The 72089-nt window shown below is 37.7% G+C and overlaps 2 protein-coding genes and 1 long non-coding RNA gene across 9 annotated transcripts; 1 reads left to right on the top strand and 2 right to left on the bottom strand.

Moving 5' to 3' along the window:
* Window positions 1-13000: 13000 nt before the first annotated feature.
* CEP44 (centrosomal protein 44) lies at window positions 13001-29792 on the bottom strand. Of its 3 annotated transcripts, none has more exons than XM_075751895.1 (11): window positions 29664-29792; window positions 26369-26518; window positions 25618-25765; window positions 24499-24645; window positions 23467-23574; window positions 21850-21981; window positions 21261-21470; window positions 18152-18221; window positions 14297-14424; window positions 13998-14035; window positions 13001-13203 (listed from the first exon to the last, which is right to left on the bottom strand). In XM_075751895.1, exons 2-11 carry the CDS (start codon window positions 26455-26457, stop codon window positions 13146-13148), a joined length of 1128 nt encoding a protein of 375 aa, XP_075608010.1. In that variant the 5' UTR covers window positions 26458-26518; window positions 29664-29792; the 3' UTR covers window positions 13001-13145. The 3 variants fall into 3 exon arrangements, with proteins under 3 accessions (XP_075608010.1, XP_075608009.1, XP_075608011.1); XM_075751894.1 differs by lacking the exon at window positions 29664-29792 and adding an exon at window positions 29435-29638; XM_075751896.1 differs by lacking the exon at window positions 29664-29792 and adding an exon at window positions 29435-29638 and having other exon boundaries at window positions 21850-21978.
* FBXO8 (F-box protein 8) lies at window positions 29708-49398 on the top strand. Of its 4 annotated transcripts, none has more exons than XM_075751900.1 (6): window positions 29708-29839; window positions 34328-34664; window positions 36976-37102; window positions 44538-44656; window positions 46283-46479; window positions 47265-49398. In XM_075751900.1, the coding sequence occupies exons 2-6, from the start codon at window positions 34336-34338 to the stop codon at window positions 47450-47452; spliced, it is 960 nt and encodes a 319-aa protein (XP_075608015.1). In that variant the 5' UTR covers window positions 29708-29839; window positions 34328-34335; the 3' UTR covers window positions 47453-49398. The 4 variants fall into 4 exon arrangements, with proteins under 4 accessions (XP_075608015.1, XP_075608014.1, XP_075608017.1 ...); XM_075751899.1 differs by having other exon boundaries at window positions 34325-34664; XM_075751902.1 differs by lacking the exon at window positions 29708-29839 and adding an exon at window positions 29916-30060.
* Window positions 49255-60945, bottom strand: LOC142601741 (uncharacterized). 2 transcript variants are annotated; one of them, XR_012835327.1, is made up of 5 exons: window positions 60849-60945; window positions 60544-60643; window positions 56366-56456; window positions 52133-52190; window positions 49255-49393 (listed from the first exon to the last, which is right to left on the bottom strand). It is a non-coding gene; the product is annotated as an uncharacterized LOC142601741 (long non-coding RNA). The 2 variants fall into 2 exon arrangements; XR_012835326.1 differs by lacking the exon at window positions 60849-60945 and having other exon boundaries at window positions 60544-60701.
* Between the last annotated feature and the right edge of the window lie 11144 nt (window positions 60946-72089).

The raw sequence follows: 72089 nt of genomic DNA, 5'->3' as shown, positions 1-72089 counted from the left end.
AAAGCAGAATAGAAAGCATCTGCTTACCTCAGATATGATGAGATACTTAATTGCTTTACAAGTAAAAACTAGCACAGCAAGTTTGAGCAGTTTTATAGAAACATACGATACATTCGGATACAGAGCATTTTAAGAACCTGAAGATAAATAACTTAGTAGCCTAATGAAGAAAAGACAGCATAAATTATGTCGGACAGATTATTTCTAGAAAATTATATTGTCACAAATGTGACCTACCTATACATCAAAGAAGTGCTGAAGCTGCGTGCAAGCAGAAGCAGTTTGGACCAGCTGTCCTTCATTACAGGTTTCTAGCTTAGCTGAGGGTTAGACCCTCAAGTCTCTGCTGACAGATGTTTGAGTAATACTTTATTTGGTTGCCTTTACAAGAAAGGGCTGAAATGATTGCCTTTGCTGACAGGAATCTTAACAGTAACTTGAATTTGCAGTGGTACCTGTTTCTCACAGGTCATCTGATGCAATTTTAGCTATGTAAGTAAGTAGCTTTGAATCTTCCTCAATTCTGTCAGAGAGACTTCTGAGTAGCTTTACGGTGTCGGGCACACAAGTTGTTAAAGCTTATTATCAGAGAGGTCCTCAGAAACCCAAAAGGAAGAGGAAAAAAAAAATGCATAAAGACTTTCATACTAAGCAGACACCATGGTTAAGTGAACTGAGTGGTCAGTTTTAAGGTGTTTATCTTTTTAATGGGAGTTTAAATGTAAAATCATTACCCCTAAGCTAAAGTTGTTAAGTACCAAGCAATGAGTTATGTTACACCACTGACAGTATGAAATTAAGTTCCCTTTGAAGGCTGCTGCACTCAGTTTAAAGTTGCAGTTTCTGCAATTTTGTGAGAGGTAAGCACATTCCTAAGAATCCATCAAGTTTATCTATGTTGTCTTTTTGCACTTTTCTGTGAAAAATGTCTAATTTTCTTCACATCATATAAACATTAGATATGCAACACCCTCAAAGTACTCAAAAGGAGAAGCAGAAGCCTTCTTCAGCATCTTCATTTTAAAGGGATATTTAGGTGAGAATTTCTGGTTAATACTATGCTTCCAATATACTCCATTAAGGCTCACGGTTCATATAGAGCTAATGTGCCAAAAAGAACCCCATGTTAGACCTAAGCAAGGTAAAAAAGAAGTGACAAGATAAAATTGTTTTGCCTGGATAAATCAGGGGGAACAAGTAAAGAAATAGAAATATATGGATATACAAGGCTGTAATTTGGAAAAGGTTCTGAAGATAACAGACGTTCCTGAACTTTTGGAATTTTTCTTTCAGACAATTCTCTGAAATTTCTAGGGTGACATTTTGTCAAGGGTCATACTAATAGGCTCACTGTTTTCCAGTAAAAACTTAGAAAAGCTTGCAGGAAACAAAGTGCAACAGACAACAAAAAGCTGAAGTACACTTACAAGAAGGCTATTAGGACAAAGATTTAATGTGCACTATCCTTTTCACAGATTTAGCTGAGCAGCTACTGCTAGAAAGTAGAAATATCAAATCCAAATCTATTCATAAATATTCTGGAACAGGTGATTATCTGGAAGAGGTGATATGATATTTTTTGCTGATAATATTCAGGTTACTAAGATGAGAAATACTGAAAATAAATTTACTGAAAATACTACCTGAGTGAAAAAAATTGCTGACAAAGTTCAATACTGACAGACATAGAACAAGACATATGACAACTCTGTCTTTGCAGTGATGGGTTCTCCATATCCAAAAGTGAGATACTGGATGTACAGATGGGGCTAAGAGGCAAAATAGTCCATTTTGAAAATCCAAGACATTATATTTTGCTATGAAGAGTCCAGGTCTCAAACGGAAAATAGAAAACAGAAGATGAGAATATGACATATACAGAATCCCAGACTAACATGTCTTTCAAATAACACTGCAAATACTCATGCTAGTTTCCAGCTGACCTGTTTATGTTCTGCAAGCACTGTTTTCATACTCGAAGTTTATTGACTATGTATTTTGTCCCTACTGTTTGTCTCCAGTCATGCAATTTATAAAAATTCAATCACAATTTTACCAGTATGCTCAACTACAGCTTCCCTGGGATATTTCCCAGCATTACCTTTTCTAGACCGCCACCTCTCTCATGGTTCACGTTCTGCAAGAGCCTGCAGAAAGTCCACAATGGTCTCCCTTTTCTGAAAAATATCTTAAGTGATGTCAAATCTCTACCAATACAATAGGATGGGATAACAAAAGCGGCACCTTTGCAATGATACTTGACTGATCCTGTTTTTATTTATTCCCTCTCTTTCTTGTAGATACACTGGAATGCAAAACCCGTCACAGTAGTAGCTGTCTCTTTCTGAAATGCAAGGCATAAAAGAAAGTATTTGCAAGCAAAATACTCACATATTCACCTGATACAGTAATAAACATCATTAATAATTTCTTCCTTATTGAAGGACAGAAAAATGGATCAGCTTAAGCGCAATGTTATACAAAGAAGATAACGCAAGTGCTTAAAGTAATAGGTATGCTCAAAGCCATATTAGAATAATATGGCTGGAAACAGTATTTCTGGCACTTCTTACAGCTCTTGCTTTTGGATTCTTTTTCTTTCAAATAATCAGAGAATAAATTATGTTTATCCTAAAATACGGGTAGTGTTGATCTTTTTCTTTTTTTCATTTTCAACAGGAAATATGAAGAGAAAACTAGAAAGGAGAATCAGCTTTCGTACTGGTAGCAGAAGCAATGAGCTCTTTCTTTCCTCTCTTTTCTCCCAGATATGTATTCCAGACATTAAATGCAAGGAGCAGTTTCTGAAACAGAAAACATAGCTTCAATTTGTAAAGAAGGAAAACATTAGCAGGCCACATATGAGGAATGTAGAGGAAAGGAGGAGAAAGGGGAGTAAAACTCCCTTTCAGCTACAAAAGTAGTTTTAACTGAACTTACGATAAGGACTATGTGAAATACCTGCTAATAATAAGAGGGCTGGAACTAACTGGGCCTATCCACCATTATGTGCAATAATGTATTCATCATTGACATCAGGAAAATCTTTCTTATTGAGGGAGAAGATACACATTTAGACATGCAAGAAATGCAAAGCAGCAATTTCTATAGAGATTTTAAGAAAATATTCTTGTGTTATCTTCTCTTAAATGTTAGAAAAAATTCAACAAATTATAGGGATTATATCTACAATATGGGCCAGTGTTACAGATAAGGGTGCACATGAAGAATAAAAAGTGAACATAAAATTGAATTTCCCTTAAAAAAAAAATCCCACAATTTTGAAATATTCTCTATATTGTAGACAGCTTTATAATTTTAAAATTTAAGAACTTAAGCTTTTTATAATAAGCTGTATAATTTAACATATCTATCTGAAGTTCATATTTCTAACTGATTGATATTTTTTTATGTGGAAAAAAGGGCTAATTTTGTCAGCTTACTGGGAAGTTCTTTACTCTTTAACCTTTTCCCAAACACAAAGTCCTTGCCGCAAACTCATGCCACTGCTCCATTATTCAAAGCTCTTCTTATCTTCTCTGTGACTTACAGAACTGCAGCTAACCTTTTTCCTGATAAGACAATGTTGGCTACTGTTATCTGGAAAAAGCAGCAAATGTCAATCTTTTGGGGAAAAAACGTAGCTTAAAGACTAAACTGTTTATATTATAGTAGACACATCTGTCTACGTTTGCCAATAAACTACAGTGAAATAGAAAACATGTATCATAATTTATATGCTTTATTTAGATGAACATGCTATATGTTCTATTTGTAGTAAGACTCAACTTTTTATTTTGCATAATGACTAACACTGGAGCAACAAAAATAGTGACCCTCTAGTAAATTATCTGACTTAGCGTTAAGACTTAAAAGTACTGTTTCTGCATGAATAACAGGCTTACTTTACATGGAACAGGATAGCATTCCTTAAATCACTCCAAATACAATTTCAGTTTTTAACAGGAAAGCACTGAGCCTATTTTAAAATAGAAATCTTGAGTTCAGGTAAGTTCAAAGCTTAGCAAAAACTCATTAGTTTTAAGGCGTTATGAAAAAACTCAAAGGTAGGCAAAGATTATTCCTTACTTGATTTTATCATTTCTGTTAAAAACTAATATTAAACTGAGTTATGTTTTGAACCTTTCTCTTCATATTTTTAAACATATTTTTCCCTCTAGTTCCCATAGGCAACCGCATAAAAATACACATAACAACAATCATTGTGGGATACATGGGATACTACAACTGCGTAACACGAACTACTGAGAACGCCATTTAACTTTAGATCCGACATTCAGTTAATGATGTATATGTTGCTGTCCAAGTTGTTAAGACCAGAGTTATCAAACTAGTCTGGTTATCAGCAAGACCACAGTTACAGCAACACAGAGATCAGTGTGTTCTGGCCAACAAACTTCCTGGGTCTCATAGCCTGTGCTGACCTCAACATTATAGCCCTGGTAACAAGTCAGGACCTGAGCTACTCAATTGCCTGATAACTGATATAACAGAACTAAATATTGTTAGCTTACCTGATGGGACTCATACTGTGAGAAAAAATGCAGAAGACACTGCAAATGAAGAAAGAGCTAAATGAGTAATCAAGACAACTTAACTAAGGTTGATTTCTTTAAAGTTCACTGAAGTGTGCTGCTGAGGGTCAGCACAGGTCTGAAAGGTCTATTACCTAAAGCCCAAAAACAGTCTCCGACATCTATGCAATTTTAAATAACCTGTCAAATTAAGTTGTCTCCTCTCATTTACAGGTTTGTGACTTGTACAAGATTCAAGATATCGACTGTGGCTTTCCATCCTCACATTGACGAAGGTCTATGAAATCATTTGCTGAAGCAATGTTACTGTCCTAGTACTGGGGCAGTACACATTAAATAAACTGTAGCACTTTAAAAGCCTGCAAGAAAAATACAGAAACAGACTTACACAGTAGATAAGGTTGGAGTGGAATAAAGTATACAAACAATGATATCTGATAACAAGAAGACACACAACAGGTTCACTGAGAGTCTGCATTGATGTAGCTTGACTATCTTGTAAGCCGATTTGGTCCTGGTTCTGCTGCTCTTCTCAGGGAACTCCTGCCATTCCTGCATCAGTGCTCAGCTGTAAGGGTTCTCTGCAGGGTCAAAACACTCGTTTTAAAGACAAAACGTGGAACTCTGTAACAGTTCTTGAGGTGGGAAAAGGCTTAGAAGAGTGATTGAAAGCTTGCAGTGAACAGCGGGGAAAGGACTAGGATCTTCAAGCAGTATGCATCTGTTACATCAGTTCAACCATACGGCCGCAAGCACCTAAATAAGGAATGGCTGGAATTCCTTTTGCTGTATTTCAGAGGCTTGAAACAATTCATTTTGCGTACTAATCACTATTTTAGCAGTGAGCTTTTTACTGTGCCAGCATTTGGTTTTCCTTAACAATCTGTTTATTTCTTCTTTTTCATCCCATTACAAAATGAAATAGTTTAGAAGGCATTGGAAGGTATTTAAAGATTAATGAAAGAGACAGAATGTTACTAATTCACTGATCAAAGGCGAGTGTTTTGTGTGCTTTATAGAGCTAGGAACAATGACAGTATTTATTGTTACACTTACTACTACAATGTTTTATTATTACACAACTGTGTATGTAGTCATGGCTGTCTTCTTAAGACAGGAAAAGAAAAGTACAGACATATACCAGAACACACAAGTCTGGCTAGCCAGCAACTCCTAGGAAAAAAAAAAAAAAAAAAAAGGAACAATGCTTTAGTTTTCATTGTATTCAAGGTGACTGTGATACCTGTGATACTAGGCCTCATATATATCCTAAAATGTTACAGCACTCAAAAACCGCCACAGCAGACCTAAAGAAGGTTGGGAAGAGCCTCTCTGAGGAGGTACTATAACAGGAGACAAAGTACCAAAGTATTCACTCACCTCATAAATCATAAAAGAGGCAAACTAATCTGTGCTGGTGTTGCCCGGACTTTGTGCCTAGCCAATTCAGTTCGACTGAAACCTGCTTCTCGCTTGCATCTGGTCTCCCCCCAGCTGAACGGACCCAGCTCACACTGTCCCATGTGCACAGCTTCCTGATAGATAAACCAATTCATTAAGAGGCACAGGCTCAGGGCAGAACCTCATTAGAAAGCAGAGGGCTGCTGGGTTTGGCTTATCAAAAGTTATGTGCCTCCACCAAGCTTCTGCACTGGTGGTTGTCTGATTAGCTGAGGTATGCCCAAACAAGGTCAGAAAGCAGAAACCGACTTCATGCAGCAGAGAAAGTAAAACACCTGAGATCTCTGACACCCTATCTGTGAGTCAGAGGGGAGTCACCCTGTGACATCTGTGAGTCACCCTGACCCTGAACAGCTGTCCATATGGATGTCAGCAAAGGAGGAAAAACATACTAATAAAGAATTTCTGTCAAAATTTGCATTAAAGTTGTACTGAAATATTAGCATAAGTTAATATTAGCAATGGACATTGGACCTTTTTTTTTTTTTAAGACAAATAAAAACCCCATTCCATCCCCCACAAGCCCTCGATACACCTCACCGATCACGCATGCACTGGACAAAAATTCCTCCTTGACCTTAATGACTATGTTCTGAAGCATGAGATTTTGATATTTTTGTTTCAACAGAATTAAAAGTGCTCTGATGAATACATGGAGAATGCAGAGGGGATTACCTAAATCCTGGAAGTGGAGTAACAAAAAAAGGCTTTGAACAGAAACACCAATTCAGATTCCAAGCCCAATCGCCTCCCTCCAAAGGGATACAGCCTCACTTTTTTCAAGCACAAAACATAACTGTCAGACATTTTATTTTTATACCATTGCTCACCACTCAGTTTCACAGGGGTTCCTGGGTGGAAAGTTTGCTGAAGAGTCCGAACCACCTCCTCTCTTTACGCACATCAGCTTTGAAGATTAAGTTGTAATCATCATGTTGCCTACAGATCATCACAGCTTCTTGTAGTTCTAGATCAGTATTAGTTAGTACGTATTTATGTGAATCTTTGAAGTGGGGGCAAGACCATCAGAAAGCTGACTAAACCAAAAACCAGAAGTATATCAAAGCCATGCCTGTAACAAAAATACTTTCCCTCAAGGCCAAAGTTGTGAAATCAACTATGAAACAACTAAAGACATTAATCTCTTCCAGTGCCTCCCAATCACTAGAACAGTTGTTTTGTGGGGTGGGGTTTTTTTCAATGATAAAATAAGGTAACGATTGTATACAGAAATGTTCCAACAGTGATGTATGAAAAAACCTACAGAAAACTTGAGTCACTGGTCTTAAATTGTTAAAGCTTAAAAAGGAATTTGATAAAGTATTCAGGCTAGTAATCTCCCACCATATCAGCACCTATTTTTCTGTAGTTCACACAAAAGCACAACTACTTTATCTGAAATTATCACAGCTGTCAACTACTTTTATAACTACAAGAAGCTGCAGCTTAAGTTACTACTAATACATAAGCTCAAGTAAGTTCATGAACTTACCCTTTAGTTCCTTCGATAGGTTCCAATGGAATGGTTTCAATTAAGAGAACTCTTAAAACCAGACATTTTTTTCCATTAGCTTTTTTCCTAAGTAATTCTTACAATAGGCATAAACAATGAACCAAACCCCATAATACTCTCAGGAGGAAAACAAGGGAAATCACTTCATTTTACAGTTGGAGAAAGCAGATGTAAAGAAGTTACTATAAATGACTTATGCAACGATACAGGGATAAAGAGTCTCTGTAATCCTAGATCATAAGTCAGTATGATAGGAAAGGCATAGCACATTCAACCTGATCACCTATGAAACAAACAAACATGCACTGCCAAAAATAACTGGAGAGTCTTCTTGTATATTAAAAATTCACTGATACTGATAGTAATGAAATGCTTCAAACTACATTAATTATATTGTCTAGCTTATCACTTTACAGTTAAACTAAGGTTGAGAGGAGGATTTGTTTCATATTTTTATAATACGTTGTGATCACCTACATGAAATATTATTTTAAATATCTTACATGTGCATACATGTTTATAATACAATACAAAAGGTTTCCAAACATATTCCCTGAGGACTGTTTTTGCATTTGCCTGTACATTTTTTTTTTTTTTTATTTTTTAAACACATTAAAAATATGCCTCTAAATCCACAAAAATTGGCCATGGGAAACAAAAAAATCAGAAGCACATGTAATAAATAGAGCTATTTTAACATTTGAACACTGACCCAACTCTAAAATCTAGATCCCCTTTAATCCTATTTTCCATGTTCTTCAGACACACGTTTGCCCTTTCATTCAGTCAATTCAAACATAAATTAAGCAAACATGCAATAAACAAGTTTTCATGAATACGTACACTGGGACTTTGCATAGAAAGTTCTTCAGTTCTAGCTTGCTATGGACTCGGAGGAAAAAACCCTTCAGCAGAAACACACTAACTTGACCCATTCTCTCTCCTGCTGCCCAGTTACTTGTTGACACCACAGCATGCGGCTCCAACTGAACGTTCAGACACAAATGTTTGCATGCAATGTCATAACCTGGATCACATTGCTGATGCGGATGGGGAAAAAAACAAACCCAAACCAACCAACCGATCCCCCTCACAATGTATTTTCAGAAGAGTATATTTAAGTCACATCAGTTACAAAATGCAGTTCATAGCATAGTCAGATGGGAATGAGCAGCAGTGGGAGGAAATCCCTTAAGCTGCCAAAAACTTCAGCTTTGTGAAACTATCCTCAGCATTCATGGAAAGTATTCAAGGCGCTGTAACTGCAGTTCTCTTAATCCCAGTTCATATTTCAACATGCACTCAATGAAGTGCAGCAACACCAGGTAAGATGAGAATAGACATATAAGTATGAAAGTTTACAAAGACCTTGCAGTTTGTTTTAGAAATGTAATTGTGTCTTTGAATAAAATACACTGAGGGATAATTTTATTTGATATTGCTTACGTTAAAAATTAATCATAATAAACCTAACATTGGCAAAATTATACTTCTGCTGATTCCAAAGCCTATCATCAAAAGTTATTTTGTTTTATGGCATATGAAGCTTCCTTTACAGTAACTGGAAAGGTAAAGGGGATGGGAACACCAAGACGCACTGCTGTATTAGAACATCAGTGCTCCACACTACTGCTTCCTGTTGTTAACCTATAATTAGAGCAGTTTTCTCCCAGATAGCATCTGCTCTGGATAGCGTCTAAAGAAGACGAGTTTTGTAACCACAGATACAGCATCTTTCTCTCTTAGATAAGGTCACATTGCACAGAGCTACTAAGTTTACTACACAGCATGAAATAAGCTGTAGCATGCTCAAGTGAAGGAATATCATGATTTCAGTATGAATTATTTTCCCCATTTGGAACACTCAAGTCACAAGGGGTTTAACTAGTACCCTTGTATTGATTGCTCATCTGACAGCTGACAGACTGCATCATCCTAAGTATCCTACAGAGAGCACAACACATACCTCTATCGCATAGAAATCTGCCTAGATACCACAGAAGCAACACACTACCATTAAACAATTTTTGCAGATTTAATACCTAAAGAAGCATATTTTGCTGTCTGAGGATTATAAGCAAGCTACTTAGATTTTCACCACATAGAGTTAAAAAAAAGATCCTAGAAAGAAACTGAAAAGGAACTATCGGTGGCAAAAAGTGTTTGGAAAGATAACTGTAATGCCAAATAAACAATTTTAAGGTGGAACATATTACAACTCCAACTGTTTGAAATGATGGATAACTTCCAACGTCAAAACAAGCAGTGCATAGAAAAAACCCCATAGTTTTAACCCCTCTTCACTGCTTAGTAAATAATTTTAAACATCTCTAATAAAAAGTAACTAAGTAAATTCTGCAAATATTAGTAGCTTCTCATACATTTTGATCATCTTACTTTTCTTTCTCCAGCAAAACTAACCTTCACAAGAATGCACTTCTCAAACTTCAGTGTGTCCATATCCTTGATTTTACCTTTTCATTACTATAAAAAAATATAAATAGGTAAAATAGATCAAACAAAAAAGCCAATGAGCAAGGGAAAATGCGGAAAAAAGGAACAAAATAGCCATTAGAAAAAAGTTGGTTTAGTACAAACAACAGGCTTATAGGCTGGTTCTATCACAGGCTGTAATGGCAACTTTAGCAACACATAAAATTTGCAGTGAAGCCATACGGGCACCAGACAGCTATCCCCACAACTCAACACATACTCTTGTTTAAAAAATTGAAAAAAAACCAAAAAACAAACAAACCAACAAATCAAATCTCATTTGAAAGAACTATCACCTATTTGATCCTCCACAGAAGAAAATTGCCACTGTCATCAGGTATAGCTAAATTGAAGTCACAACACTACATGCCACCAGCAGCTTAAGCTAAAATAATATTGAAAATAAATAATAATAATTTATATGCAGTATTTTTCACATTGAAGTATTTCTTCAAAACTCTATAATAAACACACCACATTACCAGAAAAAAAGAGCCACAAAAATATTTAATTTAAAAGAAAGTAAAACTTAAAAACACCTTTTCAGTCCAGGTTTCTTCTGCACCATGTTTGCTGGACTAGAAACCGAACTGAGCCTGACATGGCATATGAGACTAAACCAGGACAGAAACACATAAAAGAACTCTAAGAATAAGCATAACAAAATTGAATATACTTATAAAGAAATAGGACACACTTAGTAATTAAGCTTTTGAGCTTTGAATACACTTCTGATGATGCAAAACAATCCCAAATTCAGCATAAACACCAGAATATAACTGAACTGAGCCTACCTCATACTTAGGCACAACCTGAGTGATTTACAATACAAGTTAAGTATCAGGTCTTAAACATCAAAAGTAACATCATAAAAAATACATTCTAGTGTCATAACTGCAGCAATTTTCTTGGTATTTATGACTCTGAGTACTAGAATTCCACAACACGTAGCAGTATATACATAAACTGAAAATATAACTAAAAGAAGTTATCAGACTGCTTTTCAGTAGTACATATTCAGGGTGAGAGGATTCTTATGTTTTCTACAGCATGTTTTAGTTTCAGCAAATGAATTAAAGTGCATACTGATGTTAGATAAGGCAGAGGAGGAAAAAAAACCAAAAACAACCAACCAAAAGCAAAAAAACCCAAAACTTAATGGGAATCCCGTAAGTTTTAATAGATTTAGAATCTTGCTAAAAAACTTAAATCAAAAAGTATATTTTTGTGGAAGCTTCCATTTTAGCATTCTACTTTAATGCAGTTACGCTTCATTATCCCATGTAATTCATAAATACTTCCAGTTATATAAGGTGGAATTATTCTATTGATGTTTAAGGAAATAGTTGTCAAAATAATTCTGAACAATAAAATTAATACTATCTTTTTAAATAATTAAATTTAGTACCTTTAAGAAAGAGCAATAGTTCAATTAATGATTTATAATCATAGAACATATATCTTGAACAACAGGAATTTTTTCCAAGTCATTAGAGAGAGCTAGGCATGAAGACTATTCTCTGGATTTACTTTATTTGTGTTTCGGAAGGCACCTAACATTTCCTGTCACTCAGCAAGATCCACCCATGCAACTGTTTGCACATGTAGAATGTCAACTCTGACTATCATGACACTGCCCGAAGTACAACTGCACCAGTAATTATTCAAAAACTGTTGCTATTTTCAGTCATGACGTGCATTTCCCAGCATTGCACTGCTTTGGTGAAGTTTTACTGTCATATATACCATTACTAGATTTCCACAAGATGGTGCTGTAGTCCTATTTTAGAAAGTATCACCTATTTTCTGTTGAATTGGTCTAACATTTCGAAGAAAATCTCATTCCATTTCATTGTTAAGATAATGAACAGTGTTTTGCAAGGTCTATTTTCAATTAAGGAGGAAAACATGTTAACATCATTTAACTTTCCAATTTAATTTTTTTTGAAACTTTTTTCTTAAACTGGAGAAGTTCTATTGCAAAAGTCCCAAACCCCTCAACTGAAGTTTAAATAACATAATGGATCACTGTATGTTCTTCTGTTTGTATGTAAAATAAAGTCAATTTATATTCCATACAGTTATAGAAAAAAAAAATCATAATTACTGTTAAAACATATAAATCACTTTTTACAGCATAATGTCAAACAGCTGCTTTTGCCTTCATTTCCAAACTCTGCCAAAAAAATCCACTGGTTTTGTGATATCAAACTGCAAAAGTGTTTTTAAGTGAAGTGAGTAGTATAGCACAAAAAAACCTTAACATGATAGGCTACCCATTCACAAAGAGTAATAAATAAATAAATCTTATCAAACCTCACACATCTCTGGTTTGATTATATAATGCTTATGGAAGTCTTACATCTATACTTATGTCTCTGAAGAGAAGTTTTAATATGGCTTCAAATCATAAAAATGTTGTGTATCTTTGTATACTGGATGGTCTCCATCTGTGCTGCTGGTTTTAAAATGTGTTGGGTAAGAGCACTAAAACACTCAACACATCTCTTGCAGTCAAAGTCTGTGGACTTGCTTGCACGTTTTAGTGTTTAGGATCAAACTGGCCCTTGCTTTGTCAGTGTTAATGGAAGACATAATGTGTCGGTACTCTCCAGCTCAGCATGAAAATTTATATTTAAAATAAAAAAACAGCAAAAAAGGTACATATTTGAAATTGTGTATTTAAGTTTTCATTAAGACTTATTCAACAGTACAGATGGTAAGATGGTATGTAAGAAAGCCTCTTGGGTGTAATATCCAAGTCCCAGCTGGAATGTTTCCAACAGGATGTAAACCACAGTCCTCAAGCCTACACTTTAAAAAACATATTACTTAGCACACTGCTAACAAATGTCAACACAAAAATACACTGCTGTAATGACTTCACTTTACAAAAGTGGGGCAGGAGGGTGGAAGCTATTTGAACAGTTTTTAAAACCAAAAATTGTGGCCAGGGGGAGGGAAATCAATACACAGATGCATTAAAAAATATTTATTCAAAGGAATAAAAGCACTGGTAATCATTACAAAATTGATATATTAAAAATTTAATGCTGTACAAACATACATATGAGTTCTGATAACCATAAGTCTACAGAGACCAGCTCTGAAGACCTGTGCTTTCAGGTCTTCTCAGAGGTGTTGCTTGATGTTTTCAACAATTCTGAGGTTTCTTCAATTCTGAAAATAAATTTGTTTATGCACACACATTTATTAAAATATGGTAAGAAATAACTGATTTGCCTTTAACTTTCTAATGAATCCAAAATACTAAGCAGCATGAAACCTTAAGTTTCCTCTTCATCCCCTCTTTTCCTCTGCAATTGGTTTGTATTTTAAATTCCTACCACATATCAATAAACCTTAAGTATACATAAAGAAAGTAGTAACCCACACAATAAAATTAAATCACAAAAGCTTTTTTCAGGCCAGGCATTTTCAGAAATCACTTGCTAAAGAAACATTATACAGCAATGCATCTCCTCAGGTGTAATAAAAATCTTTCTTTCAAAAAAAGATTTCATTACAGATCTCAGGACTAGTATCAAATACACCTTAATGCAGTTATCATAATGCTTTGGCTGAAAATGGTTTTACTTTCCCTTAAATAATAAAAAACAGATAAAAATATTGTAGTTACTTTTCAGGAATGAAAGTTGCCAGTACCAGGGAATTCCTATCCAGAAGATAAATAATATTCCTATTCCTTGTCAACCAGATTCTAAACACTCTTTAAGCTCTAGTTAATACTATTAAGAATGCTTTCTATTGCTTTTTAGAAACCAAAACAGTGACTCATCCCACAAATACAGAACTGTAAGTGGATTTATTATCCAGTGGAGTCATAAGGAAATGCCACACCTGATGTAGAGACCTTTGAGGTTTGGAACACATATGTACGTTCTCTATATGCCTTAGTCCAGTACAACTCCCTCCTGGGAAATGAATTCCTGCTGCCCTTTCCTATTACTTACATTTTACTTATCCTTTCCATTCTTTGTCTTGTTGTCTCCTGCAATTTAAAAGCAACAAAGTTAGTGAACTCTTCAAAGCTAACATTCTTCAGATGGACTTTCAACCTGAAAAATTCATAGAGAAAATGTGACTTTAAGCACTGTTTACATATCAAAAAGATTTTTATGAGACAGACCTAGATGTAGTTTTGCATAGTTTCCTTGTTTTTCACAAGTAGTATATACAACTAAAACTAATGCTTACTTGTTCTCTTGACCTCGGAAAGGAAATCAACTAAGCATTTGCCAGTTTTACTTACCTTTGAAATGTCTGTCAGATTATGAGAATTAATGGTCATGGCTTCGGGAGATGGGTCTGTGGATAATAGTGAACTGTATCCAGACAACTGATGGAGACACTCTGGCATCTCCTCTTTCCTCTCTGTATCTATGGAGAAATACTTGGGTTTGTCACCTTTGCCTTTTTGCTCTTATTGCAAGGTCAGCTATCAAACAGCTTGATTTACAGTATGTAATAACAGAAGAGAATGTGTTGTTTAGAAAGGGAAAAAGAAAAGCTACTGGTGAGGGTCCAGAATAACTAACTTTCTCATTTTCTTAAAACAAGGTAAGTGCAGTATACTATATATAATACACACAAGACAAAAAATCCAAAAGGATTACTAGGAATGCTACCTTTATCCTGATTACAGTAAAATCAATACTTAAGAAAGTCTAATTATTGGGTCAAACATTTAATAGTAATTTCAAATAGTTTATTTTAATTGTAAACTGCCTGTTGAAATATGTCTTTAATTTACGCTAAGTAACCTGTCTTAAAAGCAGCAGAAACATAAACAAAATCATCACCTTCTTGCTTAAAATTTGTATCAAGCTCTTGCTGGTTTCCTAGCTCTCCTCCTGTTGGGATCAGTTTAGCACCCATTCAGCAGAAACAGAGTTTTCTTTTACACTGGGAAGGCTTTGATACTCTTTGCAATTTTAGATTACTATCGTCAGGGAAGAGGATTTAGTATTTAGAAAAAAAGTGTTTCCATATCCTTATTTTTAGAAAGGCCACCATCTATGGATCATACCTTTGCAAGTTGTTTAGCTACACTATGCTGTATTTAAAATCATATTAAATTATTTTTGATCAATTAAAATTAAAAATTGTTTCCTCTGTACAGCTGTGATTCCTGAAGAGCACTTATCCGAGCAGCCAGGGATCAGGTTGGGAAAGATAAAGCCCTGATCTGGCCAGGGACGTCAAGGGCAACAAGAAAAGCTTCTATAGGTACATCAGAGATAAAAGGAAGACTAGGGAAAGTACGGACCCTCTTCGGAAGGAAACAGGAGACCTGGTTACGCAGGATATGGAGAAGGCTGAGGTACTCAATGACTTTTTTGCCTCAGTCTTCACCAGCAAGTGCTCAAGCCACGCCACCCAAGTCGCAGAAGGCAAATGCAGGGACTGGGAGAAGGAAGAACCGCCCACTGTAGGAGACGATCATGTTTGAGACCATCTACGGAACCTGAAGGAGCACAAGTCCATGGGACATGATGAGATGCATCTGCAGTTACTGAGGGAACTGGGAGATGAAGTTGCTAAGCCACTATCCACCATATTTGAGAGGTTGTGGCAGTCTGGTGAAGTTCCCACTGACTGGAAAAGGGGAAACATAACTCTCATTTTTAAAAAGGGAAAAAGGAAGACCCAGGAAACTACGGGCCAGTCAGTCTCACCTCTATGCCGGCAAGATCATGGAGTAGATCCTCCTGGAAACTATGCTCAGGCACATGGAAAATAAGGAGGTGATTGGTGACAGCCAACACGGCTTCACTAAGGGCAAATCATATCTGACAAATTTGGTGGCCTTCTACAACAGGGTTGCAGTGATGGTGGATAATGGAAAAAGCAACTGATGTCATCTGGACTTGTGCAAAGCACTTGACACTGTCCCACATGACATCCTTGTCTCTAAATTGAACAGACATGGATTTCACAAATGGACCACTCGGTGGATAAGGAATTGGCTGGATGGTTGCACTCAAAGAGTTGTGTCCAATGGCTCAGTGTCCAAGTAGAGACCTGTGACAACTGGCACTCCTCAGGGGTTGGTACTGGGACTGGCACTGTTTAACATCTTTGTCAGCAACATGGACAGTGAGATTGAGTGCACCCTCAGCAAGTTTGCTGATGACACCAAGCTGTGCGGTGCGGTCGACGCACTGGAGGGAAAGGATGTAATCCAGAGGGACCTTGACAGGCTGGAGAGGTGGGCCCATGTGAACTGTATCAAGTTCAACAAGGCCAAGTGCAAGGTCCTGCACGTGGGTCAGGGCAATCCCAAGCACAACTAGAGGCTGGACAGAGAATGGATTGAGAGCAGCCCTGAGGAGAAGGACTTGGGGGTACTGATTGATGAGAAGCTCAACATGAGCCAGCAGTGTGCGCTTGCAGCCCAGAAAGCCAACCATATGCTGCGCTGCATCAAAAGAAGTGTGACCAGGAGGTCGAGGGAGGTGATTCTGCCCTTTTATTCCACTCTCATGAGACCCCACCTGGAGTACTGCATCCAGCTCTGGGGTCCCCAACGTAAGAAGGACATGGAGCTGTTGGAGTGAGTCCAGAGGAGGGCCACAAAGATGATCAGAGGGCTGGAGCACCTCTCCTATGAAGACAGGCTATGAAGAGAGTTGGGGTTGTTCAGCCTGGAGAAGAGAAGGCTCCGGGGAGACCTTATAGCAGCCTTCAAGTACCTAAAGGGGGCCTACAAGAAAGCTGGAGAGGGACTTTTTACAAGGGCATGTAGTGATAGGACATGGGGTAATGGCTGTAAACTGAAGGAAGGTAGATTTAGATTAGATATTAGGAAGAAATTCTTCACTGTAAATTGTGGATGTCCCCTCCCTGGAAGTGTTCAAGGCCAGGCTGGATGGGGCTTTGGGCAACGTGGTCTAGTGGAGAGTGTCCCTGCCCATGGTGGGGGTGGTCGAACTACATGATCTTTAAGGTCCCTTTCAACCCAAACCATTCTATGATTCTAAGTCCTCAAATGTCAGTAACACACCACTAAACTTATGAAAGGAAGTAAAAATGTTGCAAGCTTTCTAAGGTCTGTAAAAAGAAGGTCCTGTTTCCGAGAGTTCAAAATTAAAAAAAAAACCAACAACAAAAAAATCACAACACACACCCCACCCCCCCCCCCCCGACTTTTGTCATAACCAAGAAACTGCCTTCCTGGTTTCCACGGAAACCAGATTACTGAGATTCCCTTTTAATTTCAATGCAACAGCCCAACATTGGACAAAAGCACCTAATAAGTGAGAATGAGAAATAGAATATGCTCCTTACTGCTGGTGGTAAGAATAACAGCTGCCATACGGGACACAGGCCAAATTAATAAAGAGAATGATGCAAGGTAAGGGCTAAAGAACTACCTTCGAGGAAGACAGAAGAATTACTTATGTCCTGGGGAGCATTTTAATTTCTTTCGCACTTAACGCTGCTTCATTTACTTATTGCACGTTACCAAAATTAAGTTGGAAAGAGAAGAAAAAGATTTTGTCTTGCTCTTCAAAATAAGAAAGTTTAGCAAAAACGCTAGTTAGATAGCTGCTTCAAGAGAGATGAAACTATAGTGTTCAGCAGTGATTTGAAAAACACCACAGATTATGAATGAAAAAGCCCTGATTTGTCCTCAGCACTGTTATAAAAGTAAAAAACAACATCATAAATATGACACTATTTTGATGATAACAAAGCTGTGGCAGCAAATATAATTCCTTTTGTGCTTATGAATAGCTTCTTTTAAAAACATTATGACAACTGCTTTAAAGTGCCGATAACATTATTGTTTTCTGCAGCTTTAGCTATAGCACCTTAATTACATTTACATGTTTGAGATTTTTAGTAGAGTTATTTGCAACTATTAATTACTACATTATATACTTTTTAAAACATTAATGAAAATATTTCAGTAAATAAAGCTTCTAAAGAATAAATTACGAACATGAAATAACTAGCAGGTTAATTTCTAATTTAAAGCATGCGTTTAAATTCAGAGGTCACTAAACTGTAACTGTGTACTTAAAAACCACTATTTTAGTCAAGGTCAGCAAGAAGTGTTTAGCATATGATGTTAATTAAAAAGAAAATCATTAATACTCACCAGGAGAAACTGGAACCCTATTAGAAGTATATTCTTGACTTATATTGCTGAAGTCTGTAGACAAGTCTCTCTGAAATACAAGTTTATTGCATTTTAGCCATACATCCTGTTTAAATCATCTTTTGACCAAAGAAAAATATATTTAAGTACTAATTATGTATGCATTTGCTACACCATCCAGATATATTGGCACTGCACAAATGTCTTTACAAGACCAAAAAATCCAAAATTTCCACACATACATTGCATTAAAAAACTAGTCTATTTCATGGGGGCTTTTTTAATATTAAGATTGCTGTTGGTAAACAGGGCAAAAACAGGTACAAATATAGTACATATAACTAAGGTATGAGTAGAATGAACAATCAGACTGTTCTTGGCCTGTGCTAACAATTACATCTTGACATTGGCTGCCATTACCTTAACAAAATAAGCGTGTCTTCTACTACTAGTTGATATTCAGAAATGCAGCTCCTTGGTTCTAAAAAATTAGCCTAGAGATGAACTGAAATTCATTCCACTTAAATGCTTCAAACTCAAAAGTCTAATTTAAACTAGTTTCCCAGGCTCATAAATGAGAGAGGGCTCTTAAGAATGGGTCTTGGTTTAACTCAATCTAGCTTAGAAAAGGTTGTTCATAAACAAGGAAACAAAATTAATGTGTACTAACAATGAATGTTTTTGAGTGCAATATTCTAATTTCAAAATAAAAAAAATCTAACACTGAAACAACATCTAGACTTTTTTCCACCAATGAGTTATTGTTATGATTTGAAATTTCAGCCTTCGGTAAAGTAAATCACTTTATATACTGGAGTAACTACATCAGTTAACAGGGGAATATTATACCCAAATAAGTGAATGAGAGAGAAATAGTAGGTATTGTGTGGGAAGATGCTGGAAAAACCTGTAATAGTGGATACATTAAAAAAAAAAAAAAAGTATCTGCACTGACTACTTCTGCTCAATTCCGTTCATTGAAATGGATTTGGTAGCTTTCAGACTTTCCCAGAGCTAAATGCACAGCTGCTGCTACTTTGGCAGCAGTGCAAAACAGACCTTAGTGTTCCTGCTATGTTGGCTAGATGCCAAGAGTTCCCTGAAAAATGCAAGAATAAGAAGAAAGGACTAATTCTGAATTGCTTCTATATCTGTGATGCTCAGCTTGGATGGAATTTCATGAAACAAAGCAGCAGCGATTCTCTGGCCCAAAGGATTATTTCTTGGCAGTTTTCAACTGTCTGTTGCAAAAAAGTTAGGGTTTTGAAGACTTTTTTTTTTTTAATATAAAAACCAGCTTATTTTGCTTTGAAAAAAAAAAAAAAAAGACAAGCAACAATGCCACACACAAGCTACATTCAAACTTGTTTCTGCAGATGTCTTCTTTCAGTAACATGCAATACAGAAATATAATTACCTTACTGGAAATTTTTTAGTGTTATTAATGTTAAGTGTTTTCCAAATAGTTTCCAAATAGTATTCCAAACTTTTGAACAACTGCAATCAACATGTTACTAAAGCAACAATAAACCAAATTTGCAGAAATAAAAGAACAAGCCTACTCTGAAGCACAAGTTTTCCTGTGCTGCTACCATCATAAATGCAACAACTATCTCTTGAAGAGAATACACACGTGATACAGGAGCAAAACTGTCTTTGGCTGTACAGCTGAAGGTCTCTTGAGATTGCCACAAGAAAACATTATCATTGGTGGTGTTATGTCCACTGATAATTAAATTACAATATCCATAAGAAATTGATTTCAAATGGTAAATCACTTGAGCCAATACTGACCTGAAGCTGTGTTTAAAAAAGTGACCGAGAATGTCAATCCTTATCATATAAGCTGCAGCCTTTAGAAATAACTTAGTGATCAGTCTGAACAGTTCGCCATTTCAAGACTGCATAACTAGCACACTTTCAAGTCACACAGAAAAACAACATGTCTTGTACACAACTGTTAGTGACATTTTCAAATTTGCAGGGTCAGTAACACACAGAGAGCTCCTGGTTACAAGTAAATTCAACATTTTTACAACTACAGAGAAAAATGCAACACTGATCAACTATTTTCCACAAGTGTTTTCAGCTTCTGGAAAGCATCTGACAGTATCTGAAGGATACACGAGAGACATATCCACATACACTTTGAAATTAAGCATGTGATCACAAAATTGATGCTATGGTTCACTGCATCTCAAAATACTTACATGTGTACATATATGAAATTATAGGCTATGCATACAAGGACCTTTCAACAGCATGAAAAATAACACAGTGTCTTACTGCAACAAAATCTTTGATTTGCTTTAACAAATATATCAAATGTAGCCACATCACAACTGTAGCACTTCCACGTATTTAAAATGCAATGAATGTCACAGACAAGAAATAGGAAGGGAGAAAGGGGGGGTGCAAAAAGAAGAAAGACTGTTGATTAGGCTAGAAATTTCAAAGAGCCACAAACTAAGAGTAGGACTAAAATAAGAATTAACTTTTGCATTAACCTTGTATTTTCCATTGAGCATGCCATCTATTTTTGTCAACATTAGTTATACAGAATGAAGACAATCTTCCAAAGGGAATATCTGTATCTGATTAGAGTTTGGAGAATTAAAAAAATAGATATTCAACTGTATCAACAGCAACAACATTTGCAGGTCACTGTAAGAAATTCCGAATAATACAGACCAAAATAAGGAAACCCTTAAATGTGTCACTAGCATGATGAAACTCTCAACTACATAAATATTAAGCTTTCAAAGACAACATAATTGAGAGTCTTTAAAAGCTTCGTTCTACAAGGTTGATAGGAAATAAAAACAGACACAGTCATTACTAATGAAAATAGGTTTAGCTATACCTGCTGCTCCTGCAAGGAAACAATTTCCAATGGAGAGCTTTAGTTAATAAGAGCATGAGAAAACAACAGAACTTAACAGTTAAGAAAAAAATAACACCAACTCCACAAACAGCACTTCCATTCAGATCATGCCTTTAGAAATAGCAAAGAAAAAGTATGTATCAGGAGACAGGAAGAGCAGAAACAGGCCGGCAACATTGTGTCCGGGCAATTTTTGTTACAGAAGAAAAACAGAAGTTAATATACCTTTTTGGATTGCAACAACAGTTCTGTTTCAAGAAGCAAAACTCGACTCAACAAATTATTCCAGTCCTTCTCATCTATGATCACCTTTCCTTTCAGTTTCTCTTCTAAAACGTGTAGTTTACCTTCCATCCAATCTAGCTTATGAAGCTTTTCCTGACAATCAGCAAGCTGACTCTTCAAGAACTCAATCTGAGAATTATCTTCTATGACCTGAAAATATGGATAAGAACAGATGTCCTCTAATTTCAAAACAAATATAATTCATCATTTGATCAATGAAATTAAGTGGAGTCTTCCTTAAGTTCAGTAACCACTTTCTGCTACATTAGAAAATTATTTTTCTTTCAGAATTGCCATAATATGCCTGTTTATGGAGCTCAGATTTTAAAAGAAACTGTTGACAGAACTGGCTCTTGAAAGGACAATTTAACTGACTTTTTTTTCAACTTTTCCAATAAATTTATTATATATCTATTAGCTATACTTCAGGAGCATCCAGCTATCTTGTTAAAACTTTATTCCTTTATAAAAGCCCCGTAAGAAAAGTTAAGAATACATGCAGACAGCATCTTAAAATAAAAGTTCTTACTTGTTCACATTTAACTTCCACAACATCATGATTTAGATACAATTCTCCTTCATTACTTCCCTGTGCTGGAAGGGGTAGTGGATGAAGGTCACCACTAACTTCATTTCCTGAGTGCCGTTCTACTTGAGGCTTCTTTTGAGTATGTTTTAAAAAAAAAAAAAAAAAAAATCACTCGTGTTATTCATTACAAGAACATTTCAATTCATCAACCAAGTAACTGATACAAAAGTCCTATCTTTTTAGTATTTGTTTATTTAAATCTGACAATGTCATCCCAACTTGTGCAAAACACAGAAAGCAACAGCAGACAGTTTAACGTAAAAAAACCAAACCCCAAAACATATATACATGAACGAACTGTAAAACAAATATGCACACACTTTACAATACATACTATGTACCTTGGCCCCCTTCCACAAATAGTCATGAAAGCATTAATGTCCTCTCTTACTGTCAGGGCTCTTAGAAATCTAAGTGTGGATTGGAAGGTATGAATCTCACTGTATGTATTAACATATGTATAGACAGTTCTAACATCAAAACTACCACTCAAACCTTCAGAAAAAAAAAAAAGTTTCACTAGGAAGATTAGAACTCTCTCTTTTTCCCTGACAACCGTCAGCAAAATAGCCCTACTAGCTACACTAGTAGCATTCCCTTTGAATGCTTCCCTTGGAGAGAATAAAATAACAAGACAAATTTTGCCTTTCCTTCCAGGTGGATCAAGTCCTATGATCAGTACCTGTCACAAAACAAAACAAGTTACCTCATAATTAAGGACCCACAATTACTAGTTTTGTGTAGCATCTTAACACTTAGAGATTCCTATATGTTTTAGTGAAGTTGAAACTCTTCTCTTCTAGGAAATTCTTAATACACTCACATATATTCCCATTCAGTTCAACCATTCAACAACCACAAGTGCCAGATAAGTAATTCCAAATACTTTCTTTCTGAAGTTTTCCTCGCTACTAAAAGTGGTATTTTCCTTCTAAACTGAAATCACTAACATTTAATGGGCAGTCACAGTCCTAAGAGTTTTGTACAATTTTACTGTGGACCCTTTTAGCAGAAAATATTAGGAAAGCTGTCTCTTCCACAGGCCAAGAGTAGCATAACACTTAAGATCAAGTGTTATTCTTGTAAAACTGAAGCCAAGAGGAATGTTACATTAAGAAATCTTTGCTGAACAGATTCAGACAAAAATGCAAGAAGTGTTCTGAAAGCTATATTGAAAACCCTGCAATGTTAGGCCAAACACATTTCAATCTCCAAAGAGAATATATATTCTTTTTCCAAATGCATCTTCACTTTCATTGCTGTCCCTCCATTCGATATAATTCAAATGGCAAACAACAGTACTAGATCATTTCTATCAAGACTCTGAGATCAACTACTCAGCATAAGAGAGAAGCAATATCCTCTGAATTTCAGGTACTATTTCAGTCATCCACACTTTGGGGGGAAAAAACCCAAACCAACCAAACAAAAAAAACTCCACAAAACTGGTCTGATCAAACATTAAAACCTAAATGAAAGCACATATTCCAGAAAGACCCTGACTTGCTACAAATGAGATTAACCTTTAGACATGCAACATAAAAACTATTTTCATACCTGTTTGGAATTCAGAGCACTGCCACTAGGATCAGCAAGGACTTTATCACAATTTGACCATATTTCATATTTAAAAGATCTGACATTTCTCCTTGTTTGGGATTTAACCTTCAAAAGTGAAAGGGAGAAAATATTAGGCTTCTATCACAGGAATACTGGAGGAAGGGCACACAGATGGGGACAGGATGACACACTCCATTTTTTGCTATCATTAACAGGCAGGAATATTGTACGGCACACACAAACACATTTAAACCTCTGCAGTACAATAATGTCTAAAACCAATTAAGCATGACCCAAATTTACAGAGAAGATCTGGAAGTGAATGCCATTTTCATACACTCATTAACGCCTATGCAAGGCTGCTTCAAAGCTGATCATAAAAAGACAACTTGCACAAATATGAAAAAATGTAGTTATGTCCCCAAAAGTGACAAATGAAGTATACAGAAGTCCTGAAGATTGTTATAAAGGCAAATGAAACAAAATCCTGTAAAATATGACAACTTAAAATTCCTTTTATTAAAACATACACTGATACATAGCATACACTGATAAAAAATAATGCCTTAATATAAACCAAATATGTTTACTGAAAATAATCAGATTTGAGATGTATACCACTGAAACACACAGTGTCATGTTTAAATTAAATGTTACAAGAACTTCAACATATCAGATGGTTTTGCTTTGTTTTTAAATCTACCCGAAAAGTCTACTGAGTTACACAAACATACACTATGTTGAGAAGTGTAAAAGAAAATATATCACTTACTGTAAAGGTACCAAGAACTAGATTTACCTTTATCTTTAGTATTTTTTTGTTTATACTATGAAGCATTGGCAGCTTCGTGTCTTTTGTATATCTGATAGCACTCAACAATCTTACAATGGAACTTCCTATTAATTTTCACCCTGTTTGAAGTATCAGTGATGCTGCACCTTCAAATAAACCGTCTTCAGCTTCTACCTGCAGCATCAAGCATGTCAAAAGAAACTTATCTCATAATAAAGTTACCATTTAATCAGTACCTTATTCGAGTTACTTAATTCCTTATGTTTTTTGATCACACAGTTGATAATGTCACAAACAATCTGCATTTTTCTTTCCGCAAAGCCAAACTGAAGAAACTGCTGTTTTGTTAAAATCGGTTTATACTGAAATTGATCTCTAAGAAGCTGCAACAAAATAAGAGTTTACTTCACTTTCAAAATCACCACACAATTTGTTGTAGAAATGGCATGCTCAGGTTCTTATTTTTCTACAATTTGTTCTTTCATTCTGCACTTCAGCAGTTAAATATTATCTCATTTGGTTTATATATTCTCAGCTGTTTCTTCTAACTAGACTTTCAACATACCTATTCCAGAAACATTTCATTCACATCACTCTTGTAAAGTTTAACTCACAGTCTTAAGATTCATGAAATAAATGATTGTAGACATTAATATTAAAAAAGTTAAACAAAAACTTTCCAAAGTGAATGTACAATAAGAAGTTGTATTAATCTCAGCAAATGCGTCAGAGGGCTAAGTAAGGCTCCCACAGAGCCTCTTTGTAAAGGAGTGTCTGTCCTCCTCAGATGGAAAACTAGTTTGAATATGCCAGTATTCATTAATACATCAGGCCACTTTTTATAAAAATGTGCTTATAGATATTTTTAAGGATAGTTCAAAATTATTTTCATTCAGTTAAGACTTTGATTCCAATTTATAAACTGTTAAGTATTGAACTTTATATATTAACAAGGCATGGTGTTTTAAACTAGCTGTATGTCTTAATTGTACTTTCATTACAACTATTGAAGTTTGCTGTGATGTGTTGCTGGTTATGATTTCTTCTGAGGTCACTTCTCTAAAAGTGTAATAAATATTTCAGTATTATTCAAGACTAACATAAAACAATAATATTACTGTTTCTGCAATTGTTTCAAAATTGAGATTTGGCTAACAACATCCATCCTTATTTTCATGAAAATCTAAATAAAGACTTGTCACACGGTAACTTACTACTCAAATCCTAACAGAATTACAATTCACATTCATTGCCAAAAATTTTCACTTTCTAGTAAAACTCATATTAGATGTTTCATTTTTATGAGTCCATACTCAAAATTGTGCCTTTTTTGCAGAGAACATGAAGACAGATACCTTATAAATAGCTTCAATAAAACGCAAGTCACTTTTTGCCGTGAGTTCCACATCGCACTTTACCAAAAGTTCTGCTATGTAAGTTGAAAAAGATGTAAAAGAATAGCTGATGATAGGTAAAAATGCAGCTGGATCACCCTTTACTAACCTATTGAGAAACAAAAGTATTTTAAACAGCAGAAGATAACAAAAGCTTTTCATTACATGAACTTAAACATTTAACCTGAAAGGTGTTTTAATATAGCCAGTATGTTATATCCAAGTATATCCTTCACTTTAAGGTTCTTTCTCATTCCACAATCTTTAGTGTTATCAGTAAAATGCTCAAAACAACGTTTCTGTGACCCTCATATAATTTTAACGTTGTCAGGTCTAAAGCCCACCAGCACTTCCATCTCAACATTCAACACTGGTTGTTTGGGTTTTTTTAACCTTTACAGGATGAAATTTCCTGAAGAAGGTTTTGCTAGCACTTAAAGAAATTATAAAGGTGAGAGATTAATCAAAGAAAAGAAAAATAGCAGAAGAGAAAAAGAGCAAGATAGTGATATACTTCAGGATTATTCTAAGGATACTCAGAACAGCAAAACTACATCCTTTTATCTTCCAGTTCACATGCATCAAACCTCAACTTCCCACAGACATATGCTCTGCCTACTCATCACTGGGTACAATGCTAATATTTATACATATCTTGTTTACACATCTTGCTATCATGTATTAGCATAAATTTCTTCACACTGCCACTTACGCTGTATAATCCACATCTCTTGGATAATTTAACAAGCGAAGTCCTTGTTCTATTTTTCTCAAACTTCCTTTGAGGTCTCCTGTTGCCATTATTCCAAATGCTATTCTTCTTTCAGATCATGAAATAAATGTAATATAGTACATTTTCCTCCTTAAAAAAATAAATAATTATGTACACAAAAATTACAAAATGCAATAGAATTATCACCAAAATTCAAAGGTTTTTGCTCCTCTTTTCTAGACACTACTGTTTCCAAAGCGTTACAGTAACACACAGAGCTAGGGCTTGATACCAATTAATATCAGTCGTCATCATCATTCATTGTAAACAGGGTCAAGTACTAATCCACAATCCGATCAACTATCAAGATCTTTAAAGATAAAGATATCTGAAAGCATATTAAGTATTTAGGGCTGGCTAAATCCACTAAAACTGAGTGAAAACAAGTTTCTTCGTTGTTTCAAAGGAGCAGAAGAAGCACAAGCAGCAAAAACCTTTTGCATTCTTCAGTTCAGAATACTACTTATTCTTTTCTTCACCTGGCCCCCAAGCTCACTGGCCAAGAGAGCAATGTTTGCATGTACAAACATCAGAAGACAGGACTAGCAACTCATCACAGACAATACTTCTCTACTTAGATTATTAATTAATTAAACTTCAGATTTTTCAGGGGCAGGGTGAAGGTTAACAGACTACGTAGATATTTCAAAATAGGTGTAAGTTCATTGAGATGATAACCAAGAGGTCCTTGTTTAACTTCTACACTGTAACACACAAGTTGAGAACCCACTTTTAATTTATTAAAATTTTGCTTTGCTTCACAAAAGAAAGAGACTCATTTAAGGAATCAGTGGAACTACGAAAAGGTGCCTTTCTCCCTGCAGAACTGTCCTGCAAGGAAACTGAAGACTGTAAGAAAGAAAGAAAGAAAAAAAAAAAAAAAAGAATCAGCAAAGCACAAAAGCACCATCATCCAAATCAGTTTTCAGATCTATCAGAGGGATAAATAAGAACTGGTTAGTAAATTCTCAAATGGAGGGAGACTGGGGAAGGGGAAAAAAAAAAAGAAAAAAGAAAAAAGAAATTGCTATTAGATCTAAAAATACTAACAACGCCCCCTGGCTGGCAGATAGTAAAAAGAAACACCTGAAGCAGTACCTTCAAACAGCAGTATTAATCTTAAAGAACCTTGCCCTCACTCCATTGCTTCAAAATACATTTATATTTAGAGATAGCCTAACAGTACTATTTACTGTATCTTGCAACCATTTGTTTGTAAGCAACCAATATTGGTTCTTCTCCAACACAAGACTTTAAAAGCACAGACTGGATGACAGCCCAGCTCTTAAGTCACAACTGAAAACAAATGGCCTGCATCTTAGCACTCTGGACAGACTGACAGAACTTGAGAAAATCTATTAGCAAACTGCCAAACTCAGTGGTTTTTTTGAATGGTTTAAAGAAAAAAAAAAAAAAAAAGCTAGTTTCAAGAAAAAGTACAGAAGTACAGAAAGTTGACACTTCTCACAAAAAGTTCTTCCTCACACTCTTGAGATCTGCTTGTGAGTGGCTTAATCCCCTACAGTACTTCCCCTCAAATACACAGTAAAAGTAATGATTTCAGCTACATAGCCTTAAAATAGTAATTTACTGTTCAATTTTCTGCTGGAACCTGGGAGATAATTGCCTGCACTGTCTTCACTGGATTTCTCTTCTTGCCAAATACTTTGAAACCTACCAATCCAAGCAGTGAAAAGGCATTGCCTGACAGCCTGTACATGAAGAGATATTCTCCAGACACAGGATTTTACTCACAATGGTCTGGGTTGTTTTTGTTTTCTTCTTCTGCCTCAATGGTGTTTAAATCAGCGGTCTTCAAGAAGATGAAGATCTTCACATGTCTTCTGCCCTTGTTAAAGTATTTTCTTCCTATTTAATTATTAGGTTCTTCCCCTTTAATCATTAAATTATGGTTATTAGTCATGCTAAATATAAGTACACAATACTCATTGTTAAACGCTAGGGACAATTTAAGCTCAAATATTTGGAAACTGAGGCAGCTATTCGTCCTGCATTACCTTACAAAGTGATCCACCCTATGGTTTTGCCAATTTAACCAGATCTCAAGTCTCAGAGTCTGACATAAAACTGAAGCTCTAATCTGCAATGCAAATACTCACAGAAGACACTCTCACAGGATTTCATTTAATCATATAGGCTGTTTTGCAAAAGTATCAACAATCCTTTCTACACTGGACCTCTGGATGCAAAAACTGGCAGCTATCATCACTACAAACTGAATAGCTGAAGAGATCATAAAAATAACAGACTTATTAGTAGAAAATACTTTCATCTTGGGAAGGTGAACACTGTGAAAAACAGCAAATAGTTTTTGCCTGTAGGAATTCATGACAGAACATTGGCTATCCAGAATAAAATCAGGTATAACAAAGTTTTAAGAGATGATAACCTAGAAATGCAAGTGATTTAAAGAACAACTCTTAAAGTTGCATAGGGTATTCAAAGAACTAATGAATGTAAAAAAAAAACCCAAAACACACACACAAAAAAACACCCATGCAAGTTACCAAGTACCTTAACACTGTAAACACTGTCTTTGAAGTGTCCAGCAAAAAAGATTTCTGATTTCTTCAAATTCTATTTACACTTTTCTGTCACATGGGGCAGGAACCACAACATTAAGCAGAGCTTAATGTTAAGCGTCAAGGACCAATACTGCACTTCTCTATCGTCCCAGCTGTAACAGACAGGCTTCAGGCACATAGGATACTTGCAGACGAGGGAACCGCTCAAGGAGCTGCGCGTCGCGGGCCGGTTGCCCTGGGAGCTATCGAAACATCGGCAGAAAAAAACCCGTGGCGTTGCTGAGGCGAACGCGCAAGAGCAGGACCGGGTCTCTCTCTCCCTAGACCAGCCGGAGACCGGGCCTGCCCCGCTCCGCCCCGGGTGCCGCTGTCCCTGAGGAGGGGGAGGGCCCTGGGCTCGGAGCCGTCCCGCGCCGCCAGCCCCTAAGGGGGGGCTGACGAGAGAGACGCCGACGCTCACCAGCGCCAACCGCCACCCCCGCTGCGGCAACTCGCTCCCCGCTGGGCCGCCCGCCCCGGAACGGCGAGTGCCCCGCTGTCTCTCCTCAGGCGTCCGCCGGCCCGCAGCGACTCCCAAGCGGCGGCGGGCACAGACCGAATCTGCCGCCGCGAGACCCAACGGCTGCTTCCGCTTCCTGCGCGTCCCTCCACGGTGACGTCACTTCCACCAACAACAGCAAACGTCAAACCTGCCAGGCAGGAGACGGGGCGGCGGCGGTCTTCTTGTGTGCTGGAGGGGCTTCTCTGGCTCCCACCGCCTCTTTCCGCCGCTGGGGGCTGCTCAGCCCCTTCCTGCCCGGCGAGGCTCACGCACCGACTCGGGCCGGGCTCGTCGCGGCGGCGGTTGGGACCCGAGCTCGCACAGGTACGAGCCCCCGCGAGCTTCCTTCAGCGAGGCGGGCGGACGGACGGACGGACGTGCGGCGCATCCAATCGAGAGCCGGGGCCGTTGGGGCGGCCCAATGGCGCGCGGGAGCGGCACCCGCGGGGCCAGGCCCGCCGGTGTCCGCCGAGTGCGGGGCGGCCGTGCCTCGGCCTGCCCCGGCTGAGGTGCCGGCGCCTCTTGGCGGGGAGAAGCGTCGCTCGGTGAGGCGCCGGAGAGGTGGCGAGCGGGGCGGCTGCGGAGCTCGTCGGGACGCGGGGCGGCGGGAGGGCGGCCGCGGCCCTCAGCTGAGGGGGCTCCCCGGGGCGCTCCTGTCAGCTGTGGCGGCCTGGGCCTGAGGGACTGGCCGGGTCTCTGGAACCGCCAGTATAATCGCCTGGAGTCAGGTTGGAGAGGCCCTCGCGTTAAGGGGATCAGCAGGCCGCGGTTACGAACGCAGCTGCGATGAACGAAGCTTCATCTTCGGTAACATCGAAGGCAGGACCCTTTTCCTGTGAGGATAATTGTGGTCGCAAAGCAGCAGCTGTGGGGTTCGGTTACCATAGCATAGAGGGCGTTTATATCAAGAGCGTATGTTGTGTTTTATTTAATAAAGCAGAAGCCAGTACCAATACAGCATTAACGTAGCTTACATTTAACTTTTAGTATCCTAGCATGCTCTTCAACACTGCAAAATAATTTATTATGCAGTAACAAAGTAACATGAAGAAGACACGATTAAAATAGAAATCTGACTCTGATAGGTATCATAGAGAGACAGAGAAGATCAACAATTTATAAACAAGCTTGATGTTATTTTTACTGTGATAGTTATTACAGCCAAGCTGTCAAGTGGTTTCAGTTATTAGATAAAGTTACATAAGGGTTTGGAAACATATATTTGAGTGGCCTATTGAATCTGGAGATCGAAAACGTATGTTCAAAATAATTTAAAAATATAATTATGGACACCATTATTTAAAGGGCTTTATAATAACAATGAGATTACATCTGGTTTTACAAATGAGTCTCAAAGCATTCATCCTGGATTACTTCAAAGCTGAAAATAATTGTGTGATTAGGAAAATAATATTTGATCTAACAAATGACATATAAGCTGCCGAATAGCTACACACACATTAAAGCTTGTGGATTTCCAGCAGCTGCTTCTAGAAAGGTTTAAATTGTGTCTCACTTTGTTTCTTCTCTGAAATTTCTTCAGTTGGTACTTAAAACAGCAAATACATTAGTTTTTATTATTTTTTACGTCAAAAAAGACTTGTTAAATGATTTCTGCGGTGCTATTTGCTGTATAAATATATGAGTATGTTATAAGAAGGCTAGTTTCTTGAATGACGGTATTTTTTTTCTTTCTTGGAGCCACCACTTCTAGTATTAAATAATTTAGAAGTCATCATGTTGTTGGTGATGTATAGCAATTAGCTTTTTTGTGGGGAGAGAAACCCTGTGAGCGCCAACAAGAACTGTTGATATTATTGTTAGCTCAGTATTCCTCAGTAGAACATATTTTGTGAATAGGAACTTCTAGCTGAATATTGCAATAAAGATATTAAACTAGCAACTAAAATTTGTATATTTGATTTAGGGCTAAGTAGGAAAACTTGATCCTCTGTGACCACTACTGAATTCTGTGCAAGTAGTGCATATAGAACAGAAAGACAATCTGACTTTGAAGAGGTTTGAAAGCTATTCTAAAATCCCATATGCTTACCTGATAGCGTAAAGTTCACTTGATAATTGACTGGACACAGCCTTTCTATGAACTGTTTCTGATAATGTTGCTCATCTTTCTGGTGTATTGTGATTATGAAATATGATTCCTAATCATATGATTCCTAATGATCTTCAGAGCCTTGGATGTCCTGTTACTCCTTTTTTTTTTCTTTTTATTTTAACTATGCCCAAATAATTAGTATTTTCAGAAGACTTTTAACAGTTGGGAGTTAACCAATGTGTATAGAAATGTGGCTTTGTTATATTGATATAAACTAATGTCAGAAAAGATGGCAAAAATGCTAGCAAAATAAATTATTAATTTGTCTTTAAAAAAGTTACCTCAACAAACAGATTTCAGCATTTGACAGAGCTTTTGTTTCTCTGTACTTGACATACACAGTTTACACAGAATAGGTTCTCCCATTTCATCTTTTGTGAAATAAAAGGTTTAATAGTGCAATGTCGTCATATTTTTTCTTGCTGATTTCTCTTGCTTTAGTGGTTAAGGACTTGAAATAATGAACCTCACTCCTGGTTCTCTCTGTGTCTGAAACTACTTTTCTGCAGTTTGGCTCTTTTATCATTTTATTTAGAGTCAATGCTATGTTTTCAGACAGATTTTATTTTTGCTTTTCCATGAAGAGCTACACTGAGAAAGCATGCAGATTATATTTGAGTTACATCTACATGTGTATGTATACATTTACCTCTTTCAAAACCGTAAATTTTTTACATTGCTGAATTGAAAGATCATTATTATTCAGTCATTCAGATCATCTGATATCTTCCGAGAGTGAACACAGCCTGTAAATTTGGCATCTGGATATTTGAAAGTGTAATGCCATGTTGGCAGTGTTCAATTTACTCACAGGGCTAAGGTCAAGACTTGGTTGAAGCCTCTCAAGATATTTAGAGATATCTATTTACTAAGTACTGTACTTAAGGAATTAACAAGCTCATATACAGTACCTAGCAAAATGGGAACTTTATCTTAATTGAATCCTCTAGCATGAAGTAGATAGGTGATAGTATCCCTTTTTGAAATGTTGTATTTGCTCAGAAATATTCCTTATCTGCTCTTTTCATCCCTTAGGAAAGTCTCCCCTCCTCCTTCCAGCCCTTGGCTGTTACTGTCTACCCACACAAACTGGTTTTTAGCTTGACTCTGCACTGCACCTCACTGTAAGCTCTGCCTGCTCAGCAGGGGCAGCAGCAGCTGGAGTTGGAGTGGCAATCGACTTGATGGGTTTATACTTGTAGTCCCAAATGCCAATTCTGGCACACCTACCACTGATTCATGTAATAGCTTTTGATTTTATTGTAACAGAGCTTGGTGATCCTCCTTTGGGATGAAGATTTACTTGCTCCAGGACAGAAAAAGGTGGCACTGAGCAACTGCAGCTCTGAGAATGTCTCTTTAAAAAAAGTTGCTACCTCTTATTTTAATCTAGCTAGGCAATGACAGATAAAGATGGAAGTATGTTTTCTATTCAGCTAGAAGTTTCATAAATTAATTGCAAACACCAGCATGAATTACCAAGACCCACTTTCATCAGACCGCTCATCCTTGTGTTGCCACTTTGGCAGATTGTGGTGTAGCTTCTTCTCATGAAGCAACTTTACCACTAGCCCTAAGGACTTTTAAAAAATTTTTTCTGGTCTCAAGAAAATGAGAATACCTTCTTAATGCATACATTCTTGCAGCCAATTGTACATCTTATTTATGGTGTGACTTGGTAAATTTTTTATTATTATTATTTTGCCTGATAATTTATAGCAGTTGATCATGGTTTAACTTACCTCTGTGTGATAAAAATATTAAGCCAGGTATATAACTCTACAAATAATGATGAATTTATGTAAAATCTTGCATATTACTAAATTGAAATACGTGACTACAGTTTCTTCACAACTGTGGCCTTATCTAGAAATGAATTCTTGAACTTCCCCTGAATGGATGCTTATGTAGATAACTGTTTCACCAGCCACCTGAACTTTTGCCTGCTTGCGACCTGGTCATGATTTTTTTTTTCTGTAATTTCTCCATTTTTCTCCCATAATCACTTACCGTATCCATGGCTTGTTTCTTTCTGCTTATGTAGAACAGTTTCCATTCATGTCTAACCTTTAACAGTGTTAAAGCCCCATTTTTAATTCCCCGTGCTAATAGAATATAAATAATTTCAAATACATGTGAGATCCTACCAGACCAGGCCATAAGTGTTTCTTTTTTTTTTTTTTTTTTTTTTTTTTTTTTACAGTCAGCATCAGGAACCTGCAGATTCCTAGTATGATCACTTTAGTGATCTGTCGCCATAGGGAAGGTTGAAAAATAAGATAAATCAGCATATATACACTACTTGTGATGGGATTAAGACAACATCACCATACAGAATTTGCCCTCTTGGTAAATACAAGTAGTTACTAAAATTTGAGTTGTGGCATTCAGAAATCTTGATAACTGACTAACATTCAGGATCTGTTCTTTTTATTCCCATCTGCAGCAAAGTTTGACAAAAAATAACACACACAGTGATAAGTAAGATACAGAAGCCTTATCATGAAGTTTTTATGCTACTGTGCAAGAAAGCTCGAAAAGATATTTTGGGTGCTCAGAAACAAGAAGCTGAATCCTTAATGCATTATCATTGAAGTCGTTAAGCTTTGTCTTAATGTCAGTCACAGTCTAATTTGGTGTGCTACAAATATTTATAAATAGCTGTCAACATTTAATTTGGATTTTATGTCCAGCAGGCTCGCAGATGGGTCAGGGACTCTGGAGAGTTGCTAGGAACCAGCAACTGCAACACCAAGGATACAGTGGACAAGGCTATCTTACCAGAGAACATGGTAGGAGGATACCTACTAACAATGTTTCCAATACAAGCCATCGCAAACAAGCCCAAGGAGGCATTGACATCTACCACCTGTTGAAGACGAGAAAATCTAAAGAACAAGAAGGATTCATTAACCTGGAAATGCTGCCACCAGAGCTTAGTTTTACCATTTTGTCATACCTGAATGCAACTGATCTCTGTCTAGCTTCATGTGTCTGGCAAGATCTTGCTAATGATGAGCTTCTCTGGCAAGGGTAAGCAAAAAAAAACCCAACAAAAAACCCAAACCAAAAACCCCAAAAAAACCCCCTAGTATCACCTGGACAAAGTAAAAATAATTATTAGATTTTAAAATTGTCTCAACATGTGCTTTTTATAATTCTAACCTTAGCAAAGGTTTCCTATGTTTGACATAGGGGAAGCATTAATATAGTTTTAAAATGTGTTATTCTGGATTTCTAATTACTATCAAGTATTAATGGAGGTTACTACATACACAAGTATGCTTGGTACGAGTATACATGTGTATTACTACACACCTGCTGTTTGAGGTATGATGGGGGAAAAAAGCAAGGACTTGTTTTCACTTTTGTATTAGCTCAAAGCATGTCTCAAATGTTTGTATTATTACTTCCCTGGAGTTCAAACAAGTACCTAGCTTGAGTAAACAAACCTATTCAGCTGAAGCTCCAAGTAGAAAGTGATGAGAACACATCTACTATACTTGTAATAGAGCAACTTAAGTGTATGTTTTTTGGAGGATGGTGATGGAAGGGGGAAAGAAAAGGTCAGTTCTGCAAATGTGTGGAATTTCTGTGGTATAACAGTTGAAACACATTCATATAACATATGTAGATTTGGTATGTCCAGGAAATAAAGGATCATTCTATCAAATAAAATAGTATAAGATCAAAATTTAATTAAAAATATTTTATTTGATATTTGGTGTTTTACAACACTAGGAAAGACTCGTGAAATCATACTTACCTTTAGAGTAGATGGTCAGCAGAACTTGTATCTTCTTTCACAACATAGTCTTACCCCATAAATTAACAGTAAGTAGTTAGAGAGTAAGTAGTATTACTGTAATAGTTGAGTTGTTGTTCAGGTCCTGTTTCTTTTCCTTTCATTGTGCTCTACATCTCTTCCTTCCTCATCTATTTCTTCACCCCTCTGCATTTGAATTAAGCAGCTTCCCTTTCTATCATGCTTTATGAACTCAGCAATAGGATAATGCAGTTATAACTTCTTAGTCACAATTGTTCTGCTGTTGGGAACTGTTGTCTTGGCAGGAAACAGGAATTCTAGTGAAGATCTTGCTGAGCTTCTAAGTTCATGTGTATCAAATAGCTTGGCAGTTGAGTAAGTATGCATTGTATTGTACTTGGTTCTTGGTATCAAAACCACACTAAATACAAATAAATTCCCTGGACTAAAGCTTGAAGATACTAGAGCTTCTTAATTGTATGCAGTATATATTCTTAACACACGGGGAGAATAAAGTACATAGAGTACAGAAGAAAGTACAGAGTTCATCCTGGGAAATAGTTCAATTATTTCTAGTGAAATCTTCCTAAATAATACTCAGTTGAAAGTATACGCTTTGGTAGTGATAATGTGGCCTGACTTAGCAAATCAATAAAAATCTCAAATTGCATAATCTCTGTAGACAATTTAGTCTTCAATATTCCACCTGTATTGGATGTGTTTGAGTTTAGGCTTTGGCAAGTCCTGTGGCTGCAGTTCCAAAGGCAGTCCAAATAAGACCCAGGTTCCTGAACTGAAAACAGTGTCTCCCATGTCCTCGAGTGCTACCTGCTGGGCCTTAAGCATTGTGCCTAATTATTTGCAGAACAGATATGTTGAAGTGGAAGTACCAGTTCAGTAAGGAATCTAAATAATAATTGAAGTGTCTAGAAGGTGAAAGTTCAAGGGAATTTCAGATGATGTCATCAAGGAGACTGAGATGATGGACAGAAACCATTGAAAGTGAGATACAGAGTCAGGGTGGGATAGAAGGAAAGAAACTGAGAAGTGATGGAAGATACAGAGGGATGGGGTTGGGTCATATAATTAGGAGTGGTCAAGACTGGAAAAAGGACAGTGAGGTGGAAGAGGACAAATGGGGAAGGCAGTGAGTTAATGCCATAATTCTATGCAGATCTGGTGTCCTGCTCACTGCACAACTGGGGCACAGGAAAAGAAACACAGTTTTTTAAGCTGTCACACTGGTGCAGGAGACAACTTGTCACAGTTACCTGGTGTTCAGATGCTGGGAGTGCCAGGAGTCCCAGCTGTGTGGATGTCGTTATGATGCCACCTACTGGGTTATGTTTTGAGATTGCACTCAAATTCACCAAAACCCGTTTGAGAAGAAAGCAATAATCATATAAGTGAGGACTTTAGCAACACATATGCAAAAGACTTAGTTATTGTTACAAGCAACCTATTTCTAACTTCACCTATAGTTTGAGTATCAGCTTTGCAGTGTTGATTATTTTGCTTCTGTAAAATACATGAAATAGAGAAAAGAATTTTGATAATAGACTAATTCTATTTTCATAGGTTGTGCAAATCCACTTGGGGTCACTGTTCTATATACAATAAGAATCCGCCTCTAGGATTTTCTTTTAGAAAATTGTATATGCAGCTAGATGAGGGCAGTCTCACCTTTAATGCCAACCCTGATGAGGTAAGTGAACTGTCGCTGACAGTAATAAACAGTTAAAATAATTGTGATTGTTGTTTTCTAATTATAGCCATATTAAAAGCCAAGTTTTAGTAGGTGTTTGTTTTACTGTAGGAATGGTTAATACTAAGTTACAGCCCTATCCTGATCTTTTTTTGCATATGGTATCTGTGCACATCATTTACATGGCTTGCCTCTTAAGCGCTCTGTACAGCGGTCTGACCTATGGATGCCAGAAATTCATAACCACATATTGACTTAGGAATGAGGCAGACATCCTAACTGGCGAGACAATGGTGAATTTAAAAAGGATAACGATATGTTTACATAAATTAAAATGCTAAAATACTTCTGCATAGCATGAGTTTGATCCCACTTCATTTAAAGCAGGATGAGGTATAAAGTAACACCAATTACTTCTATGGTTTCTTGTAAGGGATTTGTAAATATTTCCACTATCAAGGAGGAAGTCTTGAAGTATTATGAAAAAGATGTAGTGCTGACTTATCCTAAAGATCAGTTTCATTTGATTTCTGTGGATGTTTGTTATGCATAAACATAATCTTTCTTTATAGTATATAAAAACATATATTTATTTTCAAAAAATACCCAATGCCAACCTAAAAGGTTTCCATTTATTAATTCATGTAACTAACTGGAAAAGTCAGTTTCTGCTTTCGCTCTGTCACCTTTCAAAGAAGAAAAGAGTTTGAGAGTAGACAGCTTTTGCTTGGGAGATATGCAGTTAATGCCCAAGTGACAAAGAGAGTCATTTGTGTACAAAACCAGACTCCTGCTTCATGTTTCCTAGGGAATGAAGGTACACAGTACTCAACAAAAGGTAGTATTAGCTTCCTGCATATATTTATGCATACACAAGGAAGTGGTAATTGGATAAATCCAAAGTAGGAAAAGGATTAAGAGACATGGAAAGATAGACCTTCTAGGAGCCAATAGTTCACTCTGCTGATATGATACAGAAAACATGAACTTGTGACCACGGGGTGAAATAAATAAAGCAGTTGTATGAATGATTACAATAATGTGATTTTGTTTCAATTCTTGCTTTATCTCATATCCTGCTTGATAAAGAAACCCACTACTTTTATTAGTCATAAATTACAGTATTTTGTAATTTATCTGGTAGAACTCTGCCTTGAATTGTGATATACAGTGCTGAGACGTCTTATCAGCACTTTGCCACTTGAACAATTAACATTGATTTTCAGCCGGATTTTAGTGAATTTAGTAATAAATGTAAAGCTTTTCAAATGAAACACAATATTTAGGTAACTTAAATGTGTTTTCAAGAATATATCAAGTTTTAATTGGTAACAACTTTGTCCACCCAAATTTTTCTTTGTCTTTCAATTTGTTTTCACATAGTTTTGCACTTACTATCTTAGTTTATAATATGCTGTTATATTCCAACCTAATTTAAAATAATATTGGAAGGTTTAAAGCATTTAGAGCCTTCACAAAAGGCACTGAATAAAAAATACGTTATTTTTAAAGGAAATTAAGATCTGCAAAATAGAGCTACTTTATAGTATACCTAAATTAAGTATTAAATTTATTTTGCTACACTTACTTCTTCTGGGTTCATTATGGTTATATTGTACAGTAGTAGTACAAACAGTCTGCTTCAGGCCTAGTGAGAGAAGAGAACCTCAGGGTATGTCCTAAGGGCTTCTGTTCCTCTCTCCCTGTGGAGCACCATAGCCTGGTAGGAATCATTCAGGGCCTGAGTTTCAGGAGAATTCACAAATACTATTGCTTTTATTGTTTACGACTGTGATATTGGCAGAATTATTATTATAAGGACACTGTGACTGGAATATATGATATGACATTCCACTATTACAAATTGTGTCTCCGAATTTCCTGCCAAACTCTGCTTTACATTTGATAACAGACCTGATCAAATTACTATAAAAATAGGAATACTTACAGCCACAGGAGCAAGATTCTCCAAAGGACACCGCCCATGTCATGAAAATGGGTAACCAGGCTCCACAGCAACAGCTCCAGAGCTAGCGGTGGCTCACGGGGTAGGGAAGAGCATCTACACACTTTGTGGTAGGATTCTCTGGTTAGCCATTGTTGTCTGCATGGTGTTGTGATATCTGCTGTAATTTAATGTATTGATTGTGTGCATGAGCTTGCATTATTCATAGCAGGTGCTCACATTCTGCTGAAAGGATGTGCCTAATAACATTACACATAATCTGGGGAAAAAAACAAAACAAAACAAAACCAACCTCCAGTGCATGTTTGGTTTCTCTTTTTTGTTTGTTTATTGTTTTTTTGTTGTTTTTTTTTTCATATGGCAGCACCATTGTAGCCAAGATTTTGGAACTTGGTTTAGTTTCTTTGGGGAGAGGGGGTGGTTTAGTGTTAGTATTAACACTTGAATGTGAATATTATGTTGTTTAATCTGCCTACATGGTCTCTGCTGTATTTTATTCTAAAGACTATATGGTGTATGTGAAATGTTTCTCATGCAGTGCTCATTTCATATCTCATATGCTTATGACTCAGAATTTGTAAGCAACCAGAAGTTATTTCCCACTGTTTTGCATACTGTTTCTAACTCCCTACAAAATATTTTGTCAAGTTTATTATGCGGAGCTATGCTATGTAGTTAAAACCAGAACTGAAGGTGGAAAAGAGAATCCTTTGGTCAGCAAAGAAGATCTAATTTTTGTTCCATTCTTAATAATTCTAACTGATGCTGTTTAATAGCATTTATTTGTGTGGATCTATTGGCATCTGGACTGTACCAAAACTCTCAGACTTTAATTAGGTCAGGATTTCCTTTATGTAGCATAATAACAATAAAGTACAGTAAGACAGTGCTTATACTGAGCCTGGTTTTCCACACTTCTGATTATCTCGTTCATTACCAACTGCCCTTAGTTTTTGCCAGGGAGATCAGTTTTCTGACCTTTTCTTGGTTAGAAATGAATTGTTACCTTACCTGACTTTTAATTATAGATAGTCTAGATGATGGAATATTTATTGTGCTGTATATTTCTAACCAAATTTTTTGAAATCTTACCCTATTTCATAATGATCTACTAAGCAACCCAACTTTGATATGCATTGATTTATCTGTCCTAGGAATATTAAAAATATGTGTATGTTGTAGAGGGAAGAAGGTTTTTTGTGTGATTTATCTAAAACATTGGAGTGGACCAGACAGCTGAAACCTTTTGAAATCTCTACGTTAAAGTCAGAGAACTTTAAACTTGTGAATTATTATTTATGGATTCTGTGTAACACAAAATATTTCTACATTCTTCTTGTGATTTCTGCCATCATAAGTGTGTATCACTGAAACTGTATTTTAAAGACATACAGTGAAAGAGACACTGTTTGAAATGTATGTTGTATATTGTGTCCACATTTGTCACCAAATGACTTGATTTGTAACTTAGGAAGAGAATCTTAAAAATTTCTATTAGAAAATACAACATCAATACTGTGCATTTTGTTCCAGAAAATGCATCATGAAATATATTAAGATATTGCATTTCCCTAGAAAAATGAGAATAATAATACCATACATGTCTATTTATTTACTAATAATGTTACCTAGAAGCCCCAATTAGAAATTGAGGCCCTACGGTGCCAGATACTGTATATACAGAATAAAATGACAGTCACTGCCCCTAAAGAATTTATCTAAGTAATTAAGCTAGTATTTAAACTTGAATTCCTATCTTTTCTCAGCTTTTATGTAAGAACGTTTTAATTTGGTTGGTGATCAAAATGCCTTTTTTTATTACAGTACAGACTAGAAAGAAATCGGCATTTTATCTTGATACTTATGTAATCCTACCAAAATGTAAAAGTATGTAACTCACAGTATTATAAATCACCTAAAAATGTTAATATGCTACTAGTGATTTCTTTAGTCACCCTTTAAAACTATTTAAGCTAAACAAATAGACTATGCCTGCATCTATTTATGTGACATTTGAAATTTCAAATATTAAGTGAAATTTGTCTTTATTGACTATATTTGTCATATATTTTCCTGCACTACTTTTAAAGCACATTAGGTAAAACACTTTGTTGTCTCCCAACTCTGATTTTGCAAACAATTCCATTTAAATATTAAAAATAGAAGTCATGTATATGTGGAGAAAAATACTGATTCCAAAATTTCGTCTCATTTGTTCTGCATGCATATCTAAACAGAGATGTCAAAGGCAACTATAAAAGTTTTAACGTTGACTGCTGTACTGAAATGTTCTGAAAGTACTCTTAGCAGAGAATAAAGTCAATGCAGAAATGAAAACATTACTGAAAAAGAAAACTTTTCAATTTTCGATATCCTGTATGGTTATAATTATATGAATGGAAAGACTCTTGGGAACAGGTAGAAATCAAGCTAGGAGTGTCAGTGCTGTAATAGGTAGAATAGGTTCATAAAACAAGCATCACATGACTGGAAAAAAAAGGAGCAACTATAAAAAAATAGGATATTGAAATACAAAGAATGTTTTTTGCTGTTATTATTAGTCTATAGTTATGATTGTTATATGCATATATGATTTAAATCAACACTTTCATACATTAAGATTTTATCCAGAGCTGTCTGAAGTTCAGCGATAACATTCTTGCCACAAAGGCAAGGTATCCTTAAGGCATCTTTCCTAATTCTCTAATGCTAAGAACATTATAGTGACAAGCAGGCTTCTCCTGTAAGTTAGGGAGACACAGAGCTACTGGAAGTCTTGGCTGTTGTACTGTTCACATAACTACTCTCTGACTAGATCAGAATTAGAAGAACGTAGCGTGTCTGCTCATCCTGCAGTGTTTCCTAAGTGTTAAGAAGGCCTCTTCAGCCCTGATAGGTAGTGGCACAGATCTGACTACCTGACTTCAGTCAAATGGTTCCTAAGAGAATCACCAGATGACTGAGAAATAATCTTAGCATAGATTTTAATACTTATTTGAGCTAGTATACCCTCCACAAGTGACCATTTTAGCTACCAAAGGTGATTTATTAGAAGCGTGGATTCTGAGAGGATTTCAAGGCAGTGTTTACAGTGTTACAAAAAGCAGATTCGATGACATGCCGTATATCTTGTAAATAATTTCATTTGCTGTGAGCCAAAATTTAAGAACTTTAACGAGAAATCAGGTTTCAGTTGTTGCAAAGTATTTGTGGTTGCTTAGGAAGAAATAAAAAGCAACTAAAAATGATGGCATATGCTGAAGTATATTTTATTTATACTCTGTTTATTTGTGAAGGAGATGAGGAAAATGAATAATGAGACTGCATTCACAGAAAAATATATTGTCAATCATTATGTATGGTAGGGGGAGAGAGAGGGAATTAGAGGCAGGGAATATAAATGCTTTGCAAAGACACGGTAGCCTGTCAGGTGAAAATCCTACAGTGAGTAGAAATCTAGTGCACAAAAGAAATTAGTTACAGCATTTACTGTCACAGAGAAACCAACTCATTGCCTGTCTTAAAGAAGGTCTTATTTTCATCCTGACTTATCTATGACGTACCAGGTATTTTCTGGATATGTTGCAGAAGTGTTTGTTAAATAATTGCAGCAGGAATACTACTGAGACTTCCTCGCCCAGCTTCAGTTCATATTACCTGAAGCAAATACTTATTATTGAAGCAAGTGCATAAGTCTCATTAAGTCAGGATATATGTAAAGGTGATGTTCTGCTGCTAGTCTTGTATAAATTGCCAAAATACCTGAGGAATTAATATGCAGTTGATGTTCATTTTGATGTCCCAATTTTAGTTTCCTATTTAGCTCTAATTCAAGAAACTACTTAACCTTATATTGTCCATCCATATTATGGACAAACTTAAATATGATTAATTTGGACATAAATGCAAGCTTGTAGTGCAATACATGTTTCGTTACAGTCCTAAATAAAGATTCTTCTTAAAATCAGGGCCTAAAATTGCTAGGATTTTTTAATTTATTTATTTTATAAAACATTATTTTACCCAAGAAAAAGTATGCTGATTAACTGTCATTTTATAGAAATATATAAGCAAAAATTATGGACTGATAAAAACAGCTGGATAATATTACAGGTGTTTGTTGGCTTTTCACTTGTGTTATCGATATCTTAAGCATATATTCTAATTTCTTTTTTGCGTGATATAACTGAGACTTTGCTTCACTAATCCACTTCATAAAACAACTCTCCAAACCTGTACTCAGTCCTTTATTTCTTTTTTAAGCAAAATTGAAGAGCAGTAGGAAGTTAGTTTATACACTGAATGACAGGTTGCCCCTACATCTTTATATATGTAATGTGAACTAAAAGGGCAGACTTGCAAAATATTGTGAAGTCTGATATCAGAAGACTTAGGAAAAAAGATTTCAGAAATATTTTAAAGGTGATTTGGGTTGTGGCCTTGGTATAGAAATGCACTCTCCTATACATTTTATATTATTCCAACATTTTAGTATAGTCAAGAGGGACTGTACTTGTAACACTTGTTTGTAACAAATGCCTAGAACCACTCCCAGCCCCTGCCAAATTGAAGTGAAACTAGTTGGTTAGTTATTCTCGGGATTGGATTTTCGTTGTTGAAAAATTCAAACATTTTTAAAATCCATTAGGTTGATTTTGATTTCTGAGGTCATAAGGAAAATAGTTTTAGGCTTTGGGATATTTCAATGAACAGAAAGAATCCAGAATATCACTGAAATATTTTTAAATTAAATTTGGCTTGTGTATTCTATAAGGAATGTCTCCTTGGCAAAGCGTGGATAATTCTGGAAATCATAATATGAATATAAAATATGCACAATTGTTCTATCTTTTTAAACCTTTTTTTTTTAACCTTAGGCACAATGTTCTTATTTATGTGTATGCATATTTATATATGTTGATATTTACCTATGCTTTCAAATCAGTGTGCTTGTGTTTATTTGCATTATTACACATTTAAACAAATGCATTTAATGCATCTATTTGAATGTGATACATCATATACGTGTGAGAACATTAGTGTTTTAATGAAAGATATTAAAGACTAAACACATCATGGCTAAGATTTTCTTATTTACGAAATTAGAAATTATGGTCCCCACAGCATTTTAAATACAATTACAAATGTATGAAAACCAAAATACTAGTCTACACTGTAAAGAAATTATAAAAGAACCAACATGCTTGTTATGGGGTTCATAATTTTAAATTTCCTACTGTGAGTGTATGCAAAGTCTCAATTATAAGAATAAATTGTTTCTTTGCATTTGATTTATAATTTTAGAGTGTATTTTGCATGTTGAACTCTGATATAGGGGAAGAGGAATCATTCTGAAAAACAAACCAACTAATTAGTAGGATTATGTTCCTACATTGCCAAGTACAATACTTGTTCCTAAACACATTATGGAGATTAAACATATTTATACATACATGTATTTTATCTCAGGGAGTCAACTACTTTATGTCCAAGGGCATACTAGACGATTCGCCAAAAGAAATAGCTAAGTTCATCTTTTGCACAAGGACACTAAATTGGAAGAAGCTGAGAATCTACCTTGATGAAAGGTAATTTGAATTTCTCGAGACATTTCCTATTCATTTTCAATGTACAGCACCATTCAATGATATTTTGCTTGTATTGATGTAATTTTAAAGATGTGAAAATGCAAGGAAATGCAACAAAGTAATGCTGCTGCTAAATCTGAACAGTTTTTCAATTTGAGCATTTATGTGAACGTAACATTTTATAAGAACCCCTGAAAATTCCACCTATAACTAGTAAATCTCACATCCTGTGCTTTTTCTGCATTTTTGCAGTTCTGGGCATAAATTGTTTTGAAGTTATAGCAAGCATTTAAACTGCACAGGATAATCTTTGTGCTGTATGACATTCAGATTTTATAGATATTTTGCTGCTTTTTTTTTTACTTGTGGTTTCTTTTTTTTCCTATTTAGTATGGGTGTTAATCAGAAAAAGCAGTTATTACTTTACCAAGTGACAGTAGCTTTTTGACTAATGTTAAATCATCTAACCACGGCCTGGTATTTCTCAAATGGAAGTCACACCCGCCTCCTAAGATGCAATAGAGCATCCTCTTGGAGACAGCATGAGCTGCAGTAGGGAACATTCTCCCTGCTGTAGCATGCTTTTCTACCTCCACAATGCTTTCTCTTGCCCTCCAGGATACCTTCAGGTTGGGCTAGTGCAGTATCAGGAAAGAGGAGCACCAACACGTTCAAGCAAAGTTGAAAGAGGAGGAGAGTAATAACTGGACCTATATAGGAAGAGCAGAGGGACAGCAGCGCTTCTAGCAGGAATCCTCTCCTGCTTCTCATCCTCCTCAGCCTGTACCACTAAAGGAGTGAAAGGGCTCATTCTGCAGTGTTATCACCACTGACAGTCCCGTGCTGTAAAACTTCAGATCATCATTTTTTTTGGCAATAGAAAAACTACAAAACCATTTAACGGATGAGATTGCAAGTTAATATTAGCAGCCCCTACTGCCATTCATCTTCCCTTCATAAACAGAGTGTTAATCAGGCACTAAAAATAAAAACTAGGTTTCTAAATGTTGAAACTCCCCTCTTAGTACTGAAATGTTTAATAGAAAGGATAAACATACAAGAATATTCTTTGGTTCATTTCAAATTTGCTTCCAAATTCCCTTCAGATGTCTTTTGCACATCTGTTCATGTAGACTAATGTGAATCCTTTAGACATTTCTGTGTTCAGTGGAAAATGCTTGAGAGCATAGCACCCTGATGGACCTAGACTTTAAAGAGGTTTTGTAAGCAAGTTTTATCTAACTTAAGCCTGGTTTTAACAAGATACTGCTGTAACAGCTTCTACTTAGGCACCAAAATGTGTGACACACATGAATCTATTCCCTTTACTGTCTTTTTTTAATGGCTTTGTCAGTTTAAAGGAAGCAAATCCTCTACATAGACTATGATTGGATATGCATGTAAACAAACATAGAATTCCAATTAACATATAATTTTATAGTATTTGACTACTATTGTGTCTGAAGAAGGTGTTTATGTTATTTTTGTGCTGTTATCGATAATTGTCTTTCAGCAAACAAAGTTCATAAACTGTTCTAAAGCTTTCGGGTTTATTTTTAAAATCTACATTTTCATATTTACAGTTAAAAGAAACTTCTCTAATTATATGGGATTTTATTCTACCAGGCGAGATGTTTTGGATGACCTTGTGACGCTGCACAACTTCAGAAATCAATTCTTGCCAAATGCACTGAGAGAGTTCTTCAGACACATTCATGCTCCTGAGGAGCGTGGGGAGTACCTTGAGACTCTCATAACAAAGTTCTCTCACAGATTCTGTGCTTGTAACCCTGATTTGATGAGAGAGCTTGGCCTTAGCCCTGGTAAGCAAAAAAGAGCTTCGATTCAGTGGATCAATCTTTGTATTTCTGGATGATGCTACTGTTTATGATAGTATTAAAATGGGCACCTAAACAAGTATTTGTGAAAGTACAAATGTGGCTTGGGAGGGTTCAGTATACAGGCATCATCCCACTCGGGTTGAAAAAACCAAAAAATAACATACAGATTCTTTTCTTAGACCTAGCTGATAAATGGGTTTTATTTTTGTGTTATCTTTCCTTCACTTTTATCTGTGCTTAAGCTCAGTAGTATCTCCAAGTTCCCTCTTGCAAAGACTTACACACTTAACATTTTACCCTGTGGATAGTCCCACAGAAATGAGAGGGAATTTGGGGCCTCACTCCAGTTAACAAGCATTTCTAATTTGTTGAGGAGTAGCCAGTTTTCAGCAGTGGGACTACTTACATATTTAAAGATAAGCTTTAGCAGGAGGTTGGTCTTAGTTTACCAGAACTTCAAGAATCTGTTTAAATGAATCTGCATAAAGCCCTTAGCGACGTTGGGATAATGTCAAAATATTAAGAGATTTGTAAATGCTCATTTGGCAATGTGCTGACGTTATTGCTTTGAAAAATGCTATATTAAATTTTATTTCACTGGGATACTCTTTTGAGTTGTTATATATATGTGTGTGTGTATATGTATACATATAAAATATAATTATAAGCCCAAATGATGAAGACTGTAAGGTTCTTGGACAGGGAACAATATTTTTAATGATCACAGTTTCCTTTTTAATTTTTTTATTTTATTCTCTCTTGTCTAGATGCAGTATATGTACTGTGTTACTCTTTGATTCTACTTTCCATTGATCTAACAAGCCCTCACGTGAAGAACAAAATGTCAAAGAGGGAATTCATCCGAAATACACGACGAGCTGCACAGAATATTAGTGAAGATTTTGTAGGGCACCTTTATGACAACATCTACCTTATTGGCCATGTGGCTGCTTAAAAGCACAATTTGCTAGCACTTAAAATTTGTAATTTTCAAAAACTACATCAAGAAATTAATTATTTTGTAGAGATGGGGGTTATTTTAGTGCTGGTCATTCTAACCTCTGTATGCAATCAAAGTTTGTGTGTGTAAGTGTGTGTATGTGTAAACTACCTTTTCTATCTATTTACCGTGGGAACAAAAGGATTTGGAGATTTGTTCTTCATAATTTTTTAGTTTTGCACAAAACAATGCCATTAGTCTGACACAGCCATTTACGAATGTTAAACTGACATTACAGTCTAAGCTGACAAAGTGGTGAATTTGTGCATTAGATCTGCTTGAAACTTTAATAAGTTCATTCTTTTTAGAATACCATGTAATGTGTATATATTTAACTAAAGAGATTTATAATCATAATTATTTTATTGTAAAATATTTTAACTAAAATTTCTCCTTTTCTCTCTTAAAATAGTGTTGTACTTACTTCTTTTGCATTTTTTTTATAATGGTGACTACCTCAGATAAGTTAGAAAAATATTGGTCTGAATACTACAATAAAGTTTATTCTAGGAGATGACAGAACACTTGTGAAATATCTAAGCTGATATTTAATACTACATTGACTAACTTGAATTAGCATATTGCCAATCTGATATTCGCTCAATTTTAAAGAAGATTACAACCTCTGTTTTAGATGAACCCTGATGTCATATAGGGATAGCCTAGGGAAACGGTGCAGTTTACATCGAGAGAGCTAACCTATATTGCAGACTCTAGTTACTGGGGACATAGGACAACTGCAATCATCTCCTCTGTGAAGAGGAAAAAAATCTCAACAGGGAAAGCGGTAGGGGTGGCTAACATGTTGCTGCTTCCCTCAGTCTGTAAGTGTCAATGACGGCAATGCCCAGGCAAATATACACCAGATGACTCATTGCTAAAGCTGTTAAAAACTGACTCTGCAAGATTAGAGCAGTGACTGTGCAGGACTGGGGAGCCGTTTCAGGCTTAGATACTGAATTACCCTTTGTAAATCTGTCATGTATCTAGATTTTAAATAGTTATAGATTTAAGAAAATACTTCAAAAATGGTTTCAGTCAGGTTGTGTCTTACATTTTCTGAAGTGTATGGAATATTAGCAGTGCAACTGCCATGCATGTGCAGGAATTGAATGAGAATTTGCCCAATTTTCAGATAACTCATAGGGCAGTGCTTTTCTTAAATTGACCTAACATGTAGTTGAAATCAGAGCTGTTCCTGATTAAGTTTGTTTACATAATACTTAGCTATCACTAGCATCTGGATTCATCATGGTAACAAGTAGATTTATCCTTTTTCCCTACCACACCATGACATGAGGTAGGAAGATACTCTTAGTTCTGTTTCACAGATTAATCTGATTTTTTTTATGTAGGAAGCCTATGGCAGAGCCAGGAATGGACTTCAGGTCATGCTCCTCGTAGGCACGCACTTTGCCCACACTGCTGCTTTCCGTTTGGCACCAGGGCAGTGTTACATTTGTCTTAGATAAGAGTGATGACAATGACAGTCCACATAAGGGCTACATAAATGAAGGGGAGAAAAAAATGTAACTACTGCTCTTTTTCAAGTGGTTAGTACATTTTGTTTATAGCTCTGGTCCACATGCAAAAGTGCATCCAGAAAAAGCTGTATTTTTTTAATTACATTACCTTTAATCCAGTGTAAACGCCATTTGTGTTTACACTGTGTAGCATATGCAGCCAAAGCCAGGAGCCAGCAGTATTGCAGCTATCTTCTAGGCAGGTTTTACAGTATCACTCCCCTCTCTCAGGATAACTTCACTTCACCCTGTGTCATTTTACATATTTCAGAAAGCCCAAGGATGCATTCCACAGTGGTCAATTAATCTCAAACACAAATAAAAGAGTATATGGTATGTTGGGGAGCTTTGTTTAAGGCACAGATATCTGGTCCTGTGAGAGAGAAAAAAAAAAAAAATGGAAAACTTTTAAAATAATTTGTAAAACCAACAATTAGTGTCCCTGCACTCCTTAAAGTGCTCTTACATGAAGGCTGCAGAATCTGGCTTTCTAGAAAACAGTCCTCAGAAGTTACACACTTAAAAAGAAGAATTCAGTGAATTTTGAAATTACAACTAATCTTATCAGGAAGCATTTTCTTCTCCAACCGCAAATGCAGAGCGAGAGCTAATTCTCTTCTGACTGGTATTTATGTTGGCATTAGTGATACTGGTTTTGGTTTTGCACTGGTGCAAAAGTACAAATTGTTAACCTGCATTTCTCCTAATTTCCAGTTACCCTCAGTTGCCATCCCCAAAGAGACAGAGGACAAAGCCTCTAGGCAGACAGAACGTGTTTTTTCTGGAATAGACAAGTACATTTATTAACAAGGTTTAGAAAGCCTCAAGGCCAGTGTAAGAACCAAGACAATTAATTATAAACAGGATGCTATAATTAAGGTTTCTGTAAGACACAAGTCCAGGGGAAAAGAACAAACAAAACAAACCCAAACCCTAATCACATGCAGATAACAGCATCTGATGTTCGTAATCGGATTTTGAACGATGTTAGATGGTTAGCGCCCAAATCATGCTGTACGTTATGTTACTAACTCGGAGTGGAACAGAAAACAGCAAACAACGTGCCAAGTGTGAATTCCCATAGAGGTAACCAAGAAACAAAAAATTACAACAGACATTTCTTTTGTCCTTTTTTGAAGTTTGAGTCTTTCTCCAGAGTGGCAGAGAAGTAATTTTTTGCATTTTAAGAATATAGACTTTTCATGAAGTTAGGCAACTGTCTTAAAAGAAAAATCTTAAGCAGGTGTAACAATACTCTTAGAAAATGAGAAAGATAAAGTTTGAATTCTCTTAGTCATCCTCCAAAAGTCCTCTAAAAACTAAGTTTTGGGCAAGTGTCTTCTTCAATGCACTATTGCTGTCTCCACGTACGTTTTAAAAGAAAATATCAATACATACTTCAGTGGTCCAGGTGTCACTTAAGTGCGCTCGCTGATGTCATGTGGAAATAGCTACTTGATCAAGCACTTTGGAAGACTTGGATAGAGGATCCCAAGCCTAATTACATGAGAATGACCATACCTGTAACTGCAAAGTGATTCCCAAGCTAGCATGTGATTCCACATCCTTTGAACCTTGGCCGCGTGATGTTGCCTTCACACTTTACTGTGCACCGAAGGAAGAGAGGAGCCTGCAGCCCATCCCCTTGCAAACCCTTCTTAGTCTGGTCCTAAAAGACACTAAAGTTGTGTTCTGAATGGCCATGTCTGAAATTTTGCTAATTTTAGTATACACAGATGTGACAGAAGGACAACTGTTCTTTGTTTGCATAGGGGAAACAAGTGTACCTGTGTCCATATAAAGTGTCGCATAATACAGCTCATTTGGGGCTGTATTAAATTCCAAGACTCTCACTGCATTTATTCAAGGCATAATGGCGTATATTACATATTCATGTGGCTTAGTTATAGTCAGTGTCTGATATTCTCCATTTTCTCAAAACTCTTTTATTTCTGTCTTGAATACTTTCCATTCATACTCTAAACAACAGATTTATACAGCTTTGGCTTTTTAAAATAAATCAAAGCTGCTTCAACATACAAAAGCCCAAACAATTGTAAGCTAGAGACACGTTTGTTAATTTTTCAAGTGGGCAAGAAATTCGCATTCAAGAAAAAAAAAATCAGTTTGGTCTCTCCAACCTTTCCCTCCCAGCCTCCACTGGAAAAAGAAAAATTACCGTCACTTTCAAAATACAGATTTAGGAAAATAAACTGCCTAGCTGGGCAAATAAATGTTACTATTTCCTCTTCAGCTTACTGCAGTTTGTTAATGTTCTCTACGTAAACAAATTTATCAACAGGAATTGCTCTTTTTTTGAAGTGGTAATAGTTTTGTTCTCTATGTAAGGTTGTCATTGTGCAGTCTGATATTTTTTATAGTTCTGTTTTTAGAAAACAAGTATTAAATTATTTTAAGTGCTTAAGCAAAATTGAGGTATACCTACTTGATCATGTTAAAATGTGAAAATCACAATACTCAGTATTTAGAAAAGTCAGGTTTACTTGCCTTATAGTGGATTGGGATTTTTTTTCTTGTCACATATTTCATGTAAGTATCAAAACTAATAAACATTAAGGCTGACGACTTCTTCTCTGCCATTGTAAAATCTACCGCTCTAGCGTCAGAAGCACTATTAAAATGGACAAAGGACAGACTTAAAGGATTTCCTGTGTCTCCCATAGGCACATTATTGTTTCGTTTTGCCTTAATATACAAACTTTCATAATCTACATATAATAGTGATTTTAGTAAGGTAAAGTTTTATGTGATCTTCTAATATTATTTATCAGGTGTTAAAAATCAAGACTTACCGTATGATGAGTGTAATTAAATCATAACCAGATAGCTAGGATTAGTTACAGAAATGAATGTATATGTAAAAAACTTCAGAGATCACATTGCTCCTTCATCACTTCAGTGCTTTTGCTGACAATGATGTTAGTAGATTTGCAGTTTTCCTTTCTTATTCATATAAACAAACTTAGAGAAAAGATAGAGTAGAAAATATTTACACAGAATATTTCCATTCCTTATGTGAAGTTTTCTTGCATTAAAAAGGAACTCTCTGTATTTGCTTTATAATTTTAAAAAGAAAAAAAAACAAAACTACAATTCACTGAAAGAATGAAGAGGCTCTAATTTTCAGTTATGTGGTTCATTCGTAGCACCTAATACAGAAAATGAGCAAAAAGCACTATTCAGATTTCTAGCAATCCAACAAATGCATGATTTTTTAAGCTTAAAAATACTACTTATTGAGTATGTGTACATGACAGAAATCAAACATATTTATGTGAAAGCAACATGGTCAGGATACCAGTTCTTTTGAGAGAGAGTATTCATTTGTAAAAGTTAGCTTTCTTCTTGGCACTGTTGGAGAGGAATGTTGGATTTAATTTAAAATGATTAATGAGATTTTGTCAGACTCCCTGCCTTTACCACCACTGCAGTTTGTCAGCACAACAACCTGGGAAACCCGGACGCCACTCTGTCGCCCAAAACAGCTTTCCAGGAAAAAATAAACCTGAGTAACTAGTGCCAGGTACATGTCAATGGTATTGTCTTTCAGCTGTTGACAGTTTAACTCGAAGTTGGGACATTTACACATTCTGAGGAAGTGAACCTCATTCGTTATTCCAATAGCCTGGTTTTGACAGTGGATACCAGTATAGACTGAAGTTTTCAGAGCAGGCATGGCCTTTATTATTAACCTTATGGAAAATCCAATAATCTATGCAGATAAGAACTTCTTTAAAAGAAAAAAAAAAAAACCAACCCAACCCAAAACTTGTTCAGGTAAGTTTTCCTGGAGAAAGACCATCTATGCAACCTGTCTGCTTTTCGGCTGTATTACATTAGGAGGATCTCATCCTCTGAGCCCGACGCGCGCGCAAAGGCTGCCGAGTTGCAAGGCACTGTCGGACTTGAGGCAGACGCATCTGTGTGCACACGTATGCCAAGAGCCAAAACCTAACAAGTTCGCAATACTTTTCGTATGTAGCCATAACATAAGAAAATGAGCAATTCTTTTGAAATTAAGGTAGGTATTGAAAATGTTTTATGATTGTCTTTTTCGCTTTCCTTGTGGAAATTTATTCTGTTGGACTACAGCTTAAGCATTGAGTTCTCCTTATACGGGAAATACACAAAAACTGAAAAGACGACTTTCACTTCAAAAGCAGCCTTCCCCTTCCAAGAAAACATATGTCTGCCTGTGTTGCACAGCTTTTTAAAAATACGTTTACTGATATATTATTTCCTTTTCTTGGTATTAAGTTTTCACAGTGTACATTGTGCTGCGTAACATATACTGAAAATCACAGCACTTAAAGGCCTAATTTGAAGATTTAAATGGTGCATAAATAGGCATTGTACTGGCTTCCTACATAAAGTAGATTTTATCTGAAATCATAAAGACCCTGAAATGTATTGAGAAGTCTTTTAAATGAGTAATTTTTAGTAATGTTAAATTGTTAAACATAAATCAAGATTTATGGTCTGGGTCTAAAGACACAAATTAGTAAATGGAGAGGAAAGCCAAAGGAAGAAATTTTCTTTGATAGGACTTTTCATTAAAGGTCTCATTAAAACTAAAATTTTGTTAGTTTTAATGCAGATCAAGACAGAAGTTTTGGAGAGGTGAGATTAGTGGTTTCTGTAAGAGGATACCTGGTCCCAGCCGCATTCATACCTCCTCCTCCTCCTCCCTCTCTCCTGCCGTCACGTAGCAGCCTTCCTGCCCCGTCCAACAAGTCCGCTCCTCTCCGCAGCTGTCCGCAGTGAGGCTCAGCAGTCTTCCTTTGCAGCCTGCTCTTCTCTTCCCCCCAAATTAGTAAATGGACTGTGTGTAATCTCCTTATTTTTAAAATATAAAGTGTTCTCTGTAATTTCTTAACACTGGTTAAATAACAGAAACAAAAGAAGTTAGCGGTTAAGACGTACTCTCAGTGAGTGTCGCTATTTTGTAAGTACAGACAGTTGTTCTGTTGTACAAAAGACATAGAAAGGAAGCCCATGTTGCCAGTCATACAGCTTTATGTCAATAACTTCGATTTCATAATTATTCCAAAATCATCCTCAAATTAATTCCACAAATGCTGATTAATGATCTTTAGTCTATTTTAGAAGTTCTTTGCTACATTCTTGAACTAAGCAGAATTTTACATAGAAGATGAGATAACACTTGGAGAGGCATATCTGCATTATCCTTACAACACACCTAACAAGATAGACCCTAGTAAAATTCTGGCTCCACCACTGTCCAAAGCGAATCAGGAACTCATGGGACTAGAGTCAGGATGTCATTACAGTTTGGAAGAAGCAAAAGCTTAGAAATATCTTTAATGCCTCACCTTCCGACAGTCCCATGGTCTCAGCAGACTGTTTGAGCTGATAAATGTCACTGTGTTATCAATTGTGACACGGCAGTATTCTCAAAACTTTTTGCATAACTTAATAAAGAAGAGAAACAAAAGGCTTCTCTGGAAGCCTTATGTTTACTACCAGTAGTGCAAATAATACTGTTACTTAATAGAAGTAATGCTTTAGTCAAAAAGCATTTAACCTTAGAGAAAAGAGAAATAGTGAAATTCAATGCCCATGATGCATAGGAGATCTGTAAAATAAATAGCAGAGTCCCGCCTGTACAGGCATAGCAGAATATTGGTCTAAAAGAAAAGGTGTCTTAGTTTTAGTAAACTATAATCTAATTTTCTCGAGTGGTGATGAAAGTGCCCTTTTGGTTTCACCCCCCGTGTAGCCAATTCCCAGGGTACAGGTGTACCACATAATCTATGAATAGTAATGTGTCTGCTCTGGCACTTCTCACAGTCTTTGGTGATTCAGAAGCATCATCTTTAGAAGCAAGATCTGCCAGAAGGAGATTTGTCACTTGCCATATCACAAAGTTTAGGAGGTATGCTCAAAGGCTGAAGAAAGCCAGGTTGGGTAGGTGGGGTTTTCACATTATCAGGTATGTATATTGTATACTTCTCTCCCCCTTTTCTCCTTTTACACTTTCTTCATTTCCAAGAAAAGCTTGCTTATATCATTCTTAACAATCATTTATCGGGGGGGGGGGGGGGGGGGGAATACTGTGGATCTTTGTGGGTAAAAAAAGTGTGTGTGCTTTCACGCTTTCACAGTTTTTCCATAACATTAAAATAGCATTCCTGTGGTTGCCAAGATTTTTTGTGAATAAAGATTGTGAACTTCATGTGAGCCCAAACTGATCAACTAATATCTGAGGGCAGAAGAGAGTTACCTTACAAGTACCATCCCAGAAGGTTAGAACGTGGAATTGGTGTTACTTTGCCTACAAAAATGTCACTCACATCAAAGTTACTAAATAATTACAGAATCTTCACCTACTATTTTAATCATTGTTATTTATTTTGTGTACTGTTTTAACTGGAAATTGTTGATTAATACTTTTATCCCTCATTGTGTCAGTCTTATCTACTGCAGATCACAAGAAGTTCTGTGAAAGGACTCCATAATACATTGCTATGGAAAATAATACATCAGGTTCGCAAGAATAAAGCTTTCACTGAGGAATCTCTCCCTTACATCGTGATAAGTATAAATTGTAGCATAAAAATGAAAATGGCCTGTAAGCAAGCGAGTGATCCAATCCATTTTAAACACAAGTCCTTACAGAGGGAGTCTTAGATGTAAGCAGATGAATAACCCAATCCCTATACTGCTGACGATACACATCTTTAAACACGTGGTTTTAAGTTTCTGAGAAGCCAATGAAACCAACTTTCCATACTGTTTATGTGTGTTAAATTGAGCCAGCTTGGAAGGGCAGTACCAAAAACCACTCTCCTGACATGAGTAGTATTTGGCTCTGGCTCTTTATATGATTTACCAGATGACAACGATCGAGTAAAAGTGAATTTAATATCAAGTTTACTCTTGATAGGAAAACTTGTACAACAAACGCAGTAATTGCAACAAAAGAAAAATAAGCTTGACAATGGCTCCATAGAGGCAATGCAGTCACCAGGTCTTTCCTGAGCACAACTAACAGTCTGGTCCCCAATTTTACAAGCTTGTTTGGCAGGTTTCACCAGTTGGGAAAAGCTCTCCTCGATACTCTCTGCCAAAACACAGCTTCTGCTGCCTGAGCATCATTCTCCCACCAGGCCAAAGCAGCCCAGGGCTTCCTTTGGTGCTCACTCTCCAGAAGGGGCCACAGTTTCAGATCATGGCAACATAAGAGTAACAGCCCACCATTTCTGCAGCACCAGCCACTTCTCTGTTTCAGTGAAACTCCTAATTTAGACCAGGTCAGAATCTGCCCTTCTTTTTTAAGTCCTAAAACTTGATTTTCTCCTACCTTGATATGTAACTGTTCTCTCTGCATTACTGGGATGTTTCAGATCTGTTGTGCTCTTTGTGCTATGGATTCCTTGTTCGTTCATGTACTTCTGCAAGCAGGAGACTCAGTGTCAGGAAAAGAGGGTGCAAAGTCCATGCTGTGCAGAGCTCGTATTATCAGAAGATCACACACACACACACACCCCCCAAAAGAAAAAAAAAAAAAAAAAAAAGTACATTTGCAAAGACTTATCCCTGGATACAAATATGTTTCAAATTAAAGTAAGACTAAAAATGACTGCAACATAAAGAATACTTTGCTGACTAGAAAATCTGGTAAACTCATGTCTTTTCCAGATCTATCTATTGCATCATATTTTCAAATGACCAGGTTTCATGTTTTTCAGCTACATATTCTTGAAATTGCATCCCTGACTGTAAGTATAATAGGATTTTTTTTTAAGTCTTCAACTTGCTTAGACACTTTTTTTCTTTGTCTATTCCAACATTTCCCTTGCTGATATTAAAACATACAACAATACCTCCTACTTTTTCACTGACTTTGTTGGGATCTTTCTAGATACAGTTTCTTTCGGAAAGACTTGGGGCGGGGGGGGAAGCGTAAATACTACAGAGTTGACAGGGTTTATATGTATATATTTATGTATTTATGCCTTGTATATATCCTAGGCTCCTGGTCTGCTGGCTGCCAGTATGATTGATTGACTGCGTCCTGAAAGATGTTTATAAAAACCGGCAGGTCCCGTATTTGTACAGATCTGCAAACACCCGAAGAAAAACCCGGTGATCTCGCTGTTGGCTCTATTCCTGCAGCCTCGGATGGGACCATTACTACGGCGGTGGTTATTACTAATACCGCCGATGAGCTGCCCTTCCTCCTCCTCCTCCTCCTCCTCCTCCTCCTCCCCCCGGGCTCCAGCGCAGCCCCTGCAGCCGGAGGGATTTGCGCGGTCGCCGGCCGCGGATCGCGGCAAAGCGAAGCGGCCCTCGGGGCTTGCGAGGGCGACCTGAGAAAATTAATCAGCTTGTCCTTGCTCAGGCTCCGAGGAGTCGGGGAATGGCGGGGGGGGGGAAGGGCGGGGGGGAGAGCGGGGTCTTGCTTTACGTCCCCTGTTTCAGGGGGGTCCCCTGTCACCACAGGGTGACAACCGCGTCGCTTTACAGCCGCGCCTTTTGGAGAAAAAATTAGATAATAAAGTAAAAAATCTGCCCATCGATTAGGGAGCCTTAGTCTAATGCTTTTTTTATTTTAAAGCCCTCATCCCCGCTGGCGCGAACCCGGCGCCGAGCCGAGCCGAGCCGAGCCGAGCCGAGCCGAGCCGAGCCGAGCCGAGCCGTGCTCCGCCCCGCCGGGCTCCACCTGCCAGGGCGCAGGGCCGGGAGGATCCCCCTGCCCTAACCCCCTCCTCCCGGGGGTCTTTTCCATGTGGATCCCATTATCATCATTTGCTCCTAGTATAAAGGGGATTAAAGCGATTAGAATGAAAATAATTAAATGATTTTTCAATTTACCCCTTCGTGCTGGTTGCAAGTGGAAAGGGAGAGGGGACTCTACCTCGAGTAACCGAGATAGGTTTGTGATTTCTTTTTGAAGGGGTTTATTTCTAAAGGAAAGGAAGAAAAAGGGGGGGAACCCTCGCAACTGTCAACTGTTTTCCAAACACTAGATTAATGCTGGCCAGACCTTTGTCGTAACGTGACTCTGCTGTTTTCAAATGTGTTTTCCAACCTGTAATCGTTTGTTAAGTCTCAGCGTAGAATAATGAAAGCAAAATAAAACCTAAAAATGCTCGGATGCTCTGGGGTTTTGTTGTTTCGGAGGTGGGAAGGTGGAGAAAATGTTTTGGGGGAGTGTTTGTTTGGAGTTTTTTCTTGCGACAAGCAAAATCCCTATATTTCATAATTTGGAATAAAGCCCTAATCCTGACGAAAGGATTTAAAAGTTTAAAAATAACAGATGGATTTTAATCTGATGAAGGCATAACCGTTTCTTCAGCCTCTTTTCTTTTTCAAGGAAAGTACTCTGAACAAGTGACAAAACTGCTTATACGTATACACACACACTACTCACACTATAGCTCTGTGCTCATTTTTGTAGCTTTATGAATACGTAGCTCAATCTTTACTGTTTTCGTTTGCACGGATAAAATTAGGCGCTTAGAACTATGTCCGAGAAAAGGTAAAAATTCAGAAGTGTAAAGGTTAAGTAGTCACGAGCGCCTTTGCTTGTTTGTTTGGTTTTTAGTGTTAAAAATAACGTTAACGTTAAAGAGAGGATTAATATATAGGGGCCCACCGGGAAGCTTCGCGTGGTAGCTTCACAACGCCAAAAGAAGGGAGCCTTCCTAAAGACAGTGGGAGCTGTGCTTACTGGCGCCCCGCCTGACTTTCCCAGCTCCAGTGACTCCCAGTGAGTCCCGGCCCCGCGACTGGAGCGGCCGGGGAGGCGGTGGGAAGGGCAGAGTAGGAGCCCGCGGGCAGCGCTGCCCCTGCCCAGAGACCCAAAAATCACTGGAACGAGTCTATTAATTTTAATTGGGCAAAGACGGCGACGTAACCCACCCCTTCATAGCTGAAGGGCACCAAACTAAATTCAAATTTTAAAAACCCTGAAAGGTCCGGTGCTGATGGAGGAGGAAGATGAGTCGGAGACATCCAGAGAATGCGAGGTTTACAGCTGTAATGCCTCTGCTACCTGAAGGCACAGCGCCAGAGCGGCTAATTCCTTTTACTAATTGCTTCGTTTGACAACAAGCAGATCAAAAAAGAAAATCTCGTACTAAGAACTTCAGGATCTGCAGGGGAGAACAACATTTCTGTGCTCCCTGGATACGCGAAAATGCTAACAAAAATAATGTGGATGCTTCGCTCTCAACGGCTCTGCGTGTACACGCCTGCCCACAGGCAACACTTCGGTTTGGTTCAAAAGGTTCTTCTGAAGCTGAAAAATTGCCCTGTGGGGTGTTGTTATTTTTTTAAACAGTAGATCTTTCAGGGTGCAATGTAGGTATAAAGGTTCTTTGATTCAACGAGGAGGGAAAATCCCGTTTGTTGTCAGAAGCTAATTTTCAGCTACTAGAGAAGTTACTGACTTTAAATATTTTTCTTTCCTATATAAAAGTTATTGGCCTGCTTTCCTAGTTACTAAAAAGTTTATCCTGCAAATCGAAGCCTAAATCTCGGCATTCATGTGGCAGTAACTCCTTTAGTAACTACTTGTTATTACCGCGCGGTGCCCTTTGCCCGGTGGGTCTCCTCCACAAGCCAGGCAGTGTAATTTCTACCCGCTGAAGCGGTCATTAATGCCAAACCTGCGGGTGCGAGTCGCTTCTCAATTACCAATAAAACATTTACTGCGGCTCGACCGAAAGTGTCTTTTGAGAGCACGCTTTTACGCGTGCGGTGCCTGAGCGCTGTTTTGTCTAATGCCTCCTTTCCTGATCTGATTACCGGCCGCTCCTGTTTTACAGTTTATGGACAATAAAAGCCCCCCGCACGCCCCGCTCGGGGCCGTGGGACACCCCGCCGGGCTCTCCCTCGGGCAGGGCGCGGGGAGCCGCGGAGCAGGTGGCCGCTCCACGTATTTTATATTTTTCCCCTTTTGAATGCAAAATAGAGAAACCCTCGGCTTTACTCCCACCTCTCCCAGCCCCTCCATTTTTATTTTTATTTTTTATTTTTCACGGAAGAAACGCGAGGAGCTGAGGAGGAGGAGGAGAAGTGCCTTCTCCCGTGGCACCGCCGCGGCCCGGGATATCGCCTACGGCGGCCGGGAGCAAAGCAGCCCCAGGCCGGGCAGCGATCCCTCCCGCCACAGCTCCGCCGGCGCTCAGCGAAGGCTGGGGGCGAAGCTGCGAGGAAGGCAGGCGGAGTGGCCGCCGAGGACAGCGGGCAGCGTCCGCTGGACCAGGAGGCGCTTCACGTCTCCACTCCGTGTCCCCCCACCGGTGTCCGTTTCCCGGCGTGGGACAGACAACCGCCGGGGGACGGGCCAGCCGAGCTCCCCGGGGTGCCAAAGCCGCCTCGCCCCCGGCAGGTCCGTGCCATTCCGAAAACGCCGAGAGGAGGGAAAAGGAGAGGAAAAAACAAACAAACGAACAAAACCTCAAAACAACCCAAACAAAAAACTCAAACCACCACCAACAAAACAACCTCTATCTGCCAAATCAAATTTACCTTTCGTGGCCGGGAGGGATGCCCTTGCTCTCCCCTCTGTCGGGACGGGCTCTCCTCAAAAAATCCCCTCGTCTCCTCCGGTAGCCGCTCCCTCTGTCACCTAGAATGACACACAATCGCGTGTAACACGCAGCAGCTCCCACACGCACACGCTCCCCCACGGCTTGGGCTCGGCGCCTCGCAGCCGTGCCCGGGGCGGCCCCCCCACCCTCCGCCATATAAGGCGCTTCGGGAAAGCCCCGGAGGACCCGCCGGTGCCAAGCACGGTCCACGCCGCTCCGGGTCACCCCACCCCGGACCCTTACACGCGGGGAAATCCCGCTTCTCCAACAATACCCTGGTGGGTTTGGGGCTTGTTGTTTTGTTTTTGTTTTTCTGGGGGGGGGGGATGTACTGAGGCTGGGCTCAGCGTGCCCCCCCCCCGTCCCCCGACGTGCTGGGAAGAAGCCGCCCACCCAACTGGGGCTCCTCGGGCATCCCCCAGCGCCGCGGGGAGCCCCAGCCCGGCCGAGGCGGGGGTTAGGAGCGCGGCCGGAGCCCCCCATCTGCCCCGACAGCCCGTTAAAACCCGCTCCGCCACCCGCACGCTGCAGGCGGGGCGGCGGAGAGCCGCCTGCTTATTTTAGGAGTCAGGCTGGACGGAGTCGTCCCTGACACGGACATTTGATTTAAAACTGCCTCCGGAGAAACACAAATAAATAACTTCTCCGGGAGGAGGAGAAAAAAAAAAAACCCACAGACGACAAAACCAACCCAAAGCTGACAGGAGCTACAAACACTAAATACGTGTTGGGACGGGAGAAAGAGCAAAAGTAAATAAATCTCGGTTACCTTACCGAAAGGCAGAAGCCAGCCCTTTGTGTACACAGCGCTTCAGGGAGAGGAAAACCAGAGCCCGGGGGGCGCGGCGGGCGCTCGGGGCGCCCCTTGCCCGTACCGTCGGCCGGAGATTTACCTTCGCCTGCAGCTCCAGCCCAGCCGTCTCCCCCACGCCTTCTCCAAAGGAGAAGAAAGGAAAAAAAAAAAAAAAAAAAACCAACCCAAAAGAGTATCAGGAGGAGTCCAGTAACAAGGGAGAAAGGGCGAGAGGCAGGGAAAGCTTCCCCAGCTGCGAGGAGTGCGGAGCCGGGGGTTATTTATTTGAGAGGGTGCAGAGGGACGCGGTGGGGGTACGGAGATGTGGGAGCGGGCCGCTCCTAAAACACGAGCTGGAAACGTGCAATGAAGCTGAAAAGGTGCAACTAAAAGCCGATGAAAGGACATACCACTTTTTTTTTCTTTTTTTCTTTTTTTTTTTTTTTTTTATCTGCAAATAGCCTGCGCTGCTTGAGGCTAACGAAAGAACACGGCCTTTTAGCTGGGTTTTAAAAAAAAAAAAAAAAAAAAAAAAGCTTTGACAGGGTTTTTTTGGTTTTGTTTTTAAACTAAGTGCTTTGGCAAGTGTATTCGTACTCATGTTTCTCTGCATAGAAGCCAAAGGATCAAACCGGGTCCCCAAAATCAGTTACATCTTAATTATTTGGGCAAAACCTGAAACCTTCTAATTCTGAGCTAATATGATAAAGGACTGAAAATAAATCTCAAGTGAAGGCTTTTTGGTGTCTCTCATGTACACACGCAAGTTTTTCTCCCTGCATTTATAATCATGCCCAGTAATTCTTCAAATGCAAAGGATGATGCGTTCGACCAAACCCTTTCATTGGAACTGTGAAGTTATTCACACCACCCTTGTTTGAAGAATTAGTTTCTTGCTCTTCAGCTTGGGAGGGTGCATAATACCAAAGGATGCTCTGGACACACGCTTCCTGTAATCCCTTGTACACCCACAGTCATTAATAACTGCAATTAACAGCTTCAATTTAATGTCTCATAGTGTTCTCCACATGAAAATATGCTCATGATCTGCAGTTTGCAGATTTCAGTGTTACTACCATACACAGAACAACTCTCAAACATTTCTTTTCTCAAATGTGACCTTCCCGGTACTCCTCTCTGGGTATCAAGGGGAGCTTTTCCCCACCAGTCCCAAAACAGTTTGCAACAATTCATCGTCTTCACAAGTCATCCTCGCCCTGGACACTCATTCCAGCATCATTTCTATTAAAGCCGTCAGGCTGGTGACTCCAAAGACAGTACAACCAGTTCCATTCAGCTATTTCAGTTAAGAAAAGAAAAAAATCAGTCTGTTAACAGACCTGTCCTAAAACTGAATTAATGTGCACATATACATATTTCTAATAAATATCAGTTCTTTTTCTGATACCTCTCCTGTATATCGTGGATGAAGTCAGACGTGTCTTTACAACTGGTGTATAATATTCTTGATATGCAGGTGCATAACTGGGTTTACCAGGAATGGAGATGTTGAAAAGGGCCTGTTTAGTGTCATCAGCACTCTCCAGTGTCATGCATACACTCCTAATCGGATGGTGCAACTGCAGAGGAGCAATGGCCTCTCACCTTACTCCAGGTCATCGCAACTGTGACTGCAGAAAATCTTAAGAAAAGTAGCTTTCACCTTCATCTACTGTCATGATTTCCTACTATCTCAATTTTCCAACCACCAGAAATAGTGTTTTGAAAAGGCAGTTTTCATGTAGAAATACAAAGGTGGTCAGAAAAAAAGTAAAGCTAATTTATTTTTAAAAAGGCATAACTTTGTGAGCTGTGGAAGTGAAAACATTTAAGGTAATAATTGCTTCAAAAATTTAAAAAAAACCCCAAACAACAACAAAACCAAAAAAAAACCCCACTTCTCACTCAAGTTCTCAAATTCCCACTTTAAAAATGAAAGCGTGTATTTCATTTACAAGTTCACTTCTAAGGTTTAGTTATGGAAATGTTACTGGATTATTTGCTGCACAGACAACTATGGTCTTTTTAAAAGGAAATTTTGCTCCAAAAGATCCCATGGGTGACTAATGGAGCACAGCGGCTGTTGTTCAGTAGTTAGCAGCATTAATCAGGAGCCTACATCCCACAGTTTAAAGCAGGGAACGAGTAAAGTAAACAGCTATAAATCCTTACGTCTTAGAGAGAAATCCTGCATTAGTCTATCATATGAGAGAGTAAAAAAAGAAAGTGAAGAGAGCCTTTTCTGGCTCTGTTGTCAGTATGGAAAGTTTCCACGCTAGTCCTCGCACCAGGTGAGAGAGTGGCTGAAGCACTGGCCGGCGTGGGGGAGAATTGGCTCCTCAGGCGACTGAAAATGGCAGGGTCAGCAGTTTGCTCACAGGAGAAATGTCACGGCTCAGGAACAAGTCACCAGAGAAACGACTACTTGTAGGCAATTATAGCGTCGGTTTGGCTATTCAAAATACTTGGGTTCCCTTCCCGGTTTTCTGAGAGTCCAGTCAAAGGGACCTTGAGTCCCCCCCAAGTGGTCTCAGGTGTTGCTCACGGCTTTGCGCAGTGCAATGGTGAATGTGGCACAGGACGGTGTGAGAGGTTTCTCGAAGGCTCATGCAAGGACAGGAGTGCTTTCTGCTGCCTATGACCCTTTACTGAGGCATTTCTGAGAGAACCCTGCTGCAGCTATCTCATCTGCTCCCTCACCTTCTGGGACGGGACTGTTGTGATTTCTCCTCTTGCGTCTGCTCTCCTGGAATATACAGAGAAAGAGGGATGGAAAATTTAGAATAAGCATGAAAGCTATTTTCATTGCTAGATGCTCATGTATCAGATTCCTACACTCCTGCTTTTACGGGCTTTGGAAATATGTTCTGTGGGTGTTGGCATGAGATGGATGGCGAGCTGTTACCAAAAGGAGAGTATAAGTAGCCAGGGCTCCGGAAGAACTGTCCTGGTACTAGACCAAGAGGAGCTGGGAGAGGGTGGCGCAGAGTGATGTGAGCTGGTTTGGACGGTCAGCACGGACATCCAGAAGCCACACGTCTCCATTTACCTGAGCCAACAACGCTGCCAAACAGCTCGTGAGGTTGGTGGTGGAAGTAGTGCATCTTATTATGCAGGCAATACTTGCTAGTTTGGCTATCTCACAAATTGTGGCTAGGCTGATTTTAGAAAGTCACTACGTGCCTGTCAAGAATAGAAAGAAAAGGAGTAATACGCACACAAAATTGCACAATTGTATGCTGAGCTTTATTTATTTTCCTCCCTGAAGATCAGCTCAGTGTATACAAAATTACGACTTTATCTTTGACGGTGAGATGATGTTTGAACAAAACAGGACACAGCTAAATACAGAGTTACTTTTTAAACAACTGGTGTTCTTTTTGTGTGTATGTTGTGGGGTTTTTTTAAGAAAACACCTTAAGTACTTCCTTACTGCCAAAACCTAGATATTTCATTGTTACAAATTCATAAACACCATTAGAGTTAATCTATATTCTGAAGGGCCTCAGGTTTCAGCTCTATTTCACTTAAAAACAACTGATACGAGATACATACAGTCTTTCAAAGAAGCGTCTGTGTGCCAAAGGCCTGCCTTGAACTAGACTTACAGTTCAGAGCTCTGTATCCTGTTATGCAATCCAAAACTCAGTCTTAATTCCAAGTATTCAAATATTGTAGCTATCCTGAAGTTGGCTATTCTTTTTCCTGGGATAGCTTCACTTTACCCTCGCTCCCAGAGGACCTGGCACGGGAGTGAGGACAAGAACGAACCCGCTGAACTTTTCTTTGCCTGCAATGAAGTATCAGAGTACCTTGTACTATTAGAGATGCTCCAGGACACATACTGTAGATAAATCAGCATTTTTAACATCTTCCTGAAGTTGTTAGAAAATCTCTTGATTTGACAGAGCACTCACTACCTAAATACTCAAGGGCTGATTCCTAGGACGGTTACATAAGAATTTACAAAACCACTAGATTTTGTGTGACTTGTTTATGGTTGCTGAAAACTGCCTATGGGGACAAAAACTAAAAGCCACAACTATGGATTAAGCACAATAAAAGCTTTAAGAGTTATGAATCACAGTTTTGACTCAGATATTTAATTCTGCTTTTAATTTGTGTCCGTATTACTTAAATTCCATGAGTGCGTGGTTTGTTGGGGTTTTTTTATTTTAAAGTTTCCTGTGTACCTCGAATTTGACTCTGAATAATTGCAACTAAACCCTGAGCCCACCTGGGACCCAGAAAGCATAAATTTCTCTGCAGAAATTTCCTGAGGTCCTTCATCCAAAAGACACCTTCTGACAATACCTTCTGGTAATCGGTGGATTCAGTTCCTTATCATCAACTGCAATTGTGTTTTCTCTAAATTGTAGGAAGGGCACATGGTTGTGATATTGTTGCTCAGCTTAGTCAGACACCCAGGAAATGGAAGACAGAGACTTGGTGCCTTTTAAACCTGTAAGGGCTTGAAAACATTATTTTTATTTTTTTTTTAATAGGAGAAACCACAATTTCTGTATCTAAAATAAATTTAAGAAATGCAGTAGAAGTCAAAAGGATGCATGGAGTTACCTTGACTCTCCATGGAGTATTTTGGCTCATGAATCATTAAAATTGGAGCAATTTTGCCATCCCCTGAGTGAGGCAAGTGGAAATAGGTGGGGTTACAGACACAGCCCTGCCCTCCATGTTTCCGCAGGCCAGCGGGTGTTTTTTGATCACCTAACTGCTACCCCGCGCTGGACCGCCAGTGCAGGATCCTGCCGCGCACCCTTGCTCTCCGCTCCAAGGGGCGGGCAACGAAATTTCTTAGCCGAACCAAGACCCAAGCGAATAGCTGCTCGTTACCAGACACAACCTTGCCAAGAAACCTAGAGGCAGCTATTACGTGTTGCAGCGTGCAAATTGAAAAAACCAGAGCGTTAGAAAGGCGGGCTGCGTACGCGAGCGGCGTGGAGCTGTGCAAAGGCTCAGGCAGCACCAACAGCAGCTGGAGAAATAATCGTGGACTTACTTTTGGAAAGACAAGGCAGAGTGCCAGATGGCAGCCGACCAGAAGAGCAGAGGTCTAAACAAAAGCCCTGAAAAAAAGAAAGGAAAAAAAAAAAAAAGAAGGAACAACAACAACAAAAAAAACAAAACCCAAACCCTAAACAGGGAACTAGTCTTTTTGGGGCAACACAAATTTCATTGAGAGATATTTAAAAAAAAACCCAAACCAAACCAAACCAAAAAACCAAAAAAGATGCCCAGGCTGTTAACAAACACATTTTCTCAGATACCTGCACCAAAAATATCGCAAAGCGTTACCTAGTTTATTCATAAGTCAGAAAGCCACTAAGAAGAAAAAAAAGCAGCTTTCTTCAAGGGGAGTTTGATGTGCTGTTTAGCCTGCTCTGTCATTTTTCTTGTCTCTCTTCATAATCCCTATGTAACCCAGAAACAGCCAGTAAAAAAAAGAGACCCTCTGCTTGTTTAATTACTTCCTGAAAATTTGACAACTACTACTTCGGTCTCATTGGATAATCTACTTTTAAATTGCCTAGTCTTTCAAAGACAGCATAATTATTTGAGTACACTTACTTCCCTAGCTATACATCATGCCTATCAAAATTAAATGCTTCCAACATACCACTGCAGCATTTTAACATTTCACTTCTGTAATACATTTAGCAGTAAATTGATCCTATACTTCCTTTTTAACAATTTTTCATACCTTTAGCAGTAAAGCACAGTTAGAAGTTGGATTTTTTTTTCTATGATGAGGGAATAAAGTTATTTAAAGAATGCTAAAGAGATTTATAAAATGCAAAGGTTGGTGGAAATTTTTGTGATCTTTAACAGTTATTATTTCCTTTATTTCTGCTTTTAAAAAAATGACTATTTCATTAATAAAAATAATTTCTGAAAAAATATGTAAGCAGACATAATTTCATGAGTTTACAGTTTTGCTCTACATACAACCATGATAATAAATGTTATCTCAAGGAATTAATGTGATTTTCCTCTGAAATTTTGTGAAGATTTTTTTTCAAAACAATAAAATGGTTTACAAAAATGAAGAATAAACAATTTAGTATACTCGTTTAGCAGACTGTTCCACTGACATTTTAACTGGTGAATATGTCAATTTTTAGAAATATTATTTTTTTCTGTGATCCATATGATTATTTATTTCTGCTTCTATATCATCAGAAAACCAAAAATGCTCTGCACAACACGTATTGATTAATCATCAAAATATGCACCGAGCACGTATTCGGGGCACAGTCACTGCAATGGGAGTGTGTGTATTTTTCAAAGCTGTAGGACTACCCCACACAGTACTAGGATTTCTCCTGTAAAGGCATGGGAAGCTAAAAGCAGGCATGAACACAGACCTCTCTCCCAGATATTAACACTGCTTTCGAGCATTCCTCTCTCAGGATGTGCTGAATTTGAGGTTTGGGTTTGTTGGTTGGTTGTGGTTTTTTTTTTTTTTTTTTGTTTGTAGAGAGACATGTCAATAAGCCACACTTTCAAAAGAGAGAGGTTTTATTTGCAGGAATGCATGCAGACTCTCGTGGCAGAGCCTGTTGGTATATGCACCACATGTGCGTGTATGCATGTAAGCCAGAAGACTGTCTACAGCACATGTGCAGGTCAATGCAAAATGAGTAAAACCAAGAGCAAAGGAGGTAAAGAAACAGCACGTTAAAAAAAGGAAAAAGAAAGAACCCCCCCTTGGTTCTAAATCATCACAAAGACTGCAATATCCTGTTATCTATTGTAGTAACATCATATACAAAATAAAGAAACAAATGTTGCCCTTCTGTGAAGGGAGGTAATAAAAGGTTGGCTCATTAAAAAGAAAAAAAAAACCTGAGGAGATAAGAAGTATGTTGTTTTAAGCAATACTCAAGAAAAGCACAGGCTGACATAATTTTTAAGCAGCCCAAATTTCTTCATATTGGCTGTTCCTGTTGTCTTACGGAGCAAACAGTATGGACACGAGATGAAAGACAAGTAAAAGCCATTGGATGTCTGGTTGCCACAAACCAGCTTCTAAACCACGCTATTGACCTAGCGGAGAAGAGCTTTGTATGCTGATCTTCAACTATTTTTTCCCACCACAGACCTAAGAGACTAAAAAAACCCGACGGAATATGTTTTGGGGGAGTCGATAACAAATGCATTTCACCCTAAAGAGAGAATACTACTCAGCAAGGGTTAGTGTTGATTTAAAACCTCTATCCAGAACACCTCTTTAATTCTGTTGCTATGACTACCTAATAGCAATTAGGTAGATATTAGGAAGGCAAAGTGTCAAGTTATAACATTAAACGATGAGGAAATAGTGACACCACTTCAAACACCAAGATATTTTGATTTAATATCAAAGAATTAAAACCAGTTGCCTACCTGTTTCTAAAATTCTGACTCCTGATTTCGTTGATTTTCCAAATCAAGTTTCATTCTCCCTCATACCCTAAAAACACTTACATGTTCAGAAAATATTAAAAATGGCAAATCTTATTAGAACTTATGAAACTTTTGCAGAAATAACATATAAAATAATAAATAGTATGTATAAATAAATCCTATCCCTTCCCTGCTACAGGATCAAGCCAAAACATGTGCAAAGTGGAAACTGATGCACAAGAAAATATTTAGGCACAATCTACAGAACTCACAAGAGTAAGCTTGAGTCCAGGAATATTTGCAAGCTCGGGAAACAGTGACATTAATCAACTATGCATACGTTAAGAAATTGCACAGGTTAAAGCTGCTGAACAAAAGCATTAGGGGTATGTGCCTACAGTTGGACTCTGAGGATTGTATTTAGCCCCTAATGAAGTCTGGCCAACAATTCCCACTGATGCTAGCGGGAAGCGTCCTGCACTTCTGAAAATTGAGATACTTATTAAGCTGCCTAAATAAGGTGTTTGCTTAGGCAGAAGGCATATTAAAGGGAGGGAATAACACTTCATATCCTGACATCTGCATATGTGCATCAGTGTACTTGGTCTGCTACCGTGCGTAGTTGGTGCTATTTTTTCTGTGGGTAGCAGTAACAGTTTTTACTCTTACATAGTACTCAGTGGCACGCGCAGCTCCTCTCAGTTTCTGAGCTTTTTATTTTATCAGTGGCTTAGATAAAGTGCATGCGTAGATTTACTTAAATTGTTATGGAAAAAAAAAATCCAAACATGATAGTTTATTTGAATTTAGTTGATTTTGATTGTAGTTAGCTGATTTTCCTTAATCATCATCAGATTTGGAAAGTAAAGACATATCAAATTTCTGTAAAAAATTAAATCTAAATGCTTTTATTCAGAAGAGTATTCCATAACGGTTTTTACTGAGTATCCCATGCTTGCTTAATATTTAAGGTCAGAATAGTCACAATAGAATTAAATCACTGGTCTGAACTTAGTCATGCTCATACAGTGATTTATAAAAACAGATTAGATCTTAAAAATCAATCATTTTAAATGAAAGAATTCCAGGTGACATCCCACATGGAAGTAATATCTAATTAAGTACAACAATCTCAAAAAGGAAAAAAAAAAACCAAACCCTTCTTCAGTAACTTATACGTGTGTATCTTTTATTTCCAACTTTTCTTATATTATAGAAACTGCTGTGTAGTAGCTGTCAGTCAGGTTCTATATTTTTGTTTCAGTCTCAGTTATCGAATTCATGTTACACTGAGTTGCCATATAAAATAATAATAAACCACTGCTAAACATCTGATCCACCTTAAAAAGCTTGTACTAAGATCAATTTTCAAATAGAAGTTTGACCCAGAATTTCTCAAAGATACCTGAAAAATAAGTTGTTCTGATAGTAGTTTACAATATTAATAAATAACTAAATAATTAATAATAATAATAATAAAAAAAATCAACATTTAGTTTCTCTTTCCTGGGTTTGCATGCTCTTGCTTTGTTCCTGAAGTGTCAGGACGTTATTTCCTATCCTCTTCTTAAACCGCTTTTCTCTAACGGGGCAGCACTGCAGAGCTGCTACACAACAACCGTGTTGCCGACATACCGATAGTTTTCTGGGTTTGAAATTTGTCCTTGTTACATGCATAATCCTCGGGGGAAGGCCCAGGGGAAATCCTCACCTCAGTGAAACCTGTTTCCCAATTGCTCATGATGGAGCCAGCATTTTGTAAAGCAAGTACTTTTGTAAGAGGTGCAATGTTCCTGTAGACGTAGAGTGCCATGAAGGTAGAAACAACTCAGCTACTGTGGTCAGACAAGTATTTCCTTATTCTTAGAAAAATAAAATAAAATAGCGTTATAACTAAATGTAATAACCTTTTTCTTATAATGGGTGATTTTGTGACAACCTGCAATAAAAAAAGGCCATCGGGCCAGAGATTCCTGTTCCTCTTAAGAGATTTCTTTTTACTTATTTATTTTTGACTTTGAAGAAGGGTAAGAATTATTTCTTTAAACAACTGAGTGCAGATTAAAATTAACACTGTACATTTCAATTATTATAAATTCATCAGGGAATCAAAAGAGTTGGTATCTTTTTAATTAAAATATTTTTATCAGATAACCTAAGCCTCTAAAGCCATATATTTGATTTTAATTAAAAAAAATTCTGGTTGTGATCATTGTTCAGAATTAATATACCAAATAAAATATGGGAAGAAAGGAGGTAAGGGGAGGTTATATAGTGTTACCTGATAAAAGGAGACAGTAATATTTAAAATGAGGTAAGTGTTACACCGATTTATGATGTATTTTATCTTCTAGAGAAACCCTAGTTTATCGTAGTGTCGTTCAGTTTGAAACGTCAGCTGTATATCTTTCTGCTTTTGAATGTAACTCTAGGTTGAAAGGAAAAGGTTTGCAGTGATGTGATGTATAAGCAGATCAAAAGCTTGGCATTTTTTCTGGGATAATTCACTTTTATATTGAAACATTTTTGTTGTCATAAATACATAAATATTATAAATATATTATAAATATCTTGAAAGAATATTAATTAATAACACTTAACATGCCTCTCATCTTCATGGTGCTGTACAAACATCTATTAATCAGAAAGGATGAAAATGTTCCTTTTGTTTTAGTCCCCACTCAAATTATTCTGTAAACATCCTCATCTCTAACCCACTAGCACCAGGATTTGTATTTTTTTCTTTGTTTTGAAAACAAACCAAAAATCTTCATTCATCGTCTGCTTGCTTTTGTATCCATAACGTATTTGTATGAGGAGTCTTGCCAGTATAAAAGTGATTTAGTTTGTAAGAAAACAGAAATGCTTGCGTGGTGGCCTTATAGATACAGTGCCCAAGTAGCACCATATTGATAATGGATTTATTCTCAGTATATACTTCAATAAATTGTAAACCAGACTCTGCCTCTGTTGTGTATGTGTTTAAAAGTGGCGTAATCCTCCTAGTTGTTCTTGTGCTCAAAAAAAAAAAAAAAAAAATCCAGAAAGAAAATAAAAAGCTGCCAATACAACAGGGCAAAGCAAATCAACCTCTAAGTCCCACCTAATCTAATCACTCAAAAGCAATCTACCAGCCGGGGGCCAAGCTAGCCTGTGTGTCGCAGCTAGCGCACAGAGCATGGCAAGCAGAGGTGGCACGTTGCTTCAGCTGCAGGCTGTGCTCAAGATGAAAATGCTCTGGCTTTTAAGGACAGTACTGAATGTTGTATTTGTTTATTTTTTTT

This window comes from Balearica regulorum, chromosome 4, assembly GCF_011004875.1.
Source record: "Balearica regulorum gibbericeps isolate bBalReg1 chromosome 4, bBalReg1.pri, whole genome shotgun sequence".
NCBI lineage: Eukaryota > Metazoa > Chordata > Aves > Gruiformes > Gruidae > Balearica > Balearica regulorum.
The sequence above is the reverse complement of the archived record's forward strand: the minus strand, read 5'-3'. Positions and strand labels throughout refer to the sequence as shown.

Bases quoted from the DNA above. Each gene is read 5' to 3' on its own strand.
- CEP44 (XM_075751895.1), bottom strand. From the start codon at position 26,457: ATGGCAACAGGAGACCTCAAAGGAAGTTTGAGAAAAATAGAACAAGGA. The intron at 21,471-21,849 runs GTAAGAACTTTT...CCATATTTTCAG, and splicing joins TGGAAGTTAAATGTGAACAA to GTCATAGAAGATAATTCTCA. The intron at 18,222-21,260 runs GTATATTAACTT...CTTGTATTTCAG, and splicing joins TGTTGTTGCAATCCAAAAAG to AGAGACTTGTCTACAGACTT.
- FBXO8 (XM_075751900.1), top strand. From the start codon at position 34,336: ATGGGTCAGGGACTCTGGAGAGTTGCTAGGAACCAGCAACTGCAACAC. The intron at 34,665-36,975 runs GTAAGCAAAAAA...CTATTTTCATAG, and splicing joins GATGAGCTTCTCTGGCAAGG to GTTGTGCAAATCCACTTGGG. The intron at 44,657-46,282 runs GTAATTTGAATT...TTATTCTACCAG, and splicing joins AGAATCTACCTTGATGAAAG to GCGAGATGTTTTGGATGACC.